At 36.9% G+C, this 72,089-nt stretch overlaps 7 protein-coding genes and 1 pseudogene across 8 annotated transcripts in view; 4 read left to right on the top strand and 4 right to left on the bottom strand.

Annotated features, from left to right (window-relative positions):
* LOC110042779 (uncharacterized) overlaps positions 1–2,412 on the bottom strand; it is a 7,546-nt gene extending 5,134 nt beyond the window's left edge. The window contains exon 1 of the mRNA XM_089281507.1: positions 1–2,412. This exon is cut by the window's left edge and continues 4,252 nt beyond it. Coding sequence (XP_089137633.1) covers positions 1–1,395 — 1,395 coding nt within the window. The 5' untranslated portion in view covers positions 1,396–2,412.
* An 8,998-nt stretch (positions 2,413–11,410) lies between these two features.
* LOC149096130 (uncharacterized) lies at positions 11,411–69,141 on the bottom strand. Its single transcript, XM_089281550.1, has 11 exons — positions 69,057–69,141; positions 68,643–68,703; positions 67,905–67,977; positions 67,676–67,713; positions 67,198–67,300; positions 66,957–67,064; positions 66,200–66,336; positions 14,544–14,676; positions 14,182–14,273; positions 13,026–13,213; positions 11,411–12,252 (listed from the first exon to the last, which is right to left on the bottom strand). Exons 1-11 carry the CDS (start codon positions 69,124–69,126, stop codon positions 11,603–11,605), a joined length of 1,653 nt encoding a protein of 550 aa, XP_089137676.1. The 5' UTR covers positions 69,127–69,141; the 3' UTR covers positions 11,411–11,602.
* LOC110044097 (uncharacterized) lies at positions 18,794–21,647 on the top strand. Its single transcript, XM_020749618.2, has one exon. The coding sequence runs from the start codon at positions 19,785–19,787 to the stop codon at positions 21,549–21,551; it is 1,767 nt and encodes a 588-aa protein (XP_020605277.2). The 5' UTR covers positions 18,794–19,784; the 3' UTR covers positions 21,552–21,647.
* Positions 29,197–32,844, top strand: LOC149096135 (uncharacterized; annotated as a pseudogene). The gene is made up of 4 exons (XR_016204661.1): positions 29,197–29,547; positions 29,704–29,997; positions 30,881–30,911; positions 31,529–32,844. The product of XR_016204661.1 is annotated as an uncharacterized LOC149096135 (transcript).
* Positions 33,887–35,325, bottom strand: LOC149096134 (calcium homeostasis modulator protein 6-like). Its single transcript, XM_089281674.1, has one exon. The coding sequence runs from the start codon at positions 35,208–35,210 to the stop codon at positions 34,149–34,151; it is 1,062 nt and encodes a 353-aa protein (XP_089137800.1). The 5' UTR covers positions 35,211–35,325; the 3' UTR covers positions 33,887–34,148.
* On the top strand, positions 40,301–42,571 carry LOC149096133 (melanocortin receptor 5-like). Its single transcript, XM_089280634.1, has one exon. It carries the CDS (start codon positions 40,767–40,769, stop codon positions 41,694–41,696), a length of 930 nt encoding a protein of 309 aa, XP_089136760.1. The 5' UTR covers positions 40,301–40,766; the 3' UTR covers positions 41,697–42,571.
* LOC149096132 (melanocortin receptor 5-like) lies at positions 45,662–48,287 on the bottom strand. Its single transcript, XM_089281301.1, has one exon. It carries the CDS (start codon positions 47,206–47,208, stop codon positions 46,309–46,311), a length of 900 nt encoding a protein of 299 aa, XP_089137427.1. The 5' UTR covers positions 47,209–48,287; the 3' UTR covers positions 45,662–46,308.
* On the top strand, positions 54,601–55,965 carry LOC149096131 (histamine H2 receptor-like). Its single transcript, XM_089281251.1, has one exon. It carries the CDS (start codon positions 54,659–54,661, stop codon positions 55,583–55,585), a length of 927 nt encoding a protein of 308 aa, XP_089137377.1. The 5' UTR covers positions 54,601–54,658; the 3' UTR covers positions 55,586–55,965.
* Positions 69,142–72,089: the final 2,948 nt, after the last annotated feature.

Raw genomic sequence — 72,089 nt, 5'->3', positions numbered from 1 at the left:
TCCAAGATTTCCGTAACAGGCGGCCTCTCCATTCCTGTCACCGATTTCTTTTGTGATCACAAGTGATTTCTCAAGATGTTGTCTCGCCTTGTCATACTCGCCAACTGATTTATACACTGTTCCAAGATTTCCGTAACAGGCGGCTTCTCCATTTCTGTCACCGATTTCTTTTGTGATCACAAGTGATTTCTCAAGATGTTGTCTCGCCTTGTCATACTCGCCAACTGATTTATACACTGTTCCAAGATTTGAGTAGCAGGCGGCTTCTCCATTTCTGTCACCGATTTCTTTTCTGATCACAAGTGATTTCTCAAGATGTTGTCTGGCCTTGTCATACTCGCCAACTGATTCATGCACAACTCCAAGATTTCCGTAACAGGCGGCTTCTCCATTTCTGTCACCGATTTCTTTTCTGATCACAAGTGATTTCTCAAGATGTTCTCTCGCCTTGTCATACTCGCCAACTGATTGATACACTGTTCCAAGATTTGAGTAACAGGCGGCTTCTCCATTTCTGTCACCGATTTCTTTTGTGATCACAAGTGATTTCTCAAGATGTTCTCTCGCCTTGTCATACTCGCCAACTGATTGATACACTGTTCCAAGATTTGAGTAACAGGCGGCTTCTCCATTTCTGTCACCGATTTCTTTTCCGATCACAAGTGATTTCTCAAGATGTTGTCTCGCCTTGTCATACTCGCCAACTGATTCATGCACAACTCCAAGATTTCCGTAACAGGCGGCTTCTCCATTTCTGTCACCGATTTCTTTTTTGATCACAAGTGATTTCTCAAAATGTTGTCTCGCCTTGTCATACTCGCCAATTGATTGATACACAACTCCAAGATTTCCGTAACAGGTGGCTTCTCTATTTCTGTCACCGATTTCTTTTGTGATCACAAGTGATTTCTCAAAATGTTGTCTCGCCTTGTCATACTCGCCAACTGATTGATACACAGTTCCAAGGTTTCCGTAACAGGCGGCTTCTCTCTTTTTGTCGCGGATTTCTGTACTGATTAGTAGCGTTTTCTCGTAGAGTTTTCTCGCTTCTGCGTATTTGCTTTGACGGAAATACATTTTTGCCAGATCGAAGGTTAGATCACATTCTGCAAATTTTTCACCACTTTCACGGTAAATCTCGAGAATTTTTTCTGCATATTTTATGGCATTTGTGTTGTTGTTGATAGCACAATAAGCCTTCGACAATATCAAATACAACTTCTTGTAGAATAATATGGCTATTTTATCGTCTTCGATTCCTACTTTGTGTTTCAAGATGACCAAGCATTCCTTGCATATTTCGATGCTCTTTAGAACTCGATTGGTGTTGAGAAGGAAGCAAGCAAGTATGAGGCCGATAGAGATGGCTTGTAGAACCTCGTCCATGTTGTTCATGTCAAACACTTCTGTCAGAACTAAATGAAAATTACAGTCAAAACAAATTTGGCGCCAACTCTGTTAAGAGTAAATGTCAGTAAAAATCAAAGAAAATTCTAAAAATGTGGCCACGGTCGAAAAGTCGATTTCGCTCATAACTTGCCAGTTTGAAGGCCTAGGTAAGTAACTGACGGAAATCAAGTTAGTTTTTTGAAATATCCAATACAACGGCAGAAATTCACGAAAAACGGTTATCGCACCGAAAGTTCAGATTTCACTTCGCGATAATCCGAAATTTTACACTTTTCAGCTTCATGCTACACAGTCGTTTACATCGCTGTGAAACGTTCTCAACTTTAAATGTATACATTGATTCTTCCTTAATCAAGAGATAGTGATACTTTTTATTTCTTGTGTTTTCTGGCCGAACTGAGCCCCGATTAAGTAGACATACTTTTCCAATTAAAACAAAAGTCAAAAGTTATGTAAATTCAGTGAGGAAAAGAGCTGGCCGGTAGTGCTTCAAATCGTCTGATATTCTAGCAAAAGATAGTTCAGTCGATGAATTGTAGGCTTACGGATTCATTTTTGTGGGATCTACTAGCAATTTTGCATGAACGCCGATCAAAAATCGAGAAAATTGGAATTCAGCCCCTTTGAAATTTGCAATGTAACGCAACACGCTAAAATAGGTAAGCCATTCTTGTTGGCTTGAGACGGGACAATCAAAGCCTATTAATGTCTTTTACATTTGAAAAGCTTTAAAAGTAGTATTTAACTTAAAAAATCGCCGACAAGAGTTTAAAAAAAGAGAAAAAGAAACACCAAACTTTTAAATCGCACTCTCCATCTTCTCGCTGCCCAATGTCACGCTCGAGCGATTTTCAAGGGAAACAAATTTAAAACCATTTTTTCACCGCTGAAAATGAGTCAAATTTTAATAACAAGATCTTTGTTGTTGATGTGCGAAATCATGCATTAATAAGAGAAGATTGCCCAGTTAACCCGCCGAACGAAGTATAAAAGGTCCCAATAGTATATACATATTGAAACGATGTTAGGGATTACAAGCTTTATGCCGTCGCTAGCCAGTAGGAGGCTATCTATTTCCACGAAAAGTTAATGTTGTATCGATAACCAAGCAAACAACGCACTTATCAAAGAAGAATCGAAGTAAGCTGAATGAGTTAGAGACGCCCCGTGCGAGTTCGTTCTTCAATACGGTGGAATTTGTGCCGGCACGCAGTTACGGTCATACCGCTCATACAGTGTAACAAGGATATCAAAAGCAACCAAGTCCTTCAGATTTTATCGCATTGAGACATACGTGAAGAATATTTTTGGCGAATGTGTGCGTTTCGAGAAACCGAGAAACTTCTTGGAATCGACAATCTCATTGATTAGGTCAGGAGCCCATGACCGGCTCCTGATTAGGTGCAGGTCCAGAAGTTGATTCATGTCACTCAAGGATCTGTGGAAATTACACACACGGCAAATGGAAATTTATTCAAGTCCCTGAATTTAATAGAAGATTCAGAACAGTTCTTCCCTGTGGGCTCAGGCGCGCCAGTGACGACTGAAGTCTTTGATGAACAAAGAACCAGAAACTCTCCTCAATGATAGCAACGCATATTCCGCCTTGACTTGCACCTGCCGGCTTGTACTTTAAAATCAGTCTGACCAGATAAAAAGCAACACGCCAGTCCTTGTGCTAAAAGTTTTCATCATTGAAGGATGTCGAGGTAAGCAAATACTTTAGGAATAATAAATAAATAATTTCCGTAGTTTTAACGGTCACACCCTTAATGACTAGGCAGAAGCAAGGTATTCCTGTTCTGGCCCTCTCCATGTCACGCAACGTCGAGAGGGAGGGTCCCTCTCTCTCGGCTCTCTCCCGACGTTTCGCGACAGAGAAAGGGCCAGAACTGGACTAGAAGCAAGGAAAAAAATATTGACGCGCGCAAGAATATCACCAATGTTGCACACACGCAATTTGCTTAATTACGTTTGGCCACCTTGTTGCCACATCCAACATCTCACAGGATACTTGTGTTTTCGAATTATTTCTTGTTAACTTATTTGAACTGAAAAGCTTGTTAAACCAGGGTCGAAGAAAGGCTCGTCAACTGAATGAGGCAGTAGTTGGTGGTATTAAACGATCCACAAGACTACATGATAAAGCATGATAAAGCATGATAAAGAGTAGGTAGCACTAACTTTTTCAGAAGTGTAAACCACAACGTAGGTTAAAGATATACCGACATGTCATTGACTACAAAAATGCTTCATGCTTCAGTGCTAAATAGCAATGAAAACCAACTGTGGCGTCACAAATTTGGTTTGTAGACAAGGCAATTTTTATCAGGAGTTTTTTCTCATTCCCACCCCAGCGTTGTCAATGCAATTCAACTCTTTCCTCTTCCTTTCTCGCCCTGCAAGTTCATCATGAAACTGATACTGACGTCTCTTTTTCCACCCCGATCAATGAGCTGAATGCAAAGGTAGGCTTTTTGTACTGGACGAAGCTTCAAAGGAAAGCAAACTGATAGCTGAATATCGCATAATTTGAAAAAGCGATTGAAGGTTGAGTTCTGGAGAAAGCTCCATCATCTTCTACAGATTTGACGCATCTGCCAAGTCCGTCACGTACTCGCTGCATAGTAGCACCGTGGACTGCAGTGTAAAGCTCTAGTACGCGTTGTTATTTGAGAAAGCTAAACAGTGCGTTTTAGCCGTCCCGAATATCCTTGCTCCTGTAGATTTGAATTGCTTCTGGGAGGAGTTATCTAAGCGCAAAGGGAATCTAAGAGCAACTGGTGAGGAAATACTTTGAACACTTCAAACACTCCGTCACTTATCCCGAAGCTGCATAAATTACTTGACCTTCGTCACAGATTGTCATTTCATGCGTGACACAAAACAGGGAGAGTTAGGGAGTGATTACGTTTGGTTCTACTCGTGTTTTTTTCGCTAATACAGGCAATTTCTAAGTTAAATACTATTTCTAAAGCGTTTCAAACGTTAAAGACATTAATAGACTTCGATTGTCCTGACTCAAGCCAACAAAAGATTTTTACCTATTTTAGCGTGTTGCGTTACATTGCAAATTTCAAAGGGGCTGAATTGCAATTTTCTCGGTTTTTGATCGGCGTTCATGCAAAATTGCTAGTAGATCCCACAAAAATGAATCCGTAAGCCTACAATTCATCGACTGAACTATCTTTTGCTAGAATATCAGACGATTTGAAGCACTACCGGCCAGCTCTTTTCCTCACTGAATTTACATAACTTTTGAGTTTTGTTTTAATTAGAAAAGTATGTCTACTTAATCGGGACTCAGTCCGGCCAGAAAACACAAGAAATAAAAATTATCACTATCTCTTGATTAGGGAAGAATCAATGTATACATTTAAAGTTGAGAACGTTTCACAGCGATGTAAACGACTGTGTAGCATGAAGCTGAAAAGTGTAAAATTTCGGATTATCGCGAAGTGAAATCTGAACTTTCGGTGCGATAACCGTTTTTCGTGAATTTCTGCCGTTGTATTGGATATTTCAAAAAACTAACTTGATTTCCGTCAGTTACTTACCTAGGCTTTCAAACAGGTAAGTTATGAGCGAAATCGACTTTTCGACCGTGGCCACGATTTCTTTGATTTTTAGTGGCAATTACTCTTAATTGCATTTGTCTTTGACTTCATTTGTTAGTGAAGTCATGAGAAACTATATTTATAACTATTCAACACGTTTCCCCAAACGTAGTGGAACTGAGACGGGATTGTAGTGGTAGGAGTTCCTGACTTAGTTTAGAAATGGCTTAAGAGAATACACTAAAAACCCGCATAAAAGAACAAGTGGATTAAGAGCACTCAGGCTGAAATTTGGTCCAAAATGTACGATATACATAAGAACACATTCAGCCTGAAAGATGAAAATTGTTCTTATATAAGCAGGTATGGGAATTTCCAGGATACATTTAGCAATTGTTTTTGGACTTGGCTAATTTATGTAACTAAATGACTGTTACCTTCTGTCAATAACATTCTTTATTAATTGTTGCAGACACAGCATGCTGACATGAAATCCATTAATGAATTAAAATGTTGCGCTTGCACATTGATTTCATCTCTTAGTAGTCTATGCAGTATTTATTTTTTAGAAACAATTTTAAGAACACCCTAAGAACATTTTCGGGCTGATTTTGCAGAAAACACCCGATATATTAGAATAAAATCAGCCTGAACCCCCAAAGCACTTCTTCTTTTATGCGGGTTTTTACTGTAAAATATTTTAATTTGCACTAATATCGAGCAAGATTGAACCGAATAAGAAAAATGGAAAAGAAAGATTTTTAATTCTGGCCGGTTTCTTTTTCACAGCCTAGGGTTACGTGGGCCAGGCGAAGGAATATTCTTCTTTGTTAAGAATTGGTCAAATGGTTGTACGGAAGTCTTGCGAGCTCGTGTAGAAGAATTCATCGGAAACGTTTGTTGAGCGTTCATTATTCCAAGATAACACAAAGGAATAAATAATATTATGATTTATGTTTCGGTAGGTATATTTGATCGAATTTTAGACTAAACTTGAATTGCTTCAGGTTTCAAGTTGCAGAATTCAAACTCTTAATGTGAAATGCAAATCATTCTGGGTTAGGTATATAGTCCCGACTTTCTTTCGATATAATTAGGACGTAAGTATTACACTATTGTATTCATAGCTTGGGCCTTTTTTGGACTGGAATCTTTTTAATACATTTTCGACTTAATAATGACTAAGAAAAAGGCGACAAATGATATGAATTTTTTAACAATGTTTCGAGTGCCTTCAGAAAATCAAAAACATCTTTAGAAAAATTAAAATGAATCTGCACTTTATTTTGAAAAAAGTGCTGCCAGTGAAACATGATTAAAGACTACGATAAATCTTATCTTACTATTGAGTTAAAATTTGTTGAAAAAGGGACAATTGCATAGCGTTCCCTTTGCTTATTATTAATTAATGTTAATCAAATTGAAATGGTACCAAGCTTGTACTCACCACTTTTCTTTCGCTCCGTGGAAAAAATACAGGAGCCAACAGTTTCACTGTATAAGACGACTTTGTCTGAAGGATACAAAAATATTATTTCAGGTTTATTTAGACATGGATTTCTTTAAAATGTCCATGTTTCACACTTTAGCATCACGCGACTGTTAAGACGCACAAAAAAGTACAAAGGATGTCAGACGTACAAAACTGAAATCCATGCCAAAAACTAAATTGCATGAAGATAAACGCATCAAACTGAAAATTCCTTGAGGAAAGTAGATGAGCAAAGTTGTAATTACAGACAGTGATTAACGCGCAAAACTAAAAGCTTCAGCCGACGATAAATGCACTTGTGTGACAATGATGACCGACTAAGACAGAACTGCAAAGTTAAACTGAAAGAAAACGAATGAGGAAAACAAAACAAAGTTGACAAGACCACAGGGGACTGATCAACCGACAAAACTGAAAGTCGTCGAAGATGGACGTTTCAAGTATAAATTCTACACTGAAAATTCAAACCCTATCTTCCTCTATCTGCACAACACGTATTTACTCTGAATACAGATAGTGACCAAAGCTACTTACTTTTCTAACCTTTATGTGGAATGTGAGAATGAGAACGAGATCCCACTCGATCTGCTCAGGAATAGGGGTCTCCCCCTAGAAAGGAAAAAAGTGCGTTAGTGCTTAATTAAATACTCTCAGTAAATTCACAGTAAAACCATCTAACGAGAGACTCGAATAGACGAAATCTTACATCTGTTCTATTAACTGACTGTCCTTACCGTTTCTTGAGATGTCAAAATCCGAATGACGTCCAATTCAATCTGGGTCAGCAAAAGAGATCTTCCTTTAAAAGGAAAACAACGTATTAGTACTGTTTAGTTTTTTTTTTTAATGTACAGTGACGACAAAAAAAAAATCATTGCTACACGATATGTAGCTTCTTCTACACTGTATTGCGCAGTTACGTTCCGCTTTTTTTCATTGCTTACTTCAAACTTAAAAACTTCAAAAACAATGCTAGTTCATTGTAGCTGACGGTAATGGGGGAGACTCTTTGGAATGTTTAGAAAGGTAAATACTATCGTTTTCATTCTACATTTTGCATACGAAAAATGACAGAGCTAAAATTGGCGGAATATTATTAGAATTCCCAGACATAAATATTACAATTAAAAGCCGTACCGTTGAATGATTGTTATTCGCAGTCAAACATGATTGTTGATTATCATTGACAATTTTATTGTTTATTGAGTCAAAACATTTCGTTATGAAGTAACCAATAACACAGTCAACTATGGACACGAAAGTTGTTCAGATTTAGTCACGACAGAGTTAGGTGACTAAGACCAAGGAAAGTGAAAATCAAGGTTCTACTCACCACTTCACTTCTGTTCAGAGTATGAAAAAGTATAAACGTAACAGGTATGTCCACAAGAGAAACTTTCCCTGCAAGAAAAAGCCAGAAAGGTTCGTTCAGTTTTGCTTTACATCGTGTTTTAACCTTTAACCACAAGCAGCTAAACTAAAAACGCATTGCTAGACGTTGGCAAGAAAGAACTCTAATTCCCTTATTTTTACTTTGTCAGTTCAAAGAGTCAAAGAACAATGTTTAGTTCAGTTGGAACATGTAAGACTAAATTTACTTTTCCACTCGCGTATATCATTGTGTAATGCTTACAAGGCTTATCGAATTTGCCGAGTTTATGATTTGATCTTGAGCACTTACAATTTACTTATGTAAAAAAATTGCCGTCCTTTTAAAATGGGAAAGATTATCTTAAGTATACAACAATTCTCTGGGACAAAACTTTGCGTTTAAATTTCTGTACACCTACCTTTCCAAAAAAGGTTTAACAGTCTGAAAATCGTTCCGAAATTTAAGTTGAACTCAGAATGAAAGTTGTAGTCTGCATCAGCTGAAATGAAATCTTGACAAAAAATAGCAATGCCTCGAGAAATATTACACTTTCGAACCGTGGGATAAGTTTTCAATTTCGACTGGCGATAAAATATATTTTTTATATACATCACAAAATCGACATGTTTCATTTGTGTTTCACTTTTATGTCACAATTCAAATTACAAAACACGACCTGGGTACGTGTTTGTTTTCTTAATATCGACTGTACCCACTCGTATAAGAAAGAGAGGATGAACGCTAAGCGGTTTATCGCCCATGTAAGACTATTCCCATGGCAATCTCTCCTAAGTTATTCTTAGCTCACTTTCATTTCCAGAAATTCCAGCCTTACACGCTTTTTCATTCTCCACGAAAACATCTACGCAACACGCGTGGTAAGATTAACCGAGGGAGAATTACGGACGTGCAAGGGCGGGAGTGGGGGTGGATTGGGGAAGGGTGCATGCCAACCCCAATAAGGTTTTTTTAAATATTTGAAAATACGATTTACCGTAAGGAGCAGAAACTTTCCGTAGCTGTTCATTCATCCTCTGCGAAAATTTTCATATGTCAGTTGTGTGTGCATCATTTTTGACGTTGCCATGCCAACCGCAAATTTCATGTAGGGCTGGAAAAAATACAACATTTTTACATGATTCTGCACTTTTTTCCAGTTTTCCTTATCAAATTTTCGCAATTCGAGAATTTGTACATTTAACAAGCATTTGGCTTGATTTTGCATTAATCTGCGTGATTTCTTGACAATCTAAGAAAATAGTGAAATCGAGCATGGCGGATCCAAGTTCAAATTACGTCATTTGAGGTCATATGACGTCATAACTAACTAAAATGGTATCGTCTTGTAGATCAAGCTTAGGGCCATCTTATAATTGTATAAATTTATTTCGCTGTCACTTACAAAAAGACAAAACCTAGGAGGGAAGAAATGCATAGTCAGACAGAATGTCATGATCAAAATCAATCCAATTTGATGATGAATAATAAGGCAGAATGTCTTCATGAAAATCGATGAAATGTAGTTATGGATGGGAAGGGAAAATATCATGGTGAAAATCGATTAAATTTGGTGATGTATAGTAAGTCCAAATGTGAAAATCGTGCACATTTGGTGATGTACAGTAAAGCAAATTGTCAAGTTGTAAAAGCAGGGCAAAATGTAAAAATTGATTAAATTTTGTGAGTATAGTTATGAAATATATATGTCATGAAATTCGATCAAATTTAGTGATGCATATAGTAAGGCAAAATGTCCTGGTAAAAAACGATCAAATTTGGTAGTGAAGAGTATGGAAATTGTCGTGATGAACATCGATTAAATTTAATGATGTATAGTAAGGCAAAATGTCCTAGTGAAAATCAATCAAATTTGGTGATGCATAATAAGGTAAAATGTCATGCTGAAAAGCGATCAAATTTGGTGATGTTGAGTATGGCAAATTGTCATGGTGAAAATGGATTAAATTTGGTGATGAATAATACGAGAACCTGGGAGAACTTGACTGCGTTAGACCAGTAAGAGACAACCACCTTAGGGATTTTAAAATTTTCGTTTTTATTAATTTGCAATAATTAAAGAGTTGCCCGCAACTGTAAAGAACGTTGTCGTAACTGTTAAGGTAAACTATTCCTCGTAGACTCAGGGACATTTAGCTGGGGCGGAACGAGCAAAACTCGGCAAAAATCGATGCGGACGAAAGAGTACAATTGTCGCAGGAAGAACCCCTGAAAATACAAAACTATTTTCGTGCCCAATTGGGAGGCAGCATTGGCGGAGCTGTTTGGAAATGATATGAACAGGCGCAGCTCCCAAGGGATCTTCCCCCATCACTTGAATCTTTCGTCACTTCAATTTTCACCGAGTTAACTGCATCCTGCCCCAACTAACTTCCCTTTGATCGGTAAGGATGGAGGTATGCTTGCCTGCGTAGAAACAAAATACATAGACCAAGACACGAAAGAAGCGCTAAAAATATTCACAGTGATTTGACTGCTTATTGAAACAATGGCCAATTCACTCTAATAGATACGCCTGCAGGGAATCGTGGGAGCTTTGTCTATCATCTTGGACAGGATATTTGTTTTGATGAATACAGCTGCCATGATTCCCAATTCCCCAATTCTCATATAAGGAATAGACCATATTCGTATTTCCAGTATCGGAGTGGAACTAGCTTGCAATTGAGGCTGATGCGGAGAGTCTTCAACTGCAAATGACATTTATCTCTTTTTAATGATATTCCCAAGCCTGAGCCTCCATTGCAAGCTAGTTCCAGTCCAATACCGAGAATACGAACATGGCCTTTTGGCCATTTGAATTACAAATTGACGAGCAAATCGTTGTGGTAATTTGCACAATCTGAATATCTTATCATAATAATTTATCTTATCATATGTCATATCTACAATCTAATAATATATGATTGAATATATGAGCAATAAATTAAATCCATTCAAATAAATTAAATAGTCAATGGTTTTATGAACTAATCGATGCTGAATACAATTATTATGTCCAAATATAAAATCAGGATTGTGTTTTTGGTTCTGCATTTGTTTAGAGAAAATCTACCTAAGACTCAAAGTATCTTGCACTGCATTCCTATTAATATGGACAATAATTCTAAAACCGTCTCCAAAAAGGATTGACCCCAATGTGACCAGGACAATGTTAAAAGCAACATAATGAAATTCTTGAATTTATGCTAATGTGACAGCTTTTTTAAAAAGAGCTCGCAAGTGCACATGTTAATATTGGATCAAAAACTCTTCATAGGATGGAGAAAACTTGTTTCGCCCCGCAACTAATAGAAATGTGAATAAAGAGATAATCAAGAGCAGTTGTCAGTTTGCCATGCCAATGTCCGAGTTGCTTTACCTCTGTTTCAAAACGAGTCTTGTTGCTCAACCTTTCATATGGAAACGAGTTTTCCCTTGTATGTTCATTGTCTTGAAATAAAACTCATTTCCATAGTCATTTCCATATGGAAGGTTGTGCACTGGGACTCCATTTGAAACAGACTGGTAGAAAGCAACTCAGGAAAGGCTTACTAGGTGTTGTAAGAGCAAAACCAAAAGTTATTTCTGTAGCCAGTCACAAAGGACACAGACGATCCAATGAACCAATGAAAACTTGAAATACAGGTAGTTGACGTGAATACGTCACAATTGGTTTTACGTTTTCAGCCAATCGTGTAGCGTAGCAATGCAAATTACTTTTAAACACTCAAGTGAAAACTGCTCTATCATGTGCTGTTTCCATTCAAAATTTCAGCACTTCGGAAGTGATTCGCCACTTTGCAGCAAACGATGAATCCGGAATAGCTTATCTGGTAGTGGCTCAATATGTCCTGGGGAGGGAGGTACATTAAAGTCTGTCCTATTTCCTGTTAATTCCCCTCCTACCGACCCCCCCTGGCTACTTCTTTCTTCCAAACTTGAAAGTCTTTCAAAGGAACCAGGACGATGTAACTTCGTCTTTCCGTCCAAGAAATGATCACAATTATTTTCCAGTGTGGTATCTCTCTTGTCCTCTAATGCAGTAGAAGAATCCATAGTAAGATATTCTTGTTTAGGCAGGGTGCTACTGTCAGATTGCTCACAAGCATCTTTACAAGTTCTGTTTTCACCCATATGTTTCAGTTCAGTTCTAGAGGGGCATGCTGTTGTCTTGCTGAGTTGAAGAGGTATCTGCCTACTCTCTCTATATTCACTTGTTTTAGCCTTGAAAACTAATTGCGTTTTTGGCCCTTGTTGGTTTGTTAGATTCTTAGAAGCGGAAGTCACAGCTCGTGAGTACTGTAAAGCACTGGATATCTTTTCTTCCAAAGCTATGCCAGGGGTCTTAGCTTTACGCCTCTTTGGAACGGGTGCAAGACTGTCTTCTTCATCGAGTCCCAGCTCTTTGCACAGTGCCACGACTGAAAAAAATGGAAAAAATACATTACTGTATTGTGCCAACATCAATTGGTTTTAGCATTTGAATTAGAATCTAGGAAAGGAAAATAGGAATATATCTCAGAGCAACAGTTTTGAACCATCTCAAGAGTGAACCCAGACAACAATCGTCTTTGTGTCATAAGAATTCCATATCCGAAAGCAGTTTTTTCAATTTCACTGACCTGACCGATTGAAGATGGAACCTTCATCATCCAACCAAGAGTCCTGAAGGTGGGGGGTGGGTGTGTGGGGGTATAAATTCCATTTTCCTTCCTATATTTCATCCAAATCCCAGTCTCATTCCCAATTCTTTGTTTGTGGTTCCAGTCCCAGTGACCCAAATCCCTTTTTTCCAGTGAAAAAAAAAAAAAATAGGCAAATCCCAGTTGCCATTTTACCCCCTTAGGTTCTTCGCTTTACACTATGACATTTGCGAAGTTGTGGAAAACCAAAATCAGAAACCACTCTACGTTTTCTCAAGGAGACAAAAACAGAAAGTCAAAGAAAAAGAGATTTTAAAAACAAGTTTGAGTTCCATTTTAAAATCAAAAATCTAATTTCTGTTGCTTTGCCATGAGAGAGATGAAACATGCAGATGAAGGATCACACAAATATAGCATTTTAAAATGTTTTTCTTTTTGTGGTATCTTTTGGAACATAGCAAGAGGATGAGTGCATTAATTACTGTAAAAGAGACTCTTGCCCCTTTTTCAATGGAAAAATACATGTACTTTATGCAAGTTCTTTGCCTCACCTTTCTTGTCAGGAGCTGATCGAGATACATGTAGTAGTTTAGTCAGTGTGGCCTTCTCCTCTGACTTTTGTTCACTTTGCACAAAACAATTTCCAAAGTGACTGGCGGCGTGTTCTTGAAATCGCTCCTCACCAGAGTCATCTTGGTTACACGAGTCACACTCTTCAAGGCGAGTTAGGCCCTTCAGTCTAAACAAGGTGATAGCCAGTCACAATGAAACTAAGTAAAAGTTAAGATTACAAGAAAGGTAAAATCTGTGTTGGGCCAAGTGCTCCTACTGCCAGAGGTTACTCTTGTTTCCATTGCATAAGGGACTGCAGCTGAGGTGAGGTAAGGTAAGGTAGCTGTAGGAATATTTCTCCTCCCCCCTGGATAGGATGCTTAAGCCCAGTGCAGGGTTACCCCTTAGGAACAAATTCACCTGTACCCATTTAAACACCTGGGTGGAGAGAGGTACTGTGAGAGTAAAGAATCAAATGAATGTAATAACTCCAACCAGGGGGTGAACACGGATCACTCAATCTGAAGTCCAGAGTACTTACCATTAGGTCAGTGTGCCACCCATTCGCTAACCCTTTGTACAAGAGGCACACCATTAAAGTTACATACATGTATATCCCTTCAGTTTACTGGTGATCTGCACTTGATTGGAGCAGAAGTCTGAGAATAGTCATATTATTTTTTTTTTAATTTCAGGGGAACAAGATTCTCAGTTGAAGAATGAAATTCCTGACACAATGAGTATTTGTTCCAGTTTCTGTGTAGCCTTCTACACAGAAATTCTCATTGTTTGTTACACACTCCTCCCAACGAGGAAAGATTGCAAGACGAAGCTAAAGTGGGCCTGTGTAGGAGATCATAGCTTGTGATCCCTATTGAAAAACATCCACTGTACACATTGTTTGACTTGCACAAATGTTGCATTTTGGCTATGGTTGGATCCTTATAGGCCCACAAGTTATGCTGTAGGACTTGCTTAACGAAGAAAAGTCAAGCTTAACTTGCGTACATGTAACTATGTTCCCTTGTTCTAGGTCCTCCTAGGTTCTTCTAGCCTTGTTCTAGGTGTGTAACTTGTGGCTCAGGCGACTGCCCTTGTACCTTGTGACCAGGTCTATAAGAGGCTTATTGTTAATTACAGTGTTTGTCAACAAACCGTTCAAAAGCGTCCTCTAATGTATCCAGTCCCACTGGTGGTACATTAGGATAAACATGATATGGCCTCAGGTAACCCACAAGATCCTGAATCTAAAACACAAACAGACTCAGTGTAAACTGCTATAATGACTCAACAACTGCCACACATACTTCTTCTTTTTTTGCGATATTTTTACGTTCTTTCAGTTATTATCCTCTAGCACAAGTAGATTCTGTTGATAAAATGAAAAAAATAGAGACACCGTTCTAAAATGAATTGGGGGAAATTTAGTAGTAACACGAGTCCTCACAGAGTCATTTGAAGCTCTGCCAAACTGGCCATACTGTAGTTTGCAATAACTGCATCTAAAAAGTGCAAACAGAGCTCATGTTGCAAGAAAAATCAATCACGATTTGCAGCCATGCAAAAATATCAAAGGAATAACAGATTATCTCCTCCATTGATGCATGCATTGAATGAACAACTCTCCACAGCTTTTTATCCTTGTCATATCTGTGAATGAGGAAGCAAGGAAAATGTTTGTTAAAATGCAGTGACTACATGGTTATGCTAAGCCCTGGTTCTTACACCTATAAACTACCTAAGGTGGCTCACAATCATGGTTTTCAGCAATTCTTCTTTTATTTAAGACTGAGACTTAAATAAATTTGTCATTGATTGATTGATTGATTGATTGATTGATTGATTCATGAATCAGTACTGATGCTGGTTTTCAGTCGATAATAATTATTACAATATGAAAAAAATGCCAATTATTTGTCAACATATTATGGTCATTTTGGTGACACAAAAGGTTGCTATGAAACCCCTTGGATGTCACCTTTGGTCTGAAGTGAGACTGTTCTGAAACAGATTTCCTAAATAAGTGTACATTTACAAGGACTGACTGCATCTTATATCACTTTCCTCAAAGATGGGTAGCGTATTTATTTGATTAAGCGCCTATTAATTTTGGACTTTCAGGGTGGGCGCTTATTCAAGGTGGGCGCAGGCGCTTATAAAATTTTCACCATTTTCAGCAACTAAAAAGTTTATTTTGTAACAAAACAATAAATATGAACAAAACATGACAAAATATTAAAGCATATAAATTGTAACTGTTCATTGTTCAGTTTGTGCCCAGGACTAACAACTCATTGTTGGGTCTTCGCAGAAGTCTCTTTAGCTATCAGAATTCTCAATCAACATCATAAAATTTTCAGACAATGAAACTAGAGATTGTAAGCCATTAAAGAAATACCGTAATAATCAATACCTGTATTCCTCTTGCGCACTTTATTATTATTATTTTTTTTTGGGGGGGGGGGGGGAGGTGTGAGCGCTTATTTGAGCTTGGGCGTTTAAAAAAGTTATTTTTGGGGGTGGAGTGGTGGGGGTGGGCGCTTATTCGAGGCTGGGAGCTTATTAGCTTTTTCTACCTTCAGGCTGGGCGCTTATTCGAGGTGGGTGCTTAATCAAATAAATACGGTATCTCCTTTATGGAATGACCTCACTAATCAGATCAGTGCACAGGGGGAAAGAAAGTCCTGTTCAGTAGCCTGAGTGGGCTATTTATGGATTTTCCAGTTGGGCTAGTGAATTCTGTTCTTCACCTGCTGTTAGGCAAGTAAGGTCTCTTGGGGACATTTTTGAGGAAACTCAAATTACAAATTTTTGCAACAAATGAATTTTTTGGGAACTAGTGAGAATAACCTTCCCGCTATTACATCTAACTAATTATGTCCTGAAAATTGGTTTTCTGTGCACCCTAGTGCAGTTTTCTACATGTACATGTTATTGTATGTTTTCAGGTAAGCCTACTAAGGGTGAACTTACAACAAAAATTCTAAATGTTGACCTGTAAGTGGATTTCTTAACTTTTAATAACAAAACATCTTCGATTACTGTTAATTTCTTTTGTGATGAGACTTACAGATCTTTCAAAGATAGTAGCATCCAACAAACAGAATTCACAATGCAAATTATGATCTTCATTACTTCATTACTATTTAATTGTGACTAGTGACCACGAAATTATTCTACTTCTTCTTCATCACCATCACCATCACCATCACCATCATCATCACCATCAATATCATCATTATTATTATTATCATTATTTTCATTATTATCATTATCATCATTCTTATCATTATCATCATTATTATCATCATCATCATTATTATCATTATTATCATTATTATCATTACCATCATTATCATCATTGTCATCATTATTATCATTATTATCATTATCATCATTATCGTCATTATTATTATTATCATTATTTTCATTATTATCATTATCATCATTATCATCATATTATCATTATCATCATAATCATCATTATCATCATTATCATCATTATTATCATTATCATCATTATTATCATTATTATCATTATCATCATTGTCATCATTATTATCATTATCATCATTATCGTCATTATTATTCTTATCAGTATTTTCATCATTATCATTATCACCATTATCATCATTATCATCATTATTATCATTATCGTCATTATTATTCTTATCAGTATTTTCATCATTATCATTATCACCATTATCATCATTATCATCATTATTATCATTATCATCATTATCATCATTGTCATCATTATTATCATTATTATCATTTCCATCATTATTATCATTATTATTATCATTATTATCATTTTCATCATTATTATCATTATCATCATTATCATCATTATCATCATCATCATCATTATTATCATTATGATCATCATTATCATTATCATCATTATCATCATCATCATCATTATCAACATTATGATCATCATTATCATTATCATCATTATTATCATTATCATCATTATCATCATTATGATCATCATTATCATCATTATGATCATCATCATATACAGGCAAAAACTAACGATAGATAAATCCGACGTTTCGGCGACATCTTGGCGCCATTGTCAAGGGAAACTAATTAAATATGCGATTTCAAGGGTAACTAAGAGTTCAGAGTTTCTAATTTGCATAAGTTAGACAAAGACTTTAGCGCGAACTGAGTCTGATTGTACATTTAAACACGGTCGTAATTGTTTAATGAGTAACATCTCATTAATGAGACAATCAAACTTGTTGTGGCATTTTTTCAACACGCTAAAACAATTGCGAAGGTCATCCGGAATCCTGCCTGCGTGTCTACTATCATAGTGATTGCGTACTGACGAGGTCTTGCTTCTATGTCCATCAACGCGTACGAACAGATGGCCACGGGTGTAACCGACATAACCAGCATCGCACTGGACACACTTGAAGTTATACACAACGCATTGTTGATCAATGAGCTGAGGCTTAGGTTCGCTTGTCGGGAACTCCTGGGCAATCTTGCGGCTCGTAAACACCGGTTGAACACTGGTCTGCAGCTTCACACTGAGATCTTTCAACTGTGTCTTCACGATATTAGCAGACTCCTGGTCTTTAAAGGGTATGACAACCCGAGTAGTGTTTTCTGTCGTAGATCTGGACCGTAATGAGGGCTGGTCAGCGACCTTTAAATTTAGGAAGGTTTTGACAGTGGAGTCAACAAGGTGCTTGGGATATTTCAGTTTAGAGAAAACAGACGTTCGCACTCCTCAGTGAAGTAGGACCATGACGAAGACAGGCGATGTGCGCGATCGAGCATAGTTGTCAATAGTCCGCGCTTGTACCTATTATCGACATGACTGTGGTAATGGAGAAGCAGACCACTGTTTGTTGGCTTCACAAACACTTTAGTTTCAATACGAGGCGCTCTGTTTAGGAGTTGAGTACCGAGAAAGGGAAGCATTCCATCATTTTCGACCTCCATAGTAAAGTTGATGGCGGGGTGAGCGTGGTTGAGGGTGTTAAGAAAGTCCCTAGCTGTAGACAAATCGGGCATCACAGTGAATGTGTCGTCAACATATCGACGATAGTAAGGTGGCAGTTTGCCGTCAACATCTAATTTCTCTTCAATAGACGACATGAATACGTTGGCTAGCAAGGGCCCAAGGGGGGACCCCATCGCTACTCCGTCGATCTGTTCATACAGGGATCCATTAAATTGGAAAAGCTGCCCCTTGGTGGCCACATCCAAAAGATCAATAAGGTCTTGCAAAGATCAATAAAGTCTTTGTCTAACTTATGCAAATTAGAAACTCTGAACTCTTAGTTACCCTTGAAATCGCATATTTAATTAGTTTCCCTTGACAATGGCGCCAAGATGTCGCCGAAACGTCGGATTTATCTATCGTTAGTTTTTGCCTGTATATGTTTATCTAAATCATGATCATCATCATCATTATTATCATTATGATCATCATTATCATTATCATCATTATTATCATTATCATCATTATCATCATTATTCTTGTTATCATTATTTCATTATCATCATTATCACCATTATTATCATTATTATCATTAGCATCATTATCATCATTATCCTCATTATTATCATTATTATCATTATCATCATTATCATCATCATCATCATTATTATCATTATCATCATTATTATCATTATCATCATTATCATCATTATTATTGTAATCATTATTTTCACTATTATCATTATCATCATTATCATCATCATCATCATTATCATCATCATCATTATTATCATTATGATTATCATTGACATTCCCCAAAATTGATGACAGCAGAGATTTTGGCTTTTAACACCATCTTTTTCGTCGATATTTTTTTGCCCGCCTTGTTGGCGTATTCCTTAATTTAGCAAGTTTTCAAATCATGATTGTAATTGATGCGACGCAAAAAATAATGGCTTTCTTGAAAAGCTACCGTTCCGCGAGTTTTACTGCTTTGTTCCTCTAATTGTTTAAGGAACAAACTTAGAAGACACCAATAGGAACTTGTTTTTAGTCCGAAATCAGTCCTAGGAACAACGATGTCTGAAATCGGAACAACGGGTTCCTTTTGTCTTAAACAAGAACACGAAGTTCCTTTTTTATTGCGAGTAAAGGGAACTCTTTGTTCCGTTTTTATCTTTTCAGGAACAAATGTTCCTTTTCGAATGGTTCCGATTTTGTCGAGTGTTCTCTTTTACACAATTCGTTCCCATTGACCAGCATAGTAAGTTCCGGAGTTCAATATTAAGGAACGATTGTTCCACTTTAGTCTTATCTTATTTGCAATTAGGAACGTGCTGTTCCTAATCGCTGCTTGTCGTTCCCAAATGTTTTAATTGGTCCCTTTCAAAAGCAATTTTGGTCCGTTTTTCTGCTGAAAGCATGGAAACAATAGTTTTGTTTCCAAACTGGAATTAGTTCCGCTTTAAGTTAAAGAGGAACTAGCATTCCGTTGTTTTATTTGAGTCACTTAATGGGAACGAGGGTTCCTATTTAGCGTTGGTGAACACGAACACAAGTTCCGAGGTTACTTTACCATTCTAACATGCGCGATCGAGGGCAAATTCAATTTCTAGCCTGGCTTGCCTGCTGCATGCTTAATCAGGAAAGGGCAGGTTGGGACAAGATGAGACCTGCCCCTTTGTTCCTTTGTTTGGTTTTATTGTGTGAGAAGCGGGCCAGATGGATAACAAGTCAGCTATTTATTATAAATACAGTAGTCTCGCGAGAAACTTCACATATCAGATATTAAAAGATGAACAAAAGAGGAGTGGAAATCGACTGGTCAAAGTTAGAAAACGCATCTCCTAAACCCAAACGACTTCACTTAGAAGAAGACGATTCTGATGGCCTTTTTCACTGTCCAGTGCAAGATTGCAATCATGATGGGTTTACAACGGCAAGAGGATGCAGAAAACACGCAAAGAACAAACATCGTTGGTACTTTTATTTCGACGAAAAGCCAGACATCACTCAGATTGAACCAGGCCAACAAAAAAGCAACAAAATGGAGGTCAGTGATCACAAGATTCCACCTAAATCTAGAAGAGTTGTCTCTCTTGCCATGTCAAGTGAAATCGCACAAGATTTCTTGTCCTGGCTCACCGGCAGTGGCGGAGGTTGTAAAAGTGATCGGCAAGCGCACCAAATTGTCGGCAAGTGTTTGAAGTTTCTTAAATTCTGTTGCGAAGAAGAGGAGGATCTTACATTTGAAATCGTTGACTTTAGTCTATGTTCGCCCAATCTACTTTTCAAATTTGTTGACATGATGCAAGACGAGTGGAATCTCGGGCACGCAGGGCGCATAGGCTATTTGGACGCCATTGCAGAATTAGGGGATTTCAGAAAAGTCAATGGAGCTTCGGAATCGGTATTAAGAGGATTATCTTCCACAGAGCTGTACTTAAAACGAGTCCGCAAGACCGTCTCCAAGATGATGCGATTACAATGGACGAGCGAACTCGATATCGAAGCCTTAGAAGCCAAGGGACACTGGGCTACGCTAGAAGAGCTCTTGGAAGTCGTAGGGCGTTATTTGCCGCGCTACGAAAGCGTGCTAAAATCATGCAAGGATGATCCAGGTACAATATCCCCACTAGACTTATCGTTTGCTACCAGATTTCTCGCCGTAGATTTGTTTATCAAGGTCAAAGGATCGCGCCCGATGACATATCAATATTTAACTGTTGAGATGGTGAACAACGCTAAAACCAACGGCGGATTTATCGACCAGAAAATGTTCAAAACAGCAGGAAAGTTTGGCTTCGATTCTCTTTACCTGACTGAGACTAGCATGCAAGTGTTAGATGGCTACATCAATCATATACGCCCTCTGCTCAAGCCGAACTGTGATTATGTTTTAGTGACGAGAAATGGAGGACAACACAACAAGCTAGGAGAACTAATGAGTAAACTTGTCTTCGATGCAACAGGCAAGTACGTTCATCCGACTCGCTATCGACAAATAGTCGAGACCGCAAGCTGCAGGCAACTTAGTAGCAACGCGCAAAGCACAATATCCGAGGATCAGAAACACAGCTCTGTCGTGGCAAGGGTTCACTATCAAAAGCAACGATCGCGTGACGTCGCTAGTAAGGCACACAAATGTTTGAAAGAATTGCACGGTGACAGGGGAACAGAATTAGAAATGGAAGTGCGCTCGAGGCTTTCAGACCTGTCAAGCTCTTCGCAAGATCAAAATGCTGACAATAGTGACACTCCTTCTACCGACGAGGTCGAAGTGATCACGAAAAAACAACCCGAGCGTCTAGCAGGCGTGCCGAGACTAACACGCGAAGATGCTTTCAGGCCGAACGAAATTGGCGCGAGAAGAAAAAATGTGATGTTCTCTCCTGAAGAAGACAAATACCTAAAAGCTGGACTTAAAAAACACGGCTTCGGTCAATGGCAAGCGATCCTAAGAGACCCCGAATTTCGTTTTCAAAAGGTTAGGACAGCCAACTCTCTGCTGAGCCGGGCGGCAAGAAAATTCGGTTCACCTTCTAAATTATACGACCGATAAAAGGACTTTGAAAAAAAAAATCGTGGTGTGCTCTAGTTATCATTGGAACAAAACCAACTCAAACTGATATTATCCTCTTGAAATAGAAACAAGAAATGTTTTATAACGGCGTACTTTTCACCGAATTAACAACGGATAGATTCCAGTTATTACGATATTGTGAGTGTCGCAACTAATTTATGGGAGATTGTAGATAGTTTAATTAGTGGTACTGTTGGACTACTCTCGAACATTCACACAGGTATTTATCTTTATTGAAGTTCTGATCACGAGGAAAATCAAACTCTTCTCACTGAGAAAATCGCTTGAAATTGATTCACGCAAGCTCTTGGCTTCATTCCAGTTCTGATACATTATTACAAAATGGAACTACTTCTGACTGGGAAAAAAGCTTGCAATTGACGGCTGGGAAAGTTTTTTGTTTGGATTTCCCTTTCTTCCCTTGTGTTTCCTCTTCTTCTGGGAGGTTGGGCAGAGTGCAGCGCTCTTAATAGCCTCGCTGTTGAGCTGTCTGCAAGGTTTTTTTGCTCGAAGCATTCTTCTCTGTCCATCAACAGTTGTTCCTGAAATGACTGCAGTGATCCTGTTTCTTATATATAAGATTAATTGTGCGAACTTATCATGAATACATCTGACAGAATAAAGCCACACCTTTACAAGTTTTCGATGGATTTGTTTTCTCTATTTTCGTGACTAAAAATGGACGTTTTAGCTGATAAAATTATGCATAAAAAGTGTTCAAAGGTGTATTTTTATTGAATCCGCAAAGAAAGAAACTTAACACTCGGTTTTAGTGCAATCAGAAGCATTTCATACGCCAACAATAGATCAGTCTTTTCCACGACAAAGCTTTTCACTGATTCCCTGCGGAGGCTAAACCTTGACCTTTTGGCGAACACATTAGTCCGTACCGCGTAATCAAGCAACCAGATTGCATTTTTAACGTATTAAATCAACGGCTTTCTTTACGGCAAAAATACTCCAGATATATATTACTTTGTCCTTTTTATCTTCATTCAAAGCGTTTCTGCACCACAGGGTTTCCGATTTTTCGAATGCAACTAGTGTAGAAATCTAAAGGATGTTTTAAAGCATTTCCACATCTTAAATTCGATAATTATGTCAATTCTCTATGTAAACCGGAAAATCCGTCTTTTCCATCTCCAAAAAGAGAATAGATTGATGCTTGGGAACTTGCAGTATGGAGTGACTGCTCATAAAATCAGTATGCAAGACATTTAGATTTGATGGTGGAAAGGACGGATTTTCCGGATTTCCCGGAGAACTGACTTACAGTAATAAGGGGAAGTAATATAATACTTCTCTTTTTTACTGTAAGTATACTTACAGTAAAAAAAGGAAGTATTATATTACTTCCCTTAATTACTGTAAGTCAGTTCTCCGGGAAATCCGGAAAATCCGTGTTTTCCAACTTCAGAAAGCAGAGTAGATTAATGCTTGGCAACTTACAGTATGAATTGACTGTTCATGAAATCATTAATGCAAGACACTTACATTTGACAGTGGAAACCACGGATTTTCCGGATTTCCCGGAGAACTGACTTACAGTAATAAGGGGAAGTAATATAATACTTCTCTTTTTTACTGTAAGTATACTTACAGTAAAAAAAGGAAGTATTATACCACGGATTTTCCGGATTTCCCGGAGAACTGACTTACAGTAATAAGGGGAAGTAATATAATACTTCTCTTTTTTACTGTAAGTATACTTACAGTAAAAAAAGGAAGTATTATATTACTTCCCTTAATTACTGTAAGTCAGTTCTCCGGGAAATCCGGAAAATCCGTGTTTTCCAACTTCAGAAAGCAGAGTAGATTAATGCTTGGCAACTTACAGTATGAATTGACTGTTCATGAAATCATTAATGCAAGACACTTACATTTGACAGTGGAAACCACGGATTTTCCGGATTTCCCGGAGAACTGACTTACAGTAATAAGGGGAAGTAATATAATACTTCTCTTTTTTACTGTAAGTATACTTACAGTAAAAAAAGGAAGTATTATACCACGGATTTTCCGGATTTCCCGGAGAACTGACTTACAGTAATAAGGGGAAGTAATATAATACTTCTCTTTTTTACTGTAAGTATACTTACAGTAAAAAAAGGAAGTATTATACCACGGATTTTCCGGATTTCCCGGAGAACTGACTTACAGTAATAAGGGGAAGTAATATAATACTTCTCTTTTTTACTGTAAGTATACTTACAGTAAAAAAAGGAAGTATTATATTACTTCCCTTAATTACTGTAAGTCAGTTCTCCGGGAAATCCGGAAAATCCGTGTTTTCCAACTTCAGAAAGCAGAGTAGATTAATGCTTGGCAACTTACAGTATGAATTGACTGTTCATGAAATCATTAATGCAAGACACTTACATTTGACAGTGGAAACCACGGATTTTCCGGATTTCCCGGAGAACTGACTTACAGTAATAAGGGGAAGTAATATAATACTTCTCTTTTTTACTCTAAGTATACTTACAGTAAAAAAAGGAAGTATTATACCACGGATTTTCCGGATTTCCCGGAGAACTGACTTACAGTAATAAGGGGAAGTAATATAATACTTCTCTTTTTTACTGTAAGTATACTTACAGTAAAAAAAGGAAGTATTATATTACTTCCCTTAATTACTGTAAGTCAGTTCTCCGGGAAATCCGGAAAATCCGTGTTTTCCAACTTCAGAAAGCAGAGTAGATTAATGCTTGGCAACTTACAGTATGAATTGACTGTTCATGAAATCATTAATGCAAGACACTTACATTTGACAGTGGAAACCACGGATTTTCCGGATATCCCGGGAAACTGACTTACAGTAATACTTCCCTTTTTACTGTAAGTATACTTACAGATATAAAGAGTAGTATTATATTACTTCCCTTAATTACTGTAAGTCAGTTCTCCGGGAAATCCGGGAAATCCGTCTTTTCCGACTTCAAAAAATAAAAGAGTTGATTGATGCTTGGGAACTTGCAAGATAACTTCTAATAGTAATCTTTTTTGATTGATGGCGGAAAAGATGGATTTCTCGGAATGACGGAAATCAAAGTGAACCTTTCAAGTTTACATTAAGAGGAACATTCGGGCTTTTTTTTTGCGTTCCCTTAACACAGATGGCGAAGCACAAAGTAATGCTCTTAAAAATGGGTTGCAAGTTAAATTTATTTCAGAAACTGTTAAAATCTCATGTTTACTTTCTCCTTAGATAGACAACAGGGTTGAAGCCAGAATCAAATGGCTAATTGCCAAGATGAAGATCAAACTTTGTAAGGGAAACACAGTTTTGGGAAACGATCATCATTATCATCATTATTATTGTAATCATTATTTTCACTATTATCATTATCATCATTATCATCATCATTATCATCATCATCATTATTATCATTATCATTATCATCATCATCATCATTTTTATCATTATCATCATTATTATCATTCTCATCATTATCATCATTATTATTGTTATCATTATTTTCATTATTATCATTATGATCATTATCATCATCAGCATTATTATTATCATTATTTTCATTATTATCATTATCATCATTATTATCATTATCATCATTATCATCATTATTATTGTAATCATTATTTTCACTATTATCATTATCATCATTATCATCATCATCATCATTATCATCATCATCATTATTATCATTATCATTATCATCATCATCATCATTATTATCATTATCATCATTATTATCATTCTCATCATTATCATCATTATTATTGTTATCATTATTTTCATTATTATCATTATCATCATTATCATCATCATCATTATTATCATTATCATCATTATTATCATTCTCATCATTATCATCATTATTATTGTTATCATTATTTTTATTATTACTATTATCATCATTATCATCATCATCATTATAATTATTATCATTATTTTCATTATTAGCATTATCATCATTATCATCACTATGATCATCATTATCATCATTATGATCATCATCATCATTATTATCATTATCATCATTATCATCATTATTATTGTTATCATTATTACATTATCATCATTATCATCATTATCATCATTATTATCATTATTATCATTATCATCATTATCATCATCATCATCATTATTATCATTATCATCATTATTATCATTATCATCATTATTATCATTATCATCATTATTATCATTATCATCATTATTATCATTATCATCATTATTATTATTATCATTATTTTCATTTTTATCATTATCATCATTCTTATCATTATCATCATTATCATCATTATCATCATTATTATCATTATTATCATTATTATCATTACCATCATTATCATCATTGTCATCATTATTATCATTATTATCATTATCATCATTATCGTCATTATTATTATTATCATTATTTTCATTATTATCATTATCATCATTATCATCATTATTATCATTATCATCATAATCATCATTATTATCATTATCATCATTATCATCATTATTCTTGTTATCATTATTTCATTATCATCATTGTCATCATTATTATCATTATTATCATTATCATCATTATCGTCATTATTATTCTTATCAGTATTTTCATCATTGTCATCATTATTATCATTATTATCATTATCATCATTATCGTCATTATTATTCTTATCAGTACTTTCATCATTATCATTATCACCATTATCATCATTATCATCATTATTATCATTATTATCATTTTCATCATTATTATCATTATGATCATCATTATCATTATCATCATTATCATCATCATCATCATTATCAACATTATGATCATCATTATCATTATCATCAGTATTATCATTATCATCATTATCATCATTATGATCATCATTATCATCATTATGATCATCATCATCATTATTATCATTATGATCATCATTATCATTATCATCATTATTATCATTATCATCATTATCATCATTATTCTTGTTATCATTATTTCATTATCATCATTATCATCATTATCATCATTATTATCATTATTATCATTATCATCATTATCATCATTATCATCATAATCATCATTATTATCATTGTCATCATTATTATCATTATCATCATTATCATCATTATTATTGTAATCATTATTTTCACTATTATCATTATCATCATTATCATCATCATCATCATTATCATCATCATCAATATTATCATTATCATTATCATCATCATCATCATTATCATCAATATTATCATTATCATTATCATCATCATCATTATTATCATTATCATCATTATTATCATTCTCATCATTATCATCATTATTATTGTAATCATTATTTTCACTATTATCGTTATCATCATTATCATCATCATCATCATTATCATCAATATTATCATTATCATTATCATCATCATCATTATTATCATTATCATCATTATTATCATTATCATTATTATCATCATTATTATTGTAATCATTATTTTCACTATTATCGTTATCATCATTATCATCATCATCATCATTATCATCATCATCATTATTATCATTATCATTATCATCATCATCATTTTTATCATTATCATCATTATTATCATTCTCATCATTATCATCATTATTATTGTTATCATTATTTTCATTATTATCATTATCATCATCATCATTATAATTATTATCATTATTTTCATTATTATCATTATCATCATTATTATCATTATTATCATTATCATCATTACTTTCATTATTATCATTATCATCATTATCATCATGATGATCATTTTTATCATTATTTTCATTGTTATCATTCTCATCATTATCATCATTTTCATCATTATCATCATTATTATCATTGTCATCATTATCATCATTATCCTCATTATTATCATTATCATCATTATCATTATTATCATCATTATCATCATTATCATCATTATCATAATTGTCATCATTATCATCATTATCATCATTGTCATCATTATCATCATTAATATCATTATCATCATTATCATCATCATCAGCAGCATTATTATCATTATCATCATTATCATCATTGTCATCATTATTATCGTTATCATTATCATCATTATCATCATTATCATCATCATCATCATTATTATCATTATCATCATTATAATCATTATTATCATTATCATCATTATTATCAGTATCATCATTATCATCATTGTTATCATTTTATCATTATTTTCATTATTATCATTATTATCATTATCATCATTATTATCATTATCATCATTATCATCATCATCATCATTATTATCATTATCATCATTATCATCATTGTCATCATTATTATCATTATTATCATTATGGCAAGTTAAATATTTTTTTTGTTGTCCCCCCAGAATTTGCTTCACCATACTGTCCTTCTTAAGTTAGTCTCTCTGGTTTATTTTTTCCAGTTTTATTCTAGGAAGGCTAATAATCTAGAAAGATGGAAAGCTTGATGTTGTCAAAAATCGTATGGTTTTAGAAATTTGATTTTCGGCTTTGTTAGGATAGTATTAACAGTAAAAAAACGGGTGACGTCACAGGTTATGACGGAACAAAACTAATTTTAACGCAATAACACTAGAGGTATAATTTTTTATTCCGATTTTCTTCTTTATTTTTGTTTTAGTCATCTGGCACATCACATGTGCAACATAGCTGCATTTGCTGGAACAAAATTACGGCTCCAATTTGAGGATTTTTCTCAAGAGGGGGACCCCATATTTTGCAGAGTTTTTTCAGGTTTCAACTCCCCCTGATGCTCTTTCGAACACATTGTAAAAATTATGCATATTAAAAACTTCAACAGTGGCAAACAACATGACGTCATCAGTGTGACGTCACAACTTTAAAATTTACTGACATTTTTCACGTAAATATGATTGGCAATAGGTCTCCTGGTCATCTGCTAAGCTTGGTGTAGAAAGAGTCCATACTTTTTAAGTAATGCGAAATAATGTGAAATACCCAAGAACTGATGAAACATTTGGGGGGTGGTTTGGCCCCTACGTGATTTTGTCACAAGAAAGTGGTTTGTTCAACGCCTGGTGGAGGGGTGGAACTCTGGTGTAAAAAGGACGGCTCCCCAATCCAACTTTAGGAAATAATTTTGTTTTGTACGTGAGCTCCTGTCAAGGGAGGTCTAGGTCAATCTAGTAGATCCAGTACTACTTTACCCTCACCTCCCAAATAAAATACTTTTTGCTCATTGATGATTCGGTGGGAAATCATTTTGTTTCCCCAGACTTGAAAGCCATTGAAAATCAGCCATCTTGATTAACGCGCGCTCGCTACAGCTGGTCTGCCTCTCACCGGTTGGGAATTTTAAGCCTATTACGTTTAGTTGATATATTTGTTTCCTTCATTTAAAGTGGCATGCCTGTGAACTAGCAAGGTGTAGCTAAGCGCATTGTGTAGACAACAACATTTGAACATTTTTGAACTGCTACAACTATAAATTTTATTATCTAGGATAGTTTATTCAACAACCTGTCGAAAACATGTTTGTTTAAACCATCCCAAACTCGTTCTAATTTAACCACCAAGTCATAGAATATTCTCCAGCGAACCGTCTCTAAGGCTACAAGTGAGCATGGGTCACGTGACCATACCATAGCAACGGAAGAAAATGGCATGGCAACGAACCAGCGTGTGTGATTTCACGGATTAATTTTTTTTTTTTTTTTTTTTTGTTCTCGGTTGCTAGGATAATTATTAAACATTGTAGTGTTAAAAGTCGGGATTAACTTGTCATTATAGGAAGCAATATAATTCAACAAATGTAAACAGATAGTAAATCAAAGAAAGGCAAAATAAACATCGAAATGAAATTTATATTTTCTTCGTCACAAATACTTGGTTGCCATTGAAATGCTGACACTTAATTGATTTATGAAAATAGGCATTGTAAAGAAAATGGCAATAAGCCAGAGGGAATAAATCAAATAATATAAACGTTTCATGATAGTGATATTGGAGAAAAACACCTAAAAACCGTATTGCTTTCTTCACATAAAAAAGAGGTAGGTAATCTTCTTAAAGCTTTTAAGACTTTGTCTAAGGCTTTGTCCTTTAATTGTAGTGAATTCTTCCCCAGATGAAGATCACGTAATTTGTTTCGTTTTAATTCGTATGTTTTATGACTTAGCAATCTCTTTTTTTAAAAATCTTATTCGCAGATGTTGCCAGCCACTGTCGTTATCATTTTGTTCGTAATAGCAACAATTATGGCGGAAGAGCATTACGTTTTCTTTAAAATTGAAGGAAACTCCTTCCAACCTGATGGATATACTATATGGGAAGGAACAGCAGATTCACTTATGTTCTGTTCCATAATGTGTGCGAGGCAAGCTGGCTGTAGCAGTGCAAATTTTGTACAAAGTCAGAGGGCTTGTTCCCTTTTCAGACAAGAACAAACACCTCAGTCCGCAAAGAGGCTTTCACAGCAACGGGGTTCCTTTTATTTGGAAAAGGTTTGCCATTAATGTGTTATTGAAAACCAAACTAAAGTACAGTTTTCTAAATTTTGTGACTTTAATTAAGGCAAATCAATTCTTTTATTTGTGCGATGTCGAGGAGTAGATTTGCTCTCTGACGTATTAACTACTACTACTAATTCCTAGCTCTCTTCTGGGAGAATAGGGCCATAACGTATTAAACTGGCGTAAAAATGGCGGTAGAAACTCTTTGCCCTCGACCCCTCAATTTATGCCGAGGTAATGATATATTACATTCCAAAAATAAAAACAAACAAACAACAACAACAACAACAAGCATTATGATGAAAAGCTAAAATTATAATGTCATTTTATTGTTAGGCATTTCTCGTTATTCAACAACCTTCGGGTTGACGTTTGCAATGACTAACTAACAGACTTCAAAATTCTATTCTGCTAAACACGACCCTTCCTCCATCACACTATGAAAACCCACTGCGAAACTAAGCTGGTATGTTTTTAATTTTTAGTAGCAGACAACAACAAGAAGAAAACACTCAATAAACTACAGCTTAGATTATTCCGCAAGCGGAATTACCATTTTAGTTACGTACTGAGGTAACAGCTTTCTGCAATATTCCAGAATATGTCGAGGAAAAGGTTGTTGTTATTCATCGCTACATCTCAAGTGACTACATCGTGAGACAAACGATAATACACTTTATTATTCCAGAATATATTCTTAATGCAGAACAAGGTCTATCTAACATGCTATTCAGTTAGTGCAAGATAATCACACTCTTTAAGCTGAATTTCCATTTTGTTATCAATGATAATAACACTAAAAAGGATGTTTAAAAGCTCTGATCAATTAAATTATATGTCTATTTATTCGCAATTCATTTTCTACTCATGGTAGGTTGGCAATACAAAGGCATCTCCATCACCAGGTAAGCGTAATAAATGACTTATCTTCATTTCACAAATATCTATATGACCTTGACAACACACTTCTTTTACCACCTTCAATCATGTTTTAATACTGACTTTTTATCAAAAGAACACCATCGCGATAATTTTTCAACTGTTTTAGCCAAAGTAGTGCCTAGATCATGACTGAGTACCATCGTTTAATGACCGAGATGGATATATTTAGTGAATTTATTGTTGAGGGGAAATAAAAATGTAGCTGGCTACTAACCATAACGTCTACCAGACTTTAACATCGAAATCTTGTGTATCGGTTACCCATTATTGAACTTTTATCGTACCTTCCCGACCTTTCTTTTTTGCTCTTTTAAGTTTGGACTTTTCGAAGTGATGTTCATGATATTGCCCCTTTAACATTGCAGCTCTGACTGTCAAATCATGAAAATGGTATTGAGTTTTCTCTTAATTTCAATCAATTTGCAGCTATCTTTTTTCCTGTCCAGTTTCTGAATTTCCCTTAAAGGAATTTGAAAAATTACAAAACAATATAGACTCTGCTGTAAATAAATATTTTTGACCTTAACTCGTTGGAAGCAAATAAAACGATTAACAACAAGTAAAACTGCTCTTTTTGCAGGTGCCTCCCAATTGTCGGCAGCTCCTTCGTGTCAGACCCTCCTCAACCAAGCACCCCGTACTCCCTCGGGTGTTTACTGGATTGACCCTGATGGTGGTTCCCAGACCAACGCGTTCAAGGCTTACTGCGACATGGAAACTGATGGAGGAGGCTGGACTCTAGTGTGGGGCTATACTTTCACAAATTACGTCCACTTTAGAGATGGCTCAAACGCAGTCACACCGAGACCAAACTGGCCAGTAAATCCTAAAGCGGATGTTCCAATCTCGACAACTCCCCCATTAAACGAAACAGACTACAACGCTATAAACTTCTCGCTGTGGAAACAACTTGGCAGACAGGTTCTTGTCAAAAGCAACATAAACAACTGGTTGAGATGTGATCCAGGAACCGGAAGTTTAGTGGACTGGAAGAGCGGAGATGTAAAATGTCAAATCGTCAGACGGGTGACTGATGTATGCAGGAATAAACAGGCTCCTTCCAGCTTTGCTTCGAATCAGTATGGACCGATGTTTAAGACGACGGAAAGCATGTATTATTATTATGACGGTTACAAGGCATGATCCTTGTGGAGAAAACAAGGGAAATCACGTGAAAAACGTGGGTAATCCACATGGGAACATTTTCATTCGAAACCCTAACAGCTATGCTGCAGGTGCAAACGGTTCTTAAACTATACAAACTACAGACGTATTCACCTGCAATCTAAATCAAATAGAAAATGTTACATATACACCGCGACGACCAAAAATAATTTGAAAAAAGGTAGAAAACGAGTTACTGAAAAGTGAATATTGTTGAGATTCCTTACGTATTGGTTTTGTTATTTTATCGCGAAGGAAAATTGAAAAAAAAAAAAAAAAAAAGAATAAAAAAATAAACAGAACTGAGATATACTTATTTTTACATGATTATTGTATTGCAAAACAGCCATTTTATTCAAAATGAGTAGCATACATCGAACTAATAATGGTTGATATTAAGGAGTTGACTTTTCTTTTTCAAAAAAATATAATAAATAGTTCAAATAGTACTGGTTAATTTACTCAGGTTCTCACAGTTAAATTAATATAGTAATTAATTAATCAATTAGAAATTCTTATCCTGTTTCACAGTCACTGTTTCTATGTAGATCTCTGTTGTACTCGTGCGTGACCCGACTGCGGGAAAGTTAACGAATTGCAGAGAATTATTGGTCACCTTAAACGTTGAAAAGTACAAGTTCTTGTCAGGGGGATTTTACTGTAAATATCGACAAGGCCATGATTTCTCTATCAGCGGTAACTAAGTTCAAATTAAAGAGTAACAGAACTACATTCAAATGCACTTCATTGAAGAACATATGATAATTAGTACTAAGCTCTCTCTTATTTTGAGCGCTCACTCCCTCACTGAGGGGGTGAATAGGTTTCGGATCGACGGATTTGACCTTAAAAAGCGCACAGATTATGGATTTTTGCGGTAAATTGAGCGGATTCGCGGGTTTTGAATACACAGTGGATCTTGGATCAGATGTGCATTTTGGCGCGGATTCCGGATTTTGCCCGTCTTGATGTTCGGATCTTGGGACCTAAACGAAATTTAGATCATAGATCGATCTTTCTTCAGCCTTGGTCGGTATGATAATGTGGTCATTCAAATTATTTTTCCGAACGAAGCTGATTTAAACTCAGGTGTGAGACTGTTATTGGAATTGTACTGTGTTATAGTCATCAAGCATGCATGTTGCCTTCTTTATTATTCGAGCGAAATTAACAATGTCATTCACATTTACCAGTTTACCTTTGAACTTTTACACTTCTGTTTCCGGATGTGGTTGTGGTTTTGGAATTAGAACAAAAATATTGGCGATCGACGGATTTGGCAGAAAAAAAGGCACGGATCGGCGGATTTGCATACCCCTATTCACCCCCCTCCTCTTTGAGTGTTAATTCTTATATCAGAGAATTTTTGCTGAAGTAAAACCAAACCCGCTAACATGTCAAGTCAGTTCTTACACTTGCAGACGCTTGTCTTAATATTCTTCGATTTAGGACGTGTTTATTCTCTCTCGAGATTTCATCTTCCAAACCAGAGGTTCCAAGTGGCTAGCTCTGACACGGATAGTGATGGAAAAAAAAAAAAAAAAAATAGTTCGAGGAGCTCGAGAAGATATTCTTTGCTTTGAATTTTGAATCTTGGTTTTCCTTGGTATTTCTCTGCAAGAGTGTATTAATTGCACCTAATTTTCGCGCCATCTTAGTTTTAATTCATATAGGAAAGGCAAACGAAAAACGAAAATGAGCTAATATTGGTGAAAAAATTCTGTAGTGAGGTGTAGTTTCTATTCAGTACTAATCACTAAACGTCACGCAACACTTCGCCATCTGTAATCGTTTATTTATATCCCTAATTTATTTACACAAGCCTGATTAATGAAGTGTAAAATTTCGGCTTTTGGTGAATATTGATGGGAAACGAAAGTTCAATGAAACTATTGCTTTGTGCAATCATGGTAAAATACTGAAGAGAGATAATTTTCCATCGTTTGCTCTGTGGAGTCACTTATATAATATAGGATTAGAAGAAACTATAGTGCATTCTGTTATTTCCTAAGCTACGCCTCAAGTGATTTCAACTTTCAGATTGTTTCAATCACGGCGTTTTGTCGATGAAGTGTAACTTTCGAAACTGCTTGCCTCCCGTAACTGCAATTAGATGGAGCTGGATTTGTCTCCCCAAAACGAACATCTTGTACCGATCGACTGGGACTTACAACTCCATAGCTCTTTAGCTTTGCAATTGGTGGACCATCGGTTACTTCAAACCCGCAGTGTGGAAGTTGGAGTGATAGGCTGTCCGGTCGGATAGCCTCTGTTGCTCTGACTGCAGGACTCTCAGGTGATGGTATGACAAAGTACTTCCCGTATTTTTTGACGACATCATTTGCCACCATTTGAATGCGAGCATCAAACCTTTTGATCTTAGCGTTCTGAAATGACTTCTCTACATTCTCTTTGGCGTTTTGCTTTGCACACTCTTTCGCCATAGTGTGAAACTCTTTTAATGCCGCCTCGGCCTCTATATATCGGTAGTATTCCAAACTCGGCATTTTAAGTTCCTTTCTTTTTCGAAGGCATCGACGAATGCAGACAGAGGTGAAGAGAATGCACATTGCCATCAGCATCAGAGACCAGCCTGTTATTTGACTACGCGATTTGTAACTTTCTTCGAGCTCCCTTGAGCGGAAGCCCAGTGTAACATGGCATTTATCAGTTCTATTACCCACTGTGTCCTCGCTGTCGAGAGGAGGACCGAAATAAGCGCACGTGTAATACTGCTGTTGTAGAAATGATATCACTAGCCAAGCCAACGGGGCAATACCTGCGTTTACGAAAATATACGGTGTAGCTAAGAATGCTTTCAGATACCGACGGCCTGGTGATTGTGTCATGTTTTTCTTCTTGATTCTTCCCAGTTTCCACAAGTCTCTGTCCACCAGGATCCCGGCGAGAAACAACAGCAAAGCCGGAGCCCAGAGAAATACCAATCCATAAGGGAGGTGTCCTTCACACGGGCAGTTGAACACAACGCTTTGGATCAGCTCTTCTAAGCCTATTGTCAAAACTGCCATGGATCCATACAACAAGGATCGCTTGGTGTTTCTGAATAACACTGCTGCGCTTGAAAGTAAGGTGTCCATGTTCCCACGGCTGATCACCAAACTTATAATAAAAATACGAACGACGGGAGCTTATATATATAAAGGATGAGGGAGGATGCATATCGCAACGGAAGTATATTTTGGGTCGCGATAGTAGGGGCTTTTTTACGGAGTAAAACGGACCGGAAATAAACATCAAAAAAGGAAGCTCCGAGGAAAACAACAATATTTTGATTATGTATAACAAAGCAAATATATAAAAAAAAAAAAAAAAAAAAAAAAAACGATCTGAGTTTGAAGTGGATAATTAATTTATACCAGATATCGGAGGCGAATCGTAAAGACCTACTATGCACTGCAAGCCAAACTATGAAACGTTCAGTGAATCATTATGCATCATCAAATTCCTTATGAAAATTTTACATGCTTTACTCCTCGACGCATCTAAGTATAAATTAACCGCAATGGAAAATACGATTTGTAAATCGAGATGGGGTGAGAAATATTAGATAATCAGTTAGGACTTATATGTTGATTAACCGGTTTAAACAACCTCGAAAAACAAGGGCTGCTTTCAGTTTCTAAACGGACATCCATGACCAATACACCCAATTTTGGGGGATTTTATTTAATGTGGTTGAAGAATTGACTCACAGGATGTCGATTCGTGCGTTATCAATTAACCTTCACCGTTCTTTAAGCTTGAAAGGGGGTAAACTACCGGAAGTCGAGTAGCACAGACAGTGACAACATGAAACTTTGTCGCTCTTAAGAAGAGAGTGGAACAAGTGGTATTAAATGTCGACGAGTTGGCACGATTCGCAATGATCCACTCGACTCGTCACTTTTGTGCTAAGTCGATCCGTCTCACCGGAAGGCGAATCACGCCAGGGTTAAAGGGTCGATACGACTCGCCACATTCGATCCCTTCTCTGCTGAATTACTTCATAACGAATATTTTATCGGTACGGTCTTGAAGCCATGGAGGAAATTGTGAATAGTAAGAACCAGAAAATCGTGTTCTCGGTTGAGAGTATTTTTGGTTTCGTACCACGTGCTGGTAGATGAAGTATCGAGCATAAGTTTCGATATAATAAGTGACGAAGCGAACTCACGCGTAGCATTCAAACCCACTAACTTTTGACATTACGTCAGGAATCAATGCCGAGCAGCATTAGAAACTGCGCTATCGCTCTTTATATTTGCAGACAGTTAAGAACACAAACGGCAAACTGGGGAAATAAACGAGGAGTAATTATTGGTGCAGTAATACCCGATTAACGAAGCCGAGACGCTGTGTTACTTTGAATGGAACTAAGTCGTGATTTGAACTACTATAAATACTTTTTTTATGCAAATATGAAGTCACATCTTTGTGTCACTTGTGGATTTTGGTAATAATTACGACACAGTTTTGGAATTCTTAAAGTTCTGTTGCTGTAGCCGTTGTTGCCAGTAAATGAAGCTAAATATGACAGTGTCAGCTGGCCACTCATTTTTCTGCACGAAATAATATTCATTATATGATAATTAAATGAATTCGCGCTCTCTGATTGGTCAATCAGCTATGGTTTATTGTGCCAGTAAACTCATGGAAATTTCGCGTGTCTTCTGAATTATGATATAAAAGCAATAGACCACAAGTTTCTATGGTCTAGAGGCATGATAAACCACTTGGGATGTTGAAAGAACACTCGAAGAATTCGTAAAACACAGATCTACGGCTCGTGATTTACGAATTCTTGGAGTGTTCTTTCAACAACCCGCGTGGTTCATCAATCTATTAACCATAAAAACTTGTGGTCTATTGCTTAAATAATTGATTTACTTGCTATAGATATTTATCTTTTTGTGATTTATTGATTGATTGATTTCTATGTGTGTTGCTTCATTTATATTTAATTTATTCAGTATGTGCCCAGAATGACAAACTTGTAGAAAATTAATACTTAATCTTGTTCTTTTTCGACTTATTCTCTGACAAATGTTAGTAAATATGTCCGCTTTATCGTAGAATTCGATTCAATTAGTTGTTTAGTGCGCCTCATTGCTGTACGTTGACTCCAAATTCCTTTACTAATCACATCGGTATGTAAAGGAAGCGCTGGGTAGTTAAAACAGCAGGCTCAACAACGTTCCTAGCGCGAACGACAAGTCATTCGAAAGTATTGCCAAATTCATTTTATATTATACCTTTTTCTTTCTAGTAGTTACCTACTCGATCGTATAATTAAGACTAGAATACGTCAACCCAATATACGGAATAGCACTAGCGATAAGCCTACAAGTACGCATTGCGGACCTTTATTAAACTTAAGTAAGAGACAATGAACACTTACGGAAATGATCACAGTAATAGCGTCATATATAACTGGTTTCAGAGTTGTCTTTTCTCTTAACAGAACATAACATAATCTAAGTTAGGAACATAACTAGAACATAAGTCGGGAATATGTACACTCAGTGATATTGGTTGGTACGTCCCTAATGAGCATTGGTAGAATTCTACTAGTATACTAATGCAAATGCTGCAATCTGATTGGCTGAGCTACTCGTATACTATCAGCCATTAGAGTGCAGTGGCTGTCGGTCGTCCACGAAATGCGACGTTTTTATCGTTTTTTCTGAAGACTAAAAGAAGGACATTAACGGATTCTTGACTCTAAAAACTTGAAATTATTGAAAAAACGGGTGCGCGCGCGTAAACAACTGTAAATTTACCAAGGACAATGAATGCGTGCGATTCTTGTTTAAGCGTAAAGTTCAATAAAGCGTTGAAAAACAATTGGAAACCGTTATTTGCGTTAATTTCAGTTAGAATTCTACTGAAACAATTAGATTATTCGCGATAGTTGATTCGGCCTTCGGCCTCATCAACTATCACCTCACAAAAATCTCGAGCTCATATTCTAATTGTTAATTAGTCACTCCCTATTGAGTGAGTAATAAGTGATCCAAACAAAACCAAAATGGCCGGAGGAAACTTGCGTTTTGGAACCAAACCTGTGAATAACAGGCCGATGTTTATCATGGTGAGAGTTTCACTTGTTACAGTTCAAAAGACCCTTTTTTTTTGTCGGGAGAATAAAACTTTACATAGCTAAGTTATGCGCTCTTATTCATTTTTGAACAAAAGAAACACTGAAGATAACGATAAAAACTCCTTCTAACAGCAGCATAAACATGTTAAAAGCCTGCATGCCTGTCATATGCTAATTTGTTCCTGCTCCCAGCACGATCGCTCGTGTGATTGCTGAAAGTTTGGGACGTACCGTCTTGAATGTCTGAGAATTTTAAAAGCATCGAATAATTTACTTTAAATCATCAAATTACTAGTGCCTGCATAAAAAAAAGTGAGCGGCACTTCGCCGCAAAATAATAATAATAATAATAATAATAATAATAATAATAATAAACATAAACAACAAAACAAACCAAAATCAACAACAACAGCACTTCGCAAGCAAAATTGCAGCGATTACGAACCAGCTACATTAAGCGACTTTCAGCGAACCGAAGTTTTCTTGTTTAGCCATATGAAACATATCTTCAGTATTAACCGAGCTTGGTTGGTCTGTAGATTAATCAGTAAAGTACCGTACGTTAACGTACGGCTTCGCTCACTCAGTTTGACTGTGATGAGTACAGTTAAAGAGGTCCTGTCGCTCACTATTTCTTGAGGAGGGCATACTAAAATATAGACTACGCACGTTGCGACTGAGCTTTTGCTTACAAATAACCGGTTCGAAACACCCTCCATCTTCGCATTGCTTCCCAAAAAGTTCCCTGAATTGTGACAAAATGACCCCAGGGACAAAATCATCTATATATTATTGTTTACAATTTCCTCTTGAAAAATTGCTTTCTCTGGGTGTTAGGTCGATATTCATCATTTGAAAAGAAGTTTAAGAATCATATGAGACATTAAAAAATATATAGTTATGTTACACTTTGAATTGTAGCAAAGAGCAAAGTTACTCTCGTATAACTGCTCTCTGTTAGGCTTCACAATTTGTTCCAAACTGTCGCTGATATTCGGTCTTGTTTCCATTTTAAAGCATTAACTATGTTGTGGATATGCAAAGAATAAAATAAACTTTAATCTTTAATCTCCCTTTATTATAATATGCGAAATGTATATTGGCTTCAGTGCTGCAGTTTTATTTTCGTTAGTCAATATTGAAAGACATGGGACAATATTTAAACACACAAAACACAATTTTGCTGTCTTGATTAGTCTGAATACAGATCTAGCTAATATACATAACTTGTGTTAAAAAGGGAAAGAAATGACTTCTGCCTCAGGTTGTTGTTGACGAGTATCTTGAGAAATCGATCTGGCATATTCCGACTTAACGTCAGTCAGCGTATTTACCTAAGAATTGCACCGATGGACATGAGTAGAAACTTATAATGTGTATACATGTAGTTAGCGAGACGAATTTCATAATCGAGACAATTGCAATTGCACACCGCGATTGCTTGAAACTTCAGGCTTGGAAAAAAAAAAAATCTATCTATCTATCTATCTATCTATCTATCTATATATATATAAGAAACACGGAACACTTTTGGCAACAGCCCGGATGGCTAATCGTTGATGACTCAACCCATGGCTTATAACTTCCCGTGTTGTGGCAGAGCACAATCGCCATACATGTATAACATGCATATGGACTTATTCCTTAGATCTTGCTGTAGAAGAAAAGTATGTTTTAGGCAACTTCGTTTCCATATAGCTGCAGCAGTGAAAAAAGTAAACCAATTTTTCTATCGTTCACAGGTATAGGTGACCGTATTGTTAAGATGGGATCTGAATAATTTAACGAACCGTGAACTATTCAAAGTTTTATTGTCACTAAGACAAAGTTCTGGCAATTACGACAGGTTTATGTCAGAATTTTTTAATTAAGACGATCGATCTAAATAAATACAATACAGTGGATTTGTCAATTTTTACTTTAAGAAAAACAAGCTGCTAGCATAAGAGCTGTTATACAATAGAAACCAGGTAACTCGAACTTGGATAACTCGAGCTCCCCCGCTAACTCGAACCAACTTCCATTTTCCTTGGATTTGACCTCACTTTTCAGTCATTTTAATTCGGTTAACTCGAACTTGGATAACTCGAATTCCCCGCTAACTCGAACTAAATTTCGTCTCCCTTGATAAATATCTCGAGTTCTGGTTCGTGTACCTCATCAGGGATGTCATCCCATTAGCTTTTCTTGAGGTGTAATCGGTAACAACGTTCAAAACTATAAACACTACAGCAATTTGATTTTAATTAGTGCAACCGACCGTTCACATATTTGACAGTCATTTCCCGATGTTGTGAGTCATACTGGATGCGTTGCCTTTAGCTGTCACAGTATACTGAGGTGCTGAAAAATCCTTAAATTATCAATTATTAACATGGCAAGTTGGATATTCAATCGACCCCGTTAACTCGAAGCCCCGCTAACTCGAACTGTTTTTCGTTTCCCTTCAGAGCTTGAGTTACCGGGGTTCTACTGTACATCCGCTCCGACTTCCAAAAGACTTCCACACAAAAGACTTCCAATCAGTACAACGTCGAAACAAAACGCACAAGCAATGGAAAACTTTACTGTAGACGAAAACGTCACAAGGGATATGAGCAAACCATTCATGTTACCATTGCAAATAGGCGTAGTTCTTTCAGCCTTCAACATGTTTTTGTCCATCACTGCATCACTGGGCAATGCTCTAATCCTCGTTGCTCTTCATAAAGAGACTTCCCTCCATCTACCGACAAAACGTTTGTTTCGATGTCTGGCGGTCACCGATCTCTGTGTTGGAGTTATTTCACAGCCACTTTTTGCCGTTTCTCTTTTGCTGTCTGTAACAACTGGAATAAACTTAAAATTTATTTTCTTCATAGATAACCTATATATCGCCTCAAGCTTTGTTTTGTGTCCAGTATCGGTCTTCACATCCAGCGCAATAAGCGTGGACAGACTCCTAGCGGTGTTATCTGGACTGAGATACAGACATGTTGTAACATTATCACGAGTTCGCACAGTTATTATTTGCTTTTGGCTGATTGGTATATCATGTGGATCAATATTCGTTTGGTATGCTAATATAGCTTATACTGTAGCCTTTGCTCTTACAACCTTTTCTCTAACAGCCTCTGTCCTGTCCTATGCAAAGATTTTTCGCAAGCTTCGACAACATCAACTTCAAGTGCACGCAGTCCCACAAGGACAAAATAACGGAAGAGAAGTTCCTCTGAATATAGCAAGATACAGGAAGTCAGTTTCCTGTGCGATATGGGTTCAGTTGGCACAAGTTACTTGCTACACTCCGTTTCTCGTTTTGGTTATGCTTATGTCATATGGTCGAATGTCTGCAGGCAAACTGGAAATTGCTCTCGAAATTACTGCAAGCCTTACCTACCTCAATTCATCTCTAAACCCGATTCTTTACTACTGGAGGATCGGCGCGGTACGACAAGCAGCCAAGGACACGATCAAACAATTGAACTGCTGTAAATCAGCCTAGATCGTCCACTAGAGTGAATTTGGTAAAGAACGAAATATATATATTCTTTAAAATTTTTCTTGGTTTTAATAACAGTGGAAATGATCGGAAGTAAACAACCAGTGAGTTGACTGAGCCACTTTTACGAATGCGCCATCGAAACAAAAGTCTGACATTTTCGGACTTGGCCTTGGACAAAACACCGGTCAAGGAGAACGAAGAATCTGGGCAAGTGCTTGTTTCCCGCCTGTGTCAGTCCCGGTACTGTCACCGCTTTGATAATAAAATGCAAAGCAACCGAACATATAATCCTTACCACTCGTAAATCAGGTGAATAAATTGCTACTGTCATGGCAGCGGGTTTCTCAAGTATAACGTCGATCATTTACAATCAGTTGTCTCTTTTTACGCCTTTAATCACAGGAAACAGGCACTCGTTAGACGAACATGCTGTGCCGTTACATTAGTCAGCAGTTTTTTTTAAAGAATACCGTAAACTGGCGCTAATTAGCCCTGAGCTTACACTGCTTCGTAATGACTTTTAAATGGGCTTATAAACGGAGGGGCTTTTAACCGAGAGGGCTTATAAACGAGTTATAGCTGCACATGTTCATCGAAATACGTTTTTGATTTAGTCATATTTAAGCTTTAAAACATCATATGAAACGAATTCAATGTCAGGAAAGCTAGAGCTGGGCTTACATCCGGGGGCTTATTCTGAACCAGGTGTATTTTTTGGTTTACAGGCAGGTGGGCCTATAACCATACGGGTTATAAGTGCGGGGACTTACAGTGTATAAGCGGCAGTTTACGTATTGCAAAATGTCAGTTATGTTCAAAGTGTTCAAGTAAGTTTATGATTATGACTATGATGATGATGATGATGATGAAGATGATGATGAAGATGATTATGATTATTATTATGATTATAATTATGATGATTATGGTGATTATGATGATTATGATGATTATGATGATTATGGTGATTATGATGATTATGATGATTATGATGATTATGGTGATTATGGTGATTATGATGATTATGGTGATTATGGTGATTATGGTGATTATGATGATTATGATGATTATGATGATTATGGTGATTATGATGATTATGGTGATTATGATGATTATGGTGATTATGATGATTATGATGATTATGATGATTATGGTGATTATGATGATTATGATGATTATGGTGATTATGATGATTATGGTGATTATGATGATTATGGTGATTATGATGATTATGATGATTATGGTGATTATGGTGATTATGATGATTATGGTGATTATGATGATTATGGTGATTATGATGATTATGATGATTATGATGATTATGGTGATTATGGTGATTATGGTGATTATGATGATTATGATGATTATGGTGATTATGATGATTATGATGATTATGGTGATTATGATGATTATGGTGATTATGATGATTATGGTGATTATGGTGATTATGGTGATTATGGTGATTATGATGATTATGGTGATTATGATGATTATGATGATTATGGTGATTATGGTGATTATGGTGATTATGATGATTATGGTGATTATGGTGATTATGATGATTATGGTGATTATGGTGATTATGATGATTATGATGATTATGGTGATTATGATGATTATGGTGATTATGATGATTATGATGATTATGATGATTATGGTGATTATGGTGATTATGATGATTATGGTGATTATGCTGATTATGCTGATTATGGTGATTATGGTGATTATGATGATTATGATGATTATGATGATTATGATGATTATGATGATTATGGTGATTATGATGATTATGGTGATTATGGTGATTATGGTGATTATGATGATTATGATGATTATGATGATTATGGTGATTATGATGATTATGGTGATTATGGTGATTATGGTGATTATGATGATTATGGTGATTATGATGATTATGATGATTATGATGATTATGATGATTATGATGATTATGATGATTATGATGATTATGATGATTATGATGATTATGATGATTATGATGATTATGATGATTATGATTATGATGATGATGATGATTAATGATTATGATTATTATTATTAGTGTAAACTACCCTATTGTCCCGAGTATATACTAGTATGCACCTCTTAGCTCTTAACCCATGTCCATCTGTTACGTAATCAGCTTATGTAATTATATTCATTCTGTCGCCAATCAGGTATAGTCGTAAAGTAGAGTGTTCGATAATTTAGTCTGCATTGTCCCGCAAACCCAAATATACGCAGGGACACTTCTGGAACTGGCTAAGATTTACATAAGTATAAAAACTTGTGAGTTTAGCTCGACATTCATTCATTATTAGTGTGTGTGTTGAAGGAATAAAACTTTTTGCCAACCAACCGGAGTAGTTAACACCATCTATGTAACAAATACGCTATTTACAGAGTTATCTTTTCTTGTCTTTTGTGTCGATTGATATAAAAATCAGGATATAAAAATCGGTTGATGTGACCCGACCATTGACCAATCTAAACATTTCTGACAACACTATAGCCCCCTCAGTTTTAAGCAAAAATCTGAATCTACTTCTATGACCCATAGTGATATATATATATTTTCTTTCCAGCTCTAAATTTTTGAAAGAAAAATGAAAATATATGAAAATGCCATAAACAGATGGCAAAAGGAGAGGAAAGTATTTTTTCCCTACACGTGCGGGTCTTCTAGACATTTTTATTATTATTATTATTATTATTATTATTATTATTATTATTATTATTATTATCATTATCATTTGTCGAATTAACATGACTTTAATTGTCGTATGATTTATGAGCAATCGCATCCTTCCAGGCCTGAAAATTCCCTGCTAATAAGATGCAGTAGGCCGGAAAACAGGACCGAACTGAACAACTTCATCCATCAGTTTGAATTGGCATCTGGTACTTTTCAGGCTGTTTTCAGATTGGGGATGATTGGACAAGTCGGAGACAAAGACAACCATTTCGGATTCAGCTTTACCGATTGTAGTAATGAACTCTTGATAAATATTGACTTATCAAGAGCTTTAATTTGAAAATCAGCAGAGTTTTCTTACTCGCATTATTGAAGGGGGTATACATTGAACGTTAAATAAAGTTCTCAAACTCCTTAATTATCCATGCAGCTCTTACCCAACCAGAGCATCTTATTCTGGTCAGGTGGATGGGTTTAGAAACCCAATGAAAAACGAGTTGAAAACACGGCCGTGTTTGAAATTATTTCAAACACGGATGCAAATGTCTTAATCTGCATATTGATAAAGCAAGAAAAACACATGACGATAAACAACTCTATTTAATTACACATTTTACAAAACAACTTTAAACTTAAATTTATATTTACCGCTGAAGTTAAATGTAACGGTACAGTTATTAAACTCCCCAAAACAGAAAGGGCCATTCTTTTTCTAAATATGAATTCTCGCTCAATGGTGGCGAGCTCGTCTTTTGGTTTGCTTTCAACCTTGCTGTACACTCCCGACCTAAAATGGTACTAACGTCAGAAATTCCTAGTTCTAAGGCGTACTAATTTACTATCTACGCCTGCATTTAACAGACTAGACGTACACGTTGCCTCGGAATAGCGCTGGCCACACACTTTTTCTCTTCTTTGCGAGTTTTAGTAGGTCTAAATCTGCACTCTGCCATTTGCTTTGCGAAGTAACGTGTTCGCTCAGAACTGACAAACAGCTAGGTAACAACGTGACATTGATTAATATTAAAAAATTGTTACAGAGCAGCAATTAAGTGATAGAATCACAATTTCACGCCTCAAATATAATATTTGAATTGAGAAACCTTTTCTAAATGATAATTTAAACTAATTTTCTTCCTTGGAGAAGTAATTTCAAAAACTCGTGCTTCGGGTTTCATCAGGTTTCCAAACGTGAGGAAACACGAACCACGAGGCCACAGGCCGAGTGGTTTTATTGTTTCCTCACGTTTGGAAACCTGATGAAACCATCGCACTCGTTTTTGAAATAGTACCTAAATTCCTATTCCTAACACAAGTTGTCAAGTCTAGCTTGATCTGTACCCTAACTTAATTGCAGAACAACCACAACAGTGTCACTTCGATGTTGTCTCACTTCTCTAAATATTGATTCAGCGAAATTGAAATTGCAGCCCTGAAACTAGTACACATTGCGGATGTTAAAGTTATAGTTTATTACCTGCATGTCCACAACACAATTAATGCAAATACTTTCGCTTGTTGCTACAGTTCAAAAGGTATAGATATGAGCTTGTTAGGTCTACACTTATTTTTAAATTTAAGGAACTTATAAGCCATATATATATATATATATATATATATATACTGTTTAATCCCTAGGAAGCATTTTGTGGAAATTTTGCGCAAACGGCAAATTCAAAGCGGCAAAAAGCAATTAACAACTTGTCAGAAGATTTCGGATGCGCTGAATGATATATATAGATGCTTTGCACTGGTTACGTTTTAGCAAAGGCTTTAAATGCCTTCTGTGTTTTTAGTCTGATCTCCTTTCGAAACAATAGAGCAATACATGCACCCCATCTGTACTGATCACGTTCAAAGTAAAAACTTCCGCGGCTGTTCACCGAGTCCACTCCTAGGACTCCCAGCTCAATGCAAGATCTAGTCTGATTTACAGCAGTTCAGTTGTTTGATTGTGTCTTTAGCTGCTTGACGTACCACGCCGATCCTCCAGCAGTAAAGGATCGGGTTTAGAGACGAATTTAGGTAGATAAGAGTTGCTGTAACGTAGCGAGCAATTTCAAATTTACTTCCAGATATTTGGCCATATGTCATGAGCATAACCCGCACAACGATATACGGGATATAGCATGTAACTAACAATAACTGCACCCATAATGCGCTTGAAACCGACTTTTTGTATCGTGCTCTGTTCAGAGCCACCTGTCTTCCTCTAGGTTTTCCTTGCAGGGCTGCGTGCACTTGAAGTTGTTGTTGTCGAAGCTTCAGATAAATCGTCGAGTAGGAGAGGACAGAGGTTGCTAGAGAAATTATTTTAAGAGTAAAGCTAACCGTAAAGGCAGCATTAACATTCCAAAAGTACATCGATCCACATGATATACCAATCAACCAAAAGCAAATGATAACTGCGCGAACTCGTGATAATGTTACAACATGTCTGTATCTCAGTCCAGATAACAGGGCTTGAAGTCTGTCCACGCTTATTGCACCAGATGTTAAGATCGATACTTGACACAAAACAAAGCTTGAGGCGTTATATAGCTTATCGATGTAGAAAATAAATCTCCCGTTCATTCCAGTTGTTACAGACAGCAAAAGGAAAACGGCAAAAAGTGGTTGCGAAATAACTCCAACACAGAGATCGGTGATCGCCAGACATTGGAACAAACGTTTTGTCGGTGGATGAAGAGAAGTCTCTTTATGAAGAGCAACAAGGATCAGAGCATTGCCCAGTGATGCAGCGATGGACAGAAAAATGTTGAAGGTTGAAAGAAATTCGACTCTTCCTATTTGTAATTTTGATATGCTTGTTTGGTTCATATTCCTTATGAAGTTTTTCTTCCACGGACAAGTTCTTCACTGCTCGTGCGTCGAAACGGCAAATTTTAATTTTGTTCCGGGGAAAAGAGTCTTTTGCGAAGCGGAGTGGATGTATGGCAGCTCTAAGCTGGCAGCTTGTATTTGTACATGTAAAAACTGACAAATCTACAGTAATGAATTTTCCCAGTTCTGTCTTAATTAATGAAAACGTAGTGACATAGACAAGACTTTATTTACAAAACTTCTGCTATATGACAATCAAAAGTGGAATAAATAACTCGTCACCTATTCAATTTACTTCTTTTACTTCCCAGAAGCAAAGTCTCTCAGTGCTGCAAAGATGTAATAATGTGGTCACTTAGAGAGAAACGTTTCCATGGGAAGAGTGTTTATCGGTTTTCTTCTTATTTTAACGGATTAATCCATGCTATGCTTGGATAATACTTGATCCACGGCACAGGAAGTTATAAGGCATGAGCTGAGTCCAAAGTGATTGATTAGCCATCTGGGTTTCCAGAATATGTTCCGTGTTACCCGATCAAACTGTTTTTAGTTTTTCTTGGGTATTAAACGTTTTGTTTTTTCGAAGCTAAGAGTGCCTTAATCAGGACGACAGGAATACAGGGTTTTACACGTAGGGGCTGAAGCTCCGCTAAAAACAGTATTTTAAAACAAGCACAACATGTAAAATATTGTTTTTAACACTGGGAATAAAACTCATGTCTCCAGGGACAACTGACTTTGGAATAACCTATCCTGCAATTGGAAATAGCTTAAATTACCAACCAACCATTTGATTTGCATTTTAGCGCCAAAGCGGTCGCAGCGCTGGGACTGACAGAGGTGGGAAAACTGCAGGTGGTTAAGGTAGTTTGCGTCTGGTGAAAACGTAGCGAAAAAATTGAAGCTTGTGCAATGAGACAAGCCGCGTATTGGAAGAAACCTGCATTCTTCAACTCATATCTGTGCCATCTTGATCGGTGGTTTTGAAACCAAACCTTCAAATAGCAGAATCCATGCTTATTACGATGCGAGTTAATTAGAGCTAAAAAGAAACCATTTTATTTCCGTGTTGAAAGAAACACAGGTCGGTAAACTCTATTGCAACACGCCTGCCCCGTCAACTATACGATAAAAAGAAAGAAAGCTAATTTCCGCATACATGGAGCGTGTGGCTGAGTAAGTGACGCAAAACTGCGTTTTAAGTGTGATAATCATAACGCTTAAAGTAACGCATAAAGCGTTGGGAATGTCACGTTTTGTTTATACGGAATCTTTATTGGTGTAAAAAGCGGCACAAAATTAAAGTGAGTTGATGATTAAATTGTAGGTGAAAGAGAAAACAAACAGCGGTTACAGACATAGCAAATAGGTTTCACATGGTATATTAAACTTGACGTTTCGTATGCTACAACATACATCTTCAGAAGTGACGGTTACAAAATATGACAAGATTTAAAGTGCTACTATGATGAAATTCTCGATATCCACTTCTTCACATTTTCGTACAAAATAGGTATTTCCAAGATATCTTGCCAAATTTCAATCTATTACGAACATTAGAACTCGCGGTTTTTGGACCTTTATTTCCGAGAATTACGGCCGCCATTAATTTTCCTTGTTCCAAGTCTTGGTTGAGAATTTGAGAAAATGACGTCATTTTCTCAAAAATACCACGCGGGTTGAAATTATAATAACAATTAGCACAGCAACTCGCATAAAGAATAACAAAAACTTTGGCTCATATATTCGTGCAATTTTCTACATTAATTGTTGTTGTAATTTCAACCCGCGCGGTATTTTTGAGAAAATGACATCATTTCCTCAATTCTCAACCAAGCCTTGGAACAAGGAAAATTCATGGCGGCCGTAAATTCTCGGGAATAAAGGTCCAAAAAACATGGGTTCTAATGTTCGTCCCTGAGATTGACGAAACCATAAAACTTATTGACACAAGATTTTATTCGGCGTGTGATAGTATCGCTATGGAAACCTAAATAAGGTAAAACAAGGATTACATCTTTCTTGGGGACTGTGAGTGTAGGTTCTGAAGGTTTGTCCTTATGTTTGTTCTGTACATCATTAACGTTGTAGTTAATAAAGCCTCTCGGATAACCATTTTGAAGCAAGGAATTCTTCATAACCCAAAAGCGCTAGAAAGGCAAAATAATAGGCATGGTTGGAAAAGACAACCCATAGTGCTAAATTATCATTTTTAGCAGTAATTTAGCGTTTGTCAAATCTGCATGTAATTTAACCATGAATTTTACATATTTTTTCATACTCTCATGTAAATACACCGAACAACCAATGACAACATAATTGTCTTGCATCCACAAATATTGTTTAAACTAACATTTAGATCTATGTTATACATCAGTATTTACAATTTAATAGCTTACACCATTTTCACAGGATAAATCCCTTATTGATCGAATAGCCTAAACAGACTTTTCCTCATGATATTATGCATCAAATATATAAGACAATATAATTTAGCCTGACCTGGAAAGATTTTGGTTCTTATTAGGTGGGATTTTACTGTATTCAACAATCATTGCTACGCTTGGAGAAACTGCCTTTGTTTTGCTTTGGTTCTTTTACATTGTGGACAACAATAAATTATTCCAGTCATTTATAAATTATGTTACAAGATTAGTCAAAAGGTACTATCGGAGGGCATAAATTCTCAAGTGCTGAACAAATCCACACAATGCGGTCAATTATTTGGACCTTCGAATCAGGAGATCTATTTGCGTTGCAACTTAGAAAATCGGTTGGAAGTGTACTCTCTAAAATGGTGTATTTGCGACGTAGCAATCCTGTCAGTAGTAGGGACTTTAAGATAAGCTACGGGGAGGTGATACTACGGCTACTTTGGCCGTGAGGCACTAGGCTGACAACGGCATTTTACCCGCCAAACTCAAATGATTATAAGATTTTGCTATGCGGCAACGGTATGTGCAGTTAAGGCCGCCGCACACTAGCCGATATTTTTGTCGGCCGACAAAAAGTCTTCGCTTGTCGGCTAGTGTGTGGTGAATTCAGACAAGTCTGCCGCAAGATCTGGGCTTGTCGGGCGATATCTGACAGTGCTAGATCTCAAACGTCTTGTCCGGCCTTGTCGGCTAGTGTGCGGTGGATCAAGACAATTTGTCGGGGCTCGCGCGCGCCTTAACCAATTAGGAAATGTCTTAAGAGACACGTCAGTGGAATAGACGCCATCTTGATTTTGGATGACTCGGCCCCAGGCGTCTACGTGGTTAGTCGCGATAAAAGCTCGCCTAGTGTGCAATAAGCTGATGGCCCGACAAATTTTAAACCGATTTGACCCCGACAAAAAATCTGCAGTTCTACGACAAAAAAAATCGGCTAATGTGCGGCAGACTTAAGTGTCTTTACAAAAATGACTACTTTCAAGGAAACCATAGATTATTCTACTTTCAAACGAAATAGGCTTGATTAATGACAATGATTTCCTTCTCCTGTATCCGTCTTACATCTCCCAGAACTCAGATTTGCCTTTTAGAACTTGATAGAACCACCTGTAATTCCAACCACAAAACAAAAAAAAAATAAACTCTGATATAAAAAAAGCTCGATTTCAGCACGGACAGTTTGTTCGTACAACGATTACGTGATAAGCCCAACAATACAAAACTTTAGATTATAATAAAATACATTTTGAACAGTTATAAACAATTATAGCTCAGATTAGTACATACGAAACTTTCTTATCTGCGGCTATTCGGCCCGATACTAATATGACTGAATTTATCATCTCGCGGTGGGTGTTAAAATCGTTCAACTTTTCTTTACAAATGACAAAGAAACAATGATCTTAGAACTGATTTTTATGATTGAGAACTTTATCTTCAAACTAAGCTGTTCAAACAGTGAAAAAAGCGTTAAAATGAGAAGTAAACAGCAGACTTATACTCACGTAGTGCAGAGTACGTGAAACCAGGCACTTTCCCGTAGTAGAAAGCAAGGCTACGGCGGGAAGGCCGTACTGGAATGCGCGTCATGACGTCACCGGAAGTGATCTTCACTATCTGCCGTCGTACTACAGCCTAGCCCTACCATATCTTAAAGTCCCTACTCTCTCCACACGGATACGTACACTGGCAATTCCTCTAGTTTGCCAAGTTTTTATCGCAAATCTAACTTGGGTAAATAAAACAAAAAACTTTGAGAGCGTCTCGAACACTTGAACGAGTCGCCTGCCATTTTGACCTTTCACGCCGCGATAATTATCTCCAACTTTGATCCACAAAATTTTGCCTGTGGGTCAGTGATCTCCCGCAAAATAGTCTTTAGGTCTCTAAGATCAGTTACTGTAATTGAAAATAGGTATCAGGCTGCAAACCAGCATTTTTAAAGATTCTGTCGATCGAAATGCTTTGCGAGCGTTTGTTTTTGTTTTGATTCTGTCGTTGAATTTAAGAAAGTGCTAGAGAAATCGAAAATATTTTGGGCATTTGGCGGCCTCGAATTTAATTTATTGGTAAAAACAGATGTAAGATGTTTGCATATGATGCCTTTTGGCTTAGAACTTTCATATTTTGAAATTCTCACCTCGCGTCGCTAGGTGACATGTTGCTGGCACCACGCCGAGAACTGAAACAACGCCAAAAAAAATTTCCTTTTTAATTTTCTTTCACAATTAAGCATATTTATATATAAAGAATGTACTGTTCTTTCTTCACTTAGGGCCGGGTCGCACTAGAGCGAATTCAGATGTTTCCAATTTTTCGCGAGGAAAACAAATTGGCAAAAAATTTCGAAAAATCCAAATTTTGGCAGTAGTCGCATTAAACCAACATTTTGGAACCAAAACGTTACTGATTGAAATATGCGTCACAAGATCTCTGTTTCTCAATTAAGCATTTTATTAGATTTCATGTGAGAGCACACTCCAGAATTTTCTCCACGCTGCATATTCTCGACTCTCCCCTCTACAGCAGCTCGTGATTTTCGGCCCATAATTGGAGGAGCAGATTTTGCTCGGCTTGCGTTTGTGTTGTTGCTTGCGCTACTCGCGATCAAAGAAGATTGTCTCGCTGAAGCCATGTTTTCAAATTGCTACCAGTAACCGGATCCAGGGTACGAGTCATAAGAATTTGAATTAAAACGCCGCTCATATTCCTCGTTTGCATTGAAATAACTGTCACGGTAAATAACGTCATATGGACCGAGAAAAAAAAAAAAAAATGAGATTTTGGCCTGCCATCGCACACGCCAAACTAGACTAGCCGTCAAAGTTATTTCCTCGCCGTAATTTTATCCAGACATGTTTTAAAAAATATGACAGTTACATGGTTAAAAACCAAAATTGTTTGCTTTGCCAAAATTTGGAAGAGCCCGAGGCAGCACTTCGGCTGCTTTGAAGATGGCGAAATTTTGGCAATCCGCAAAAATTTGGCAAGTTTTTGAAACTGGGGTTTGCACTTATTTTACGCTACTTGTCGACTGATTTATTACTTATACAAACAAAATGGGCTCTAGTGCGACCCGGGCCTTAGATTACTCGCGGTGCAGAATAAGTGCAATTGATACTATTACTTTTTTTCGTTGGCGATTTCATACCGCACTTAAGGATCCGTACAGTGTTTTTAATCGATAACCAGTCACGTAAGGATAATAAAACGTTTTTAGTTTGTTCATTTTGCAAGAAAAGTCTTCTTCTCAAGGGATAAACGCAGCAGAGAAAGGACCTACAACCTTTCATCAATATAATTTCAAGAACTCTCGTCATAGTTAAGCTAAAGCTCGATGAATCGACTGGCGATGTGACAGGCGATGCCATTATCTTTTCCGACAGCTGAAATGCGAAAGAAAGTAAACTTAATTCACTGTCACCTACTTCAGCAGACGGAAGCATTTTGTTTTCTTTCTTTTTGTTTTTTTTTTTTTTTCTCTCTTTTCTGTATCCGAGTATATCGTAACTGTTCCTCCACCGATTCCGGACATATTTTCTCATACAATACTTTTGAAGAGGCTCTGTTGTCTGAACCTTCCACCGAGGTTCTTCTCAAATCACGTTGTACCGGCCGTTGCTTAACTTCTCAAATAAGGTAAGGTAACCTTATTTTAAGTTGTAAACGTGGGGAGTGGTTGCTGAATCTCCCCAGCCAGGGGCTCATGATAAAAACGCACGACTATTTTAATACAATAACATTGCTACTTACAATTACTATATTCGCTAAGATAAAATCAGAATTAAAATATAAAATATTCCTAAGAGCAACTAGTCCCAATATTAAAAATATAACAATGTAACAAACAGACAATTTTCTACTAAATGTTAAGGGCGATAATGAATTTTGTCGTTAAGGGCAATAAATGTCGAAAAATCCAGACGGATGCTTCGGGTTATAAAAGATTGAGGAGCGAAACGATCGACACCAACAAATTGTAGGTTTCGTGGACAACGAAACCTCGGGGGACGCGCGCATTGCATGTCGGTCGACAGCGAGTCTTTAAGCAGATGTTTATTTTGAATAAGGAATCATACATTTGACGGTCAGCGAGTACAGACAAAGCACGCAACGAAATATCAGATAATAAATCAGCATCGAGAAAAATCTTTGAGAAAACTAGTGGAGCACATAGTTGATGAAATACTTAGAGTAATTTAATTTTTGTGATGATAACAAATGGGCCGAAATGATAACAAATCGCTTTCAAGTTTTACTTTGCGTATACCAAGAATTCTCAACCGTCGCCAGATCACGAGATACCCAGTCGCACGGCTGCGTAAACAAACAAACAAAGAAATGATAGCACACACAACAACGCAGCCGCGTGAGTAATTATTAGCGCTCGTTAAAAGTGTTATTTTGGGGGTCGAGTTTTACTTTTTTCGGGGCAAACTACGTAAGGCCGTCTCGACATGAATATAAAAGTCCAAACAACCTCAAGGTTACAGTTTGGAAATAAGTTAGTAAAAACCTTCTTCCTGACAAAGTTTGAGAAAATCGAATTCTTCTTTTCTGCATAGGAATAGGTGACCGTATTGATGACTCAAACCATGGCATATAACTTCCCGTGTTGTGGCAGAGCACGTACATGTATAACATGCATATAGACTTACTCCTTAGATCTTGCCGTAAAATAAAAGTATGTTTTAGGCAACTTCATTTCCATATAGCTGCAGCAGTGAAAAATATAAAACGATTTTTCTATCCTTCATAGGTATGGGGATCTGAATAACTTACGAAGAATCTACACAAAGTTTTTCTGTCACTAAGACAAAGTTCTGGCAATTACGACAGGTCTATGTCAGAATTTTTTTAAATTAAGTCAGAACTAGATAAATACAATACAGTGGATTTGTCAGTTTTTACTTTTAGAAAAACAAGCTGCTAACATAAGAGCTGCTTTACATCCGCTCCGACTTGTAAAAGACTCCCACAAATGTGCAACGACGGAACAAAACGCACAAGCAATGGAAAACTTTACTGTAGACGGAAACTTCACAAGGAAAATGAACAAAACATTCATATCAGCATTTCAAATAGGCGTAGTTCTTTCAGCCTTCAACATGTTTTCGTCCATCACTGCATCACTGAGCAATGCTCTGATCCTTGTTGCTCTTCATAGAGAGACTTCTCTTCATCCACCGACAAAACGTTTGTTTCGATGTCTGGCGGTCACCGATCTCTGTGTTGGACTTATTTCGCAACCACTTTTTGCCGTTTTCCTTTTGTTGTCTGTAACAACTGGAATAAACTTCAAATTTATTTTCTGCATACATAAACTATATAACGCCTCAAGCTTTGTTCTGTGTCCAGTATCGGTCTTCACATCCAGCGCAATAAGCGTGGACAGACTTCAAGCGTTGTTATCTGGACTGAGATACAGATACGTTGTAACATTATCACGAGTTCGCACAGTTATCATTTGCTTTTGGTTGATTGGTATATCATGCGGATCAATATTCGTTTGGAGTGCTAATATAGCATTTACTGTAGCGTTTGCGCTTACAACATTTTCTGTAACGGCCTCAGTCTTCTCCTATGCAAAGATTTTTCGCAAGCTTCGACAGCATCAGCTTCAAGTGCACGCAGTCCCACGAGGACAAAATAACGGGAGAGTTACTCTGAATACAGTACGATACAAGAAGTCAGTTTCCAGTGCAATATGGGTTCAGTTGGCACAAGTTACTTGCTACACTCCGTTTCTCGTTGTGATTACGCTTATGACATATGGTCGAACGTTTGCAGGCAGAATGGAAATTGCTTTCGTAATTACTGCAACCCTTACCTACCTCAATTCATCTCTAAACCCGATTCTTTACTGCTGGAGGATGGGCGCAGTACGACAAGCAGCCAAGGACACGATCAAACAATTGAACTGCTGTAAGTCAGCCTAGATCATCCACTGGATTCGATTCGGTGAAGAATGGATTCATTAACTTTGACTGTGATGAGTAGATTAAAGAATCCTGTCTTTCTTCACGCAGATGTTAGGAAATATACTAAATTGCTTTATTTGTTGAATCTCTTGTATAAGTTTAATTGTGCCAAATGTGCTCAGAACGTCCTTTCGGGAAATGCTTGAAAAGAAGTGTAGACCTGAAGAGATTCGCTTCACCCATCGAATTGTAGTCACAATTTTTCACAATTTGTCCCAAATTGTCGTTCCTTAACACTGATTCCGTCTTCTGCGTGTTGAAGCATTATGTCTTGGGAATGGAACGAATATAATAAATTGAATTTGAGCACTAATCTACTTCCCACTGAAAAAATAAAATAGTTCCTGGTTGGTACATTAATGCAAAAAAAAGTAGGTGACATCACCATAAATTGGTTAATTAAATACCAATGCCTTAAAGTTTGAGTCAATCTTTTTCGCTGATGACACGAATCTATGCATATGTTTGTTGGAGTTATCTTAGATGATAATTTATCGTAAAAACCTAACGGCTCATTTAGTCTCAAACTACAATTTATATTCATGAAATTTGCATTACACCTTAAGTATAACTTGACTTGTAATGCAAGTAGAGAGTTCAAGACGCCTTGAAGTTATCAAAGGTAGGGGGATGATTAGTTTTTGATGAAATCAAGACATTTCAGCAAAAAGTTGTTCTCTAAGTAAACGGGAGGGACGTTATTACGGTACTTAAATAAAATTCAAGAAAAGAAAGTGGAAGGCATTCACAGGTACTGTGCATATTAACCTTTTGAATTTTTTCCCCCTGTGTGGGCTTATATTTTGGTAGCATATTAAGACAGACTTTAAACTCATTTTTTTGGTGGACTGTCGCTTGACTATACGGTTCACGAACAGGCTCAGCAGTTAAAACAACTCTCTAAAATAGACGAAAAGTATTTTTAGAAAGCCACTATTGTGTTATTATAGGCCCCTGTAAACTGCTTTCTGAGATTGGAGTAATATATGTGAATAAATCACCTAATCTCACGACAGACAGAATACGAAAAAAATAAAATAGAAAAAACGTTTTCGATCATTAATTTGTTTCTTACGATCAAGCTTGCTAATTTGGGCATAAATGCATGTTGTTTGTCTCAAAAGTGTTTGGAAACTAATGCGCAATAAGACATTTACATTGTTCGTAGAAATGGCTGCTCCACAGACTAAATACATTCTGCCTCTACAGAACTGAAAGCCAAAGTGATAACTTGTTTTGTTTGTTTGTTGGTTCGTTTGTTTGTTAGTTTGTTTGTTTGTTTGTTTTTTTTGTGGGAGGGGAGGGGGGTACTGCTAACTGCAGACCCTCTACTTAGGTCAGTTAATATAAGATAATAATGCTGTAGACCACATAACCATGTTAAATTGATTTAAACAAAAACAAAAAAACGATACTTACCAACGGTTGAAAGCGTATACTCAATTAAAATATATTGACACTCGGAGCTTTTGCGGACACTTGGCAATTGAGCTTGGGGTGTTCAAGTACAAAATCAAAGGAAAACTACGAGAAAGTCGTGGAAAAATTCCTTAAAATTGCTGTGCCTCTGCTGAAGTAGTAGGAGACTTGTTAGTATTGTCGCCCACATTTTCTCTTTTTGCGTCGTTTTAATTTGTGCTCTTTAGCTACAGCTTTCTTCTTACATGTATTGTCTTGCGTGACAGAAACATACCATTATTTGATGAATAAACATGAAATCAATCAAAGGCCCTTTGTGCTGCCTCGTGCCATTAGTGCCGGCGTATTAAATCGATAAAAGCGATAATCAATCAAAATCAGTTGAAATCAATAAATTGTATCGGAAGTTTATAAATGGATACTCTGTGAATGTACATTGATTTTTAAATTATCCTTATCGATTTTATTGAAGTTATCAACGTTATCGCTACAAAATATATCCAGTTATTGTAGGGCAGTGAAACATCAGAAAATGAACAGATTTACTAGGTTTGGATTGCTTCAGGATTATCCAGATCAAGATCAGTGATCCAAAATCATTACAGGATCATAGTGCCTCTGAAGACGCAAATTTTTAGTCGTGGATACGCGAAGCAGTTGTTTCCTTGAGAAGTCGCTCGTGCGTGACACAAAGCGTTGTTTGTTTTTTGAGGAAATCTGTATTTAATATGTCAACATTATGTGGAGAGTTTGATAAAATATTGAAAATAAAATGTCAATCGGAAAAGAGACAATGACAAGATACTGTAAATAACAAGTGGATCGAAAAAGAATAATAGCTTGTAAATCGAGAAAGGGAGACTGTCACGATCATGATGCAATCTTGTTTCCAGGGTCTCTCTTCTTCCCGCGCGGGAAAAAGAGACCTTGGGAACGAGATTGGTCAAGATACTGTAAATGATTATACATTGAACTCACTATCTCTTTTCTCGTTGGCCGAAAGCGTAAAGTGAATTTTTCGAAAAAAAGCGCCTGTCACGTCATCTAGCCGCAGATTATACAATAATCATGTCAAGGACACTCAAGCTCACGGGTAATCATGTCATGTATGATCGCGGTGCATGATCTCTAATAGTAATCATGTCAAGTTCGCGCGCTTTGTTTTGCTTGCCGTCAGTAAAGAAGCAAACATTGATGAAAACTTTTAACACAAGGACTGGAGTGTTGGTTGGTTTTCGCGTATTAAGAGATGCGCCGCACTCGCGTTTTAGGTGCAGGGATCCCAACCAGTGCTTACCTAACTTTTTAAAGATGTTACTTTTAGCCCTCCCCCAGATCTACACACGTGTATTTTACTTGTGGAAGTCTATCGATTTGGACAGTGCTTGGGTGAGAGATTCTCGCCCATATCACCTTTCTTTTCTCTGGTAAGTTCTTGCATGTTTCGAGATGCGCCACTCCCGCGTTTTAGGATTCTGGGATCCCAACCACGGTTTACCTAACTTTTTAAAGATGCTACTTTTAGCCCTCCCCCAAATCTACACAAGTGTATTTAACTTGTGGAAAACTATCGATTTTGACAGTACTTAGGTGAGATTTTCTCGCCCCTATCAACTCTCTTTTCTCTCATTGGTTTTCGCGCATTTAGAGATGCGCCACACTTGCGTTTTAGGTGCAGAGATTCCAACCAATGCTTACCCAACTTTTTAAAGATGCTACTTTTATCCCTTTCCCAAATCTACACGTGTGGATTTTACTTCTAGAAGTCTATCGATTTGGACAGTGCTTGGCTGAGAGATTTTCGTCCATATCAACTTTCTTTTCTCTGGTAAGTTCTCGCGCGTTTAGAGATGCGCCACTCTCGCGTTCTAGGATTTAGGGATCCCAACCACGGTTTACCTAACTTTTTAAAGATGCTACCTTTAACCCTCCCCCAAATCTACACATGTGTATTTCACTTGTGGAAAACTATCGATTTGCACAGTGTTTGGGTTGGACTTTCTCGGCCATATCAACTTTCTTTTCTCAAGTAAGCTCTTGCGTGTTTAGAGATGCGCCATACTTTTACGCCATACGTTTTAGGTGCAGTGATCCTAACGACGACTTACCTAACTTTTTAAAGATGCTACTTTTAGCCCTCCCCCAAATCTACACATGTGTATTTCACTTGTAGTAGTCTATCGATATGGACAGTGCTTGGGTGAGAGATTCTCGCCCATATGAGCTTCTTTCTTTCTTTCGTAACTTCTCGCGCGTTTAGAGATGCGCCACACACGCGTTTCAGGTGCAGGGATCGCAACCAATGCTTACTTAACTTTCTAAAGATGCTACTTTTAGCCCTCCCCCAAATCTACACACGTGTATTTCACTCTTGGAAGTCTATCTAGTTGGACAGTGCATAGGTGAGATTTTCTCGCCCCTTTCAACTTTCTTTTCTCTTGTTAGTTCTCGCGCATTTAGGGATGCGTCGCACTCGTTTTTTAGGTGCAGCGATCCCAACGAATGCTTACCTGACTTTTTAAAGATGCTACTTTTAGCCCTGCCCTAGATCTACACAGGTGTATTTCACTTGCGGAAGTCTATCGACTTGGACAGTGCTTGGGTGAGAGATTCTCGCCCATATCAACTTTCTTTTCTCTGGTAAGTTCTCGCGCGTTTAGAGATGCTCCGCACTCGCGTTTTAGGTTGCAGGGATCCCAACCACGGCTTACCTAATTTTTAAAGATGCTACTTTTAGCCCGCCCCCAAATCTACACATGTGTATTTCACTTGCGGAAAACTATCGATTTGCACGGTGTTTAGTTTGGACGTTCTCGCCTATATCAACTTTCTTTTCTCTTGTAAGTTCTCGCGCGTTTAGAGATGCGCCACACTCGCGTTTTAGGTGCGTGAATCCCAACCAATACCTACCTAACTTTTTAAAGATGCTATTTTTAGCCCTCCCCCATATCTACACATGTGTATTTCACTTGTGGAAGTCTATCGATTTGGACAGTGCTCGGCTGAGAGAATTTCGCCCATATTAACTTTTTTCTCTCGTAAGTTCTCGCACATTTAGAGATGCGCCGCACTCGGGTTTTAGGGGCAGGGATCCCAATCAATGCTTACCTAAATTTGATAATGATAAGATGCTATTCTTAGTAGTCCCCTCTCTGGGCTATCAGAGGAATATGCGGCCCCGAAGAGTATGCATTTTTTCTTTTTTGAGCTGTTTATGTCTGAAAAAGGGGTAAATTTTGACCCCATTGGACTAAATTTGGGTGTGTTTTTTACTCTGGCTTGGCATTGAGTATGTTATTTAAAAGGAACCGATTATTTCCGCGTTAACATTGGCAAATTTGTAGCCCTTTCCAAATGTTTACGCAGATGGAGCTTTTTTCTAGTTTGCGATGGTCATATATTAGAACCGCTTCCTAATTTTATAGGTCTGAAAATTTGGTATCGAATTTTCCCCTAGGGAGGGGGTTTTGGAGTTGTGTGACGTCTTGGATCTAGCTATTTCGTGTGAGAGATCAATGCCGAATGACGTATAGTATACTGTCGTGATTTGTACCTATTTTGTTATAAAATCACAATATTTATAACTATGAACGAAATTCCCGGCAAGTTTATCACTTACAGAAAATAATAGCGAGCTACAGAAGTGCAACACCTCGGTAATTTAAGGCGAAAGTTGTCCCAAGTAGTTGAAAGTTGAATTTAGATACAGTCATGCGTTGAAAGGGGAAACGGACTTCACGTTTACTTGCTAGTTCAAGCTGTAACGGATGACGTGCGATCAATTTGGGTGTGCTGCCGATGGGTGCCAAAGGGAGAAAAGCGTCCGCGGACTTTCCTGTAAATATTAATCTCGACCAAAGTAAATGCAGTCCATGGCAAGTCCTTACATCTACTAGCGACTCCTTTTGACCAATACTTCAGGTCTTGAGGAAAATCAAATAATAATAAAAAAGCGTTTCACGATGGAACTGATATCACTACCAGAATCGATAAAGAATATCAGAGCGGATTCACAGCCACCTTAAATTTTCCAAAAATTTGAGGTGGTCCTGAATTTGCTTCCACCATTTTTTTTTTTTCTTAACTTACCAAAATTTTAAAACTTGACATGCTGACTAGACTTCGCTTTAAAAAAAAGGTTACAGAAGCCGTTTACAAACCCATAAGTTTAAAATTAAGGATGTTTCAAATGGGTTATGCTTTTGCAGTAAGTAATCATTTACGCCACGAAAATGGACGCCACTTGCTCACCAATGTTTGGGCATTTGTTTGATGCAATTATTGTAGCATCGATAGGAGGCGGGTGGCCACATGCCGGATCGAGCAGTCCGGGTTTGAGCCCTGGCCGGGGGCATTGTGTTGTGTTCTTGGACAGGGCACTTTATTCTCACAGTGCCTCTCTCCACCCAGGTGTATAAATGGGTCCCGGCAAACTTAATGCTGGGGATAATCCTGAGATGGACTGGCATCCCATCCAGAGGGGTGTAGAAATACTCCCAGTCGCTTCATACTGCAGCAACCGGGATAAGCTCCAGCCTGATGAGCCACTAGGTTCGTCTTCACACTTAACTTTACTTTACAACCAAAAGCTAATCTTGATCTATCAACGGAAAAATTCTGAAAAAAATGCTTCAAAACGTTATGAGTTACATAAGTATCACACGAAAACAAACCATGCCACTGTGGGATTCACCTCGTTATAGAGATAAAATATTCTCAAAAAGCTGAAAGATTAAATTCACGCCATGAAATGTCTCCGTCTGGTAAATATATTTTTTAACAATGAAATGACGTAAAAAGAGAAATATTTGTTTGTTCTTTGTACACTCAATACGTGACATTTTTATCACTTTTATCACTTCTCGCGTGGCGCGTAACACAAAGCAGATGATCGATAGCTTGCTTTACACCGCTAGGTTACAAAAATAAGGTTACGTTGAAAGCAAACAATTTTTTTTATTTTAAAGCTATGGGAACATACCTCTGTGACCCTTCAAGTGGAAAGCAAACGTGACCCGTAAAATATCTGTACGGGTCCGCAAATGATCCCAGGACCGCAAATGATCCCGAACCGCAAACGATCCCCAAATTGAACCGCAAATGATCCCGGACCGAAAATGATTCCCATATTGGACCGCAAATGATCCCGATCAAAGAATAAGGAATGCCATGGATTTATATCAGAAGAAGGTGAGAACATGTACAAAAATTATGAACTAAAAAACATGTTTTATCATTTTACAAAAAATATGTTCCACAGTTGCTGTTTTGTTCATCGAAGGGTACAGATCGTTTTCACTGTCACGCAATAAAAAAATAAATAATAAATTGAAAACCAACCAATGAAAAAAGCTAAGAAATTGTGATGTGTGCTATAGAAGATAACTAAATAAGCCATTTCTCCAAGTTTTAGGCCTATGCGTTTCCCCAAACTTCAGATATTCGTCGTAAATTTTTCCCAGAGATTTACAGAGCCCGGTACACCAATATGGCGGCCGGAATATAGTGTAAACATCTGGAACTTACTTTGGCTTTTTAGGCGACTGATTATCAGTACTAAACAAACAAGCATTTACATAAGCACTTTTCCCAATGCTCCAACTTCTAAAAAGGCTCAAAAATCATGAGATAAGTATATATTTTTCAACAAACTCGATCGTAGCCTTGTGTCACGCAACCTCCATAACCCCGAAATTCAAAATGCTCTGGTTCCCAAACGAAGCACGCTAATTGTAAACAGATATAATATACCACCTCTTATGCATGATGAGGATAAAAACACGTCACGTGAAGACGATCTAATGAATATGAAGTCTTAGAAAAACACATACTTGTAAACATTCTCGAAATCCCGGTGGCGATAGTATCAAACATCTATCAAACAGCTAATTGTCAAAACGAAGAGCAAGCCTTGGCCTTGCTTGGTCATGAAGCTGAACTTCATAACTATAGCTTGGAATTTTGGCTGTTTAGAATACTCAAGTAATCACTTTCGAGGAATTAAAGCCAAAATACGACCATGGAAAAATTACAAAATAAGTTTGTTCAAATTTCCAGTGCTACGCACTAGGTGCTTTACAGAGTGATGAAGCGTTGCTGAGGCTTGTGTATCTTCTCAGGTGACAGCGTCTTCTGTAATAGCTGCTTCATGGTTAGATTTTAGTTTAAAACTTTAGGCCGGTGGCGTTAATGGCTGATAAAATGGGGTGTCTGGAAAACCCGAATAGCGGATGGCGAATAGTCGCGAATAGCGAACGGCGAATAGTCCCGAATAGCGAACGGCGAATAGTACAAATAGTTAAACAACAGAGTGTTTCTGTCGAGGAATTATCGGCTGATAGTTGAGCCGCGAAAATTTGATGTTCTTAAAACAAATATTTGCCCGAGAAATATTTGCCCGAGAAGTGAAGCTTCGAGGGCAAATATGCTAGTTTTAAAAACGTCAAATATATTCAAGGGGCAACTATCAGACGGATAGTTTCGAGACTTAAACACTTTGTTGTCTTTATTGTTCACCGCTAAATTTTCTTCCGCGCGCCAGTTCAAAAATCATTTTGAATTATTTTCAACTTTTTTAGATGAAAGCCGTGAAAGCCAAATGTAAAATTCAAAAAGGAAAATAAACAAAACCCACTTAATACAATTTCAATTGTTTATTTATTTATCTATTTATTTTTTTTTATAAGCTCGCTTGTTTACAGAAAATTTTTCACGGACGAGTACTATCCATCCGGGTATTTTCCTCAGACGGACACTACGGGCTGATACTCCGCGGATGAACACTATCGCGTCACGTGATCAATTTAAACCAATAAGAAGCGGAGAAAATTTAGTGGTGAGCTATAATCTCGAATAGTGCGAATAGTGGCGCACAGTCTCGAGTATTGGCGAATAGTGGCAAATTAGTGGCAAATCGTAGCAAATAGGGTACCCAGTATCTCGCAGTCAACCTGGCAGCAACGTTGGACGGGATTTTCCCGGTAAAAAAACACAGACGCTTATCAGGACAAAAGGTGTTTCTAAACGTAATTTCTTCTGTTTTAACCGCCTGAAAAGCGTAAATACGTCTCTATTAGGCTATCCTTGTGTTTTCTGTTTTCTTAATGTCGGCGATGGACAGCTCGAGCCTGAGTCCGGAGAAGAAAAGGTAATGAATTCACTGAAATTCTGTTGCTTATTTCGATAATTAATTAACGCAGGATATTACACCTAAAGCAGTGACTATTGACGTCTATTCGTCACTATTCGCCACTTTTCGCCACTTTTCGCCACTGTTCGCCACTATTCGCACTATTCGAGACTATTCGCACTATTCGGAACTATTCGCTATTCGCGACTATTCGCTCTTCGCTATTCGCGTTTTCCAGACACCCGATAAAATGTGATTTATCTATAACACCGAAATATCAATGTTTAACAAAGGAGGATATGTAGCGTATGTTGCACTGATCATAATTTTACCGAGAACTGCAAAGAAATGCAAGCCAAGTCATGTTTTGATGATTGAGCGGTGATATTCATAACATCGTAGTTAGCAACAAAATTATAAGATGGCTTTAATAAAAACATCGGTATTCACGTACGCCAATTCCCTATCCACACCATCCCACCATCCATGCCATTCCTTATTTTTTAGTCGGGATCATTTGCGGTCCCCATCGGGGATCATTTCCGGTCCGGGATCATTTGCGGTCCTGGGATCATTTGCGGACCCGTACATATCTCAGCCCCAGAAATCGCACAATAACTGCACAGATTGAATGGTTGTCTAACGAAAAGATACCGCACAATTCAATCATAGGCGATGCAAATAAGTCATTAATAGCTAGCCCCGATACAGCCGCAATAACATTTAATTTTACCTCATTTGCGACACAATGTCCACAGAAGTTTCCCCTTCAATGCTTTTAATAAGGGAAACAAAAAGGGTGCTTATTCGTTTTAAACAAGTTCACTTTCCACCAAAATCGTGACTATTTCAATGCATATCACACTTTTTGCTACAAATTGTTTCTTTATATTTCGAGTCATTCCTTTTTACATTATTTTGTGGTCTCATGTTTCAGCGCCGGAGTTCTGAGTTCATGCAAGGATTTCATGATTTTTATCATTAGTACATTATTATCATTATTATTATCATTATTATTAGTATTATCATTATTATCATCATTATCATTATTACCATTGTTATCATTATTATCATCATCATTGTTACTATCATTATCATTATTATCATCATTATCATTCTTGCCATTACTGCCATCATTGTCATCATTATCATTATCATCATTATTATCATCATCATTGTTACTATCATTATCATCATTATCATCATTATCATCATTATCATCATTATCATCATTATCATCATTATCATCATTATCATCATTATCATCATTATCATCATTATCATCATTATCATCATTATCATCATTATCATCATTATCATCATTATCATCATTATCATCATTATCATCAGTATCATCATTATCATTATCATCATTATTATCATCATCATTGTTACTATCATTATCATCATTATTATCATTATTATCATTATTATCAATATTATTATTATTATCATTATTATCATTATTTTCATTATTATCATTATTATCATTATTATCATCATTATTATCATTATTATCATTATGAATATTTTCATTATTATCATTATCATGATTATCATCATTATTATCATTATTATCATTATTATGAATATTTTCATTATTATCATTATCATGATTATTATTATTATCATCATTATTATCATTATTATCATTATCATCATTATCATCATTATTATCAGTATTATCAGTATTATCAATATTTTCATTATTATCATTATTTTCATTATTATCATTATTATCATTATCATCATTATCATCATTATCATCATTATCATCATTATCACCATCACCATCACCATCACCATCGCCATCGCCATCATCATCACGATCACCATCACCATCACCATCACCATCACCATCACCATCACCATCACCATCACCATCACCATCACCTTCATCAGAATCATCATCAGCATCATCATCAGCATCATCAGCATCACATCATCATCATAATTCCTTATGGCCCCGAGTGGGGCATAGAGCCACGCTTAAAGTTCTTACTGACTTTAAAGACTAGTCTGACCTTTTAAAATCTGCAGGCATTGGTTTTGTGTCACGTGCAACCCACATGGTTGTGGGCTTAATTCGCAGGACCTTTGTTTTAACAGAAGGATGAACTAAAGAACCACATGGAAGGTCGGAATTGCAGCTTTGTTTGGACTATGAAAACAGCAGAAAACAAACTGTTATTAGCAAAGATCATGCATTTTAATGAGAAGAAGAGTAAGTGCTTTGTTTTTTATCATTAAAATGTCTCTCTTGATCATTGCGCATTGCATATTCCATTGGTGGCCGCGTTCTGAAGGTAATTCAGCTGTCGTGAAACAGAACTGAGAACACAAATGTTTAACTTCATTGCTGGGTTACTCTGATTTACAATGAACTTCAGAAATATGTGCACAAAGGGGAAACTGTATACTGCATCCTTTAATTTAGCATATGACAAGTCAAACAAGTCCTCGTGCAAAACCTTTCATATGAAAATGAGTTTGATTTACTTGAAAATGAACCTCTCTAGACGGAACACATTTTCATATGAATGGTTTCACACAAAGACTTGTTTTGAAACAACGGCACAAGGTAACTCGGAAATGGCCTATGAAGAAAATTAATAATAGTGGCAGAGTTTGGAGATTTAGCCGCTGCCATGGCTTTGTGGCTTGATTTTCAAGGCTATTTCCATTGTACTTGTAAGAAAAAAATTGGTCAGCTATGGATGTTAAAGCAGTTGAGTTCTGGAAGAAAAAAGCTGTACAGTGTATACATTCAAGTGTTCTTACCTGCCACTTACAGGCATGTATCTTGGTAGATTGGCCATCAGTTGTGAAATGAGGAGTCATGTCCGGGAGATACCTGTACATAGCCAGCCATTCATCACTTACATGGATCTACAACGCAAACAAGTATTTTAGGAAAAGTAAGATTTCAGAACACACGTAATGACATGCAGGGGCTCTACTGTACACAATAATTTCTGAGAAATTTGAAGAATGGTATAAGTTTTTATGTACATGTCTGCACCTTGGTCTCGTAGTTCATTGCCACTTCCTTTAACAAATATTCAAATCCATACATCCCTTTGCATAGCAAGCTCACAGCATATTCAGGACCTCTTGAAAACCACCTGTCACAGTATGAAAGTAGGGCCAAAAAATCTGAAAAAAGGGGTTGCCACTAAAAGAATGCCAATAAGTATTTTGAAAGGTTGTTAAAAGGTAACAGATATTAAATGGATGAGGTCAAAGTTCCGTAGCCATGATTATTGCCCATTCCTACACTTTTCAACTAGATGATGAAGCTTACATCTGTATGATTATCATGGCTTTTTGAAAATGACTGTTTTGATTAGATTCTCCTTATTTCAGAATGTCACTCTCGTCCACAGAGCCACCTGTGACAAAAATTTAGGATCTGTTAAGAGTGGACTAGGAATTTTAATTCATTTAGTTTCTGTTTGATTCAAAAGTTATTGAACGTTAGATCCTTTCCTTTCACAAACCTGTCTATAAGCTCTATGATGGCATCTCTACTTTGTTCCTGTGTTGTTGTGAGACAATCCTGTCAGTTAGGAGAAGCTCAGAAAGCAACAACAACAAATTAAAACAACAAAAACCAAAGAAAGACTAGGACAACTTATTATTCCAAGAAAACTGATGCAGTTAGCCTAGTAACTGCTTTACAAATGTGTGAGGCTAGGTCATTGAAAGGAAAATGAAAATCTTACAAACCCGACTTGGTAGTGAATTTGTCTTTGGTAAGCAAAATGTCGTGTCAATGTAAATGCTCTTGATATCTTTAATGCTGAAAACGTGAAAGGGAATACTGTGATCACGTTGTAAAATTTATTAATTCACCTAAAATATAGCCAGGTCTAAAATGTACAAGATAAAACTTGAATTTAGCTTTTTATATGAGGTGCCACAACCTTGGCCGATAGATTGTTTACAATAACATGTACTCCAGGAGAGGAAAATATCAAAATTAAGGTCAATAAATAGTTAGTTTATAATACAAATGAATATATGTTCATGAAATTTAGCTGATCAGATATAAAGCAATGCATATGTAACAGGCATTTAAAAAAAATCATTATTTGAATTCTATTTTGAATTGAGGACATAGATATCATTGACGTGCTGTAGTCAAACTATATTAAGGCATTGTATGTCAAGACTAGCTCATTTGTTCTGATCATATAGGAGAGGGGCTGAGATTCAAGACAGAAAATTCCACATAGATGATTTAATCAGCATGATAGGGACAGATTTTGTCTCTGACTAGTTTCTGTAGTCAATTTTCAACAGAGACATTGCACAGATTGCTGTACATACACCTGAAGAGCAATGTTGTCTTCAGTGAGGAATTTTCTCGGGTTGAATTTCAGAAATTTCTCTTATGAAAGATGACAGAACTGAGCATTGGTGACTGTTTTCATACTTTCCTAAGCAATACTGAGAAAAGCAAACCTTCCATTAGCATGGAAGAACGATATCCTCTTCACATCACCTCTTGCTAATCGAAAATCACCTGCCATTGTCAAAACAACTTGAGATACATTGTATCTTGAACTGTTTTAATTTGTTACAATATTTTCCAATCATGTAATTACTAATTAGCATAAAGCATTATGTGCCGTTTAACTACTGAAAAGTCAACAAAAGTTACAAAATTTCTGATTCAATTGCATATAAAAATTTTGTTTACGAAAGATACATATGTGTGTAGTCCTCATGTTGTTTTGCTTACTTATACATCACAGAATATTTTATGACACCTTGAAAGTGAAGGCCAACTATCCAACTGCAATTTTCAGCTTCAGCATCCTTAAAATTACAGTACAGTATATTCCAGACCTGTATGGTAAGGCAACTTTAAATTACCTGTGTAGAGAACATTCCCATGTGGACCTTCAAAAAAGAACCTAGTAAGAGATGTAGTAATGGCAAACATTATTTGATATTATTATATGGCTTTGGCTTGTGGCCGATATAACGAGCGCTCGGTTATTAAGTAGTTATTAATTACTTAATAACCGAGAGTGAGGTCGTTACGGGAAAATCTCAAACTAAGGCCTTGCCGTATTGACCGAGCGATAGTGAGGTCAATACGGTAGGCCGAGGTTTGAGATTTTCCTGTAACGACCGAACGGTCGAGGTTATTAAGTTGTTTATTATATGGCTCATGAATTTAATAAAGAAAAGAAAAAAATATTCGAGCGGAAGTCGTCAATTTACATCCGGCGATGCGCGCGTTTACCGATTCATTCATCGTCTCAAACCCAGGGCAAAACTACACAGTCAGTGACCTTTACGTATTCTGTGAAAAACACACATTTCTTTACGGGAAAAATGCTTGTCACAGCCTCAAAAAGGTATTTTGGTACCGTGGTGCCACAACTTGATGGGGGAGTTTTTCCGACTTTTGTGGCGAAACGTCAACGCATATAGAAAAGACAGAAAGTGCTTCAAAATAGTCCAAACCAACGGTCTTTCGGTGAGAGAAAATACTAATGCTTCAGAATGTACTGCTCAGAATAACTCGATCTCCGCATTCGCTTTGGACAACATATCTACGCCTTCTTCATTCTGGGATTTATGGATGAACTTTTCAAGCCTTGTGAACGTCTAAAACTACCTGCAGTTATCAGAAACAGTGCTACCGACAGAAACCGCCCGATTGTTTATATTTGATGATCCTGGAAGCTGATTTACACTTGCTTGTGTTAAAGCGAGGGAATCTATTTGATAAGAACTGTTGCGGAGTTCAATATTTCAGTAATTGTTGTGACTAAGTTGATAACTTATAAGTTTCTTAGTGGTGTTCTGCTCAGGATGCATGACAGATCTGCCGAGGGTGTTTTTCACTTAGCGATTTTAGCTTTACCAGACTCGGTAAACTTCGATTGTTTTTCACCACTGCCCGCCAAGGTTCCGGCTGGTAAGTCAAAAACGACTTCCATATAAATTTTGTAAAGGAAAAATCTTTAAACTTTTAACAACTCGGATTAAATTTACTTTCTCTTATTGTTTTTAATCGGCTTTCATCGTTTCAATGCGCTTCAATTTTCAGAGCCGGGCTCTTCCTAATTTGCATAATCCGTAATCGGCCCGTGGGCATTACGGCTGCATAATGACCTTTCAGATCTCGTTCTTAGCCAATCAGAACGCGCGTTATATCGACCACAAGCCAAAGCCATATAATAATAATTATTATTGCACTAGACCTACAGTAACATAGTTGACCATAGGCAACCAATGCAATGCACGGATGCAAAGCACACAGAGGACATTGACAAGGGCACCTGGTTTTTGCCGCGATACCATTTAAAACACCAGCTAGACAGGCTGATTATTATGACCAGGCTTTTAGCCAGTATTTGAATTAAGTGGGCATCCAAAATGTGCTATAGGGTCTGCTCAAATGAACAATTTATAACGCAACATGGAAACGAATTCTTTAAAGTGGGCAATTTAGCCTGCGTAGAACGCGTTCCTGTATGAAGAGCTTTTCCATCATTCAGTCCATGTTCACCTGCCTACAAGCACAATTTTGAGTTATATAGGACATAATTTGCTGAATTTGTGCAGTATTATGCCATTTTTGTGACACTGCAGTTGTCATCGCTCCCTCATGTTCCTCTCAACTGCACTGTATGCTATTTCTTATTGTTCGTAATATGCACAGTACAATACATACTCACATGACAGATCCAACACAGTGTCCAGCGGGCAACAGTGTTACACAAACAGAACTTTGCTGTGGAAATTACACAGCAATGAATCACTCAAAAAAATTATCAAAGTGAAAGGTCACAGAGAAAAGGAATATTATCAACTACAGTAAAGTACAAGGTAGGGGAAACTTAGAAAACACGCTGTAAAGTGCATGCTAAAAGGTGCAGAATTTCTGCCTTAATTTCACTTAACAGAAGCAAAGAACTAGCACAAGCTGTTGACATAAATGATGGAGACTAAGCAAACTAAGATAATTACATCTTGAGAAAAATTGAAAAGAAAAAAACAATCAAGTTGAAACACTCATCAAAGCTTAGGTAGAGAACTCAAAATATGGTGCAGAAGAACTTGCCTGTAGTTGTGTTCCCATAGCATTTCTAAGTTCTCACAAACTGCCACTCATGGTTTTACAACTCTACAGAAACATGGACTTTTCTTCTATTTCATAATAAGTTTAAGTCTGAAATTAAAACGCATGGGCATGGAACTCAGCAAAACTCTTGCTCTACCTTATCTGTCTTGTCATCAATGAGTGGAACTATGGTTTGCTGCTCCAATGGTATACTGCGCTAAAATTATGAGAGAAAATATAAAATTATTTTTTTATTGACACTATACGGTACAAGGTTAGGTGTCATTTGAAGTCTGTTTTGTACTTCGATTTTTGCTGTGTGGTAATGTGCTAACTACATGCTGCTCATCACAAGTACAGCTGTAATTTCCCGGTATTCTGTGAGGTTTCCCTGTCGGCAGTCTGTCAGTAACACTACAACTTACATTGTATAATTATTATAGTAAGTAGTAAAAGGTCAAGTTCTGTCTATCAGAATTCTAAAGATTCACTTTATCAGTTTCTACTGTCTTTTGTTTCCCTTAGACTTAAAGCAAACTCAAAACTTCATGACAAAAACAGACCAACTATATTATCATCACAAGAACCAATATTATAGTACTAACAATATAATTTTTGAGATGACTGTATGATGGGTTGCACATCAACAAATTTTCTGTCGTTTCTGAACGGTAGAGAAACACAGTTGTGCTGTTGAAAGAAAAAAAAAATGTAAAACTGTTATCAACAGAAGAGGTGGTGGTTCCACTAGGATGGGATCTTGCATAATAATAAGATAATAATTACAATTATAAGTAGAATAATTAGAATAATAATTATAATTATTA

This window comes from Orbicella faveolata, unplaced genomic scaffold, assembly GCF_042242905.1.
Source record: "Orbicella faveolata isolate gen_17 unplaced genomic scaffold, um_ofav_v1 contig_48, whole genome shotgun sequence".
Classification (NCBI taxonomy): Eukaryota; Metazoa; Cnidaria; class Anthozoa; order Scleractinia; family Merulinidae; genus Orbicella; species Orbicella faveolata.
This window is presented reverse-complemented; position numbering and strand designations above follow the sequence as displayed.

Coding starts and splice junctions, on each gene's coding strand:
- LOC110044097 (XM_020749618.2), top strand. CDS start 19,785: ATGAACAAAAGAGGAGTGGAAATCGACTGGTCAAAGTTAGAAAACGCA.
- LOC149096134 (XM_089281674.1), bottom strand. CDS start 35,210: ATGGACACCTTACTTTCAAGCGCAGCAGTGTTATTCAGAAACACCAAG.
- LOC149096133 (XM_089280634.1), top strand. CDS start 40,767: ATGGAAAACTTTACTGTAGACGAAAACGTCACAAGGGATATGAGCAAA.
- LOC149096132 (XM_089281301.1), bottom strand. CDS start 47,208: ATGAACCAAACAAGCATATCAAAATTACAAATAGGAAGAGTCGAATTT.
- LOC149096131 (XM_089281251.1), top strand. CDS start 54,659: ATGGAAAACTTTACTGTAGACGGAAACTTCACAAGGAAAATGAACAAA.
- LOC149096130 (XM_089281550.1), bottom strand. CDS start 69,126: ATGTTTGCCATTACTACATCTCTTACTAGGTTCTTTTTTGAAGGTCCA. Junction 14,274..14,543: donor TTTCTTGCAACATGAGCTCT/GTTTGCACTTTT, acceptor TTTGTGTTTTAG/ATTCAGGATCTTGTGGGTTA. Junction 13,214..14,181: donor TTAGAGGACGCTTTTGAACG/GTTTGTTGACAA, acceptor CACCTTGTTTAG/ACTGAAGGGCCTAACTCGCC.